A 72089-nucleotide genomic window follows, 5' to 3' on the forward strand; every position below is an offset into this window, starting at 1 on the left:
ATGATTCACACACAGTGAAAGTGTGTTATTATTACACTGACTGTGTAATAATAATATTAAAAATAAAAAGTGTAACCTTGACTGTCTAATAATAATGAAAAGCTTCATTATTAAGCTTCCTGGTTTCGAACCCGGGTTGTACAGACGTCTGCAATGTAGAAGTTCGATTTCTTACCTCTACGCTACAGACGCCTGAGTACTGTACTTCATCGTATGATACTGTAGATGTCACATAAAGTACTGTAGAGGACTAGGAGAGACTTGTGAGCAAGGGCTTAGGTGATCCGTCTTGCTTACACTTCTCTCCTTATGTTCGAGACCTTTATAATTTAATGTATTTTTTTAATGTTCACTATAGTACTGTAGTTCAGTCTTGTTATCCAACCCTTACAAAAATCAATCTATTGTACTGTATATGTGCCCAGCTACAGTACTGTAGTTTGTTGCTCCATACGGTACGCCATACAGTATACCGCATTGTTGCGCGCTACACTGTGGCGTATTGAGTCTCATAGCACTGCACATGCCCAGTTGTCTGTATTATACGGTACTTATAACTGTAGTTGTAAGTACAATACGGTAGACATTGTAGTGATTCCCTGACTCTAGGAACTATAGTACAGTAGATGCAGTAGTCTAGGGGGCTAATGCCTAGCCCTACTGCATCTACCATTTTCTTTTCCCGCTGGTTCGAGACCTTTAAAGTACATACTTTATACGGTAATTTTAGTTTGTTTTAAATCTTCACTAATACAGTACATTATCCAGAAATTCTGGTATTTCTATGCCACAGTACTTTGACCAAAAAGTCTAACCTTGTTAATAAAAAATAAAAAGTGTAACCTTTCAAGCTTCGAACCCGCAAAAGGGTTGTACAGGCAGCGTAATGTATTGGTTTGATTATTTACCATTACACTACAGCCGCCTGCAATACCAAGTTTGCACCTGGCTTGAGTGTTTCCTACAATACTGTACGTCATCGTATCTCAGGCGCATGCCCAGATCTACTGTATACCCATTTAGCGCTTTTTTTTTTTTTACTAAACTCAGTACATTTTATATATTAGGGGGTAAATGTACTAAGATGGTAGTGCTATTAAGTGATGTTGCCCATATCAACCAATCTGATTCAAGGTATTACTGTACAGTATCTTCTAGAAGGTGCTACTGTAGATAAATGCTAAGTACAGTAGAATCTGATTGGATGCTATGAGCAACATACAGTACAGTAACTTCTTAAATAGAACTCCCATCTTAGTAAATTTACCCCTACAAGTTTCACTTTTTCCCCCCCAATTTTTTTTCTTCCGCCCCCCAAAATGAAAGTGAATTTTTAGTGTGTTCTGACTTTTTTTTTAAAACTTACGCAGTTTACAGTACCTTTAGGGGACGTTTAAGGATTCCCGCAACATTGCACCCAAATTCACCAAATTTTTCCGCCTGCTATTCATACAGTAGGCAAAACTTTTTTACATACTGTCTTACTGTTCATTGCATTGACTTCCCGCCTACAGTAGGCAGAAAAGCTTTCAAATTGAATACAGCGATAATTTCACGCCTGGCAAAATGACGTAATCTCCCAAACTGTTTTTAGCTAATCCCGTGTTTTTGCTCCAATGGGTGAAAAAGTGCCAACCAATGTTCTCCCAACTGTCATCTCACAGGCTGTGTTTGAAAAATGACAGTTGGGAGCTGATTGACTGACACCTTATAACTTTTTTATCACTTCTCACTGTCTAACACTGCTTAGTACAGTAAATAGACCCCCTTGGAGTGAAAAGACGAGACCGGCTAAAAACAGTAAATAGACCGCCCCAAAATTGAAAACGTCCCTCAGTGTATACAGTACTGTATGTCTACTGTACTGTATTCTACTGTAAGTGCCGGGCAGCTGTGAAATCACTGTGATGGGCAACAGGGATACTGTACAGTATATGACTGTGGGCGTCAACCCCCATCGGCCGGCGCGCCCCTGGTGAGTGAAATCCTGGCAAATAGGACGATACACCCCTGCATCTGTGTGTTATTGACTTTTTGTACAGTACCTTTTTAATGACAGATGCACGTGTTGGCCACCATAGCGCCAACCGTGTAATACAGAGAGCTCTCTCTCATACAGATCCCACTACTACCGTACTTAGTGTGCAAGGTTGGAGCAGCATCACCAATGTCATCAGTTTGGGATGCAATGCTATTTTGCGCATTGAACGCACAGTCAGCTTTGAACACAGAGAGCTCTCTCACAGACGGAAACCACTCTCAGACACAGTCCAAGGGACGTAGCCATAGTGCACAAGGCTGAGACCGCATATGCGTTGTCGCATGTTTGCGTTTTGCAGTTTCTGGGCACACAGTTTGTGATGCAGAGGCAGTAGATTCACTAACAGTTTCTGCAGTTACTGTATGAAATTACTATTCTGTGGTGCTAAATTGTACGGCACCGTCAGTTTGCAGATGCAGAGCCCTGTCAGCCACCATAGCCACAGTATGAAATCACTATTCAGTGAAATACAGTACAGTACAGAGCCCTCTCTGGGCACTATAGTGTCCAGAGCAGACAGTGACAAAAAAAAAATATACAGTACGGTATATTCTTTTCCAGGGATCGAACCCCGGACCATAATTCTACCAAAGTGATCACCTAACCACTAGCCCACACGACAGCTACAGTGAACCACAGAGAGTGGCCTCATCCTTGTGCACTCCTCCCGCTGCTGTTTTTTAATTAAAAAAAAAAAAAATTGTCATACTGTAATGCATCCCATATCAGTGAAAGCTGTGCGTGCATCTAATTATACTACAGTATCGGTTATACCGTGACAACAACTCCGGCAACTTCTCTACTATTCAGTTACTGCACCGTACCGTATGTACAATACAGTATGTGCAGTGATTTGCATCCTGTTATAAGATGTTACTTACAGTACGGTACAGTACTATATACTGTATATGTATATTATGTGACATTAAAAATACAGTATGGGTTGTGCGTTCATGCAAATGCTGTGAATATGATAGACATTCAGTACAGTGGAGCACTCGCCACCCAGCGGTTAAGCACTATATTACATGCCGTAGCATATCCTTCGTTGAAGAATACCACGGTATTCCACAAGTCCATGGCGCGACTCAGAGGCCTGCACGCCACGCCACAAGTCCATGCCGCGACTCACGCCACGCCATGAGCAACAAAATAGCTGGGCAGATCTGTAGCTTGGTTAAAATTTTGGGCCTAAAATGAATGAAAACAATATTGTGAGCTGTGAGGTGGTCAAAATTGACTGAAAATGAGTGAAAATAAATGTTAGTGAGGTTAATAATACTGTAGGAACAAAAACAGGCCCAAATTATGTGATTTTAGCTGTTTTTATGATTTTTTTTAGAATAAATACAGATCCAAAACCAAAAAACAAAACACACAAGGGCGGTTTTGGCAAAACCAATCCAGATCCAAAACAAGAGGAGAAACACGGGTGTCGGTGTACATCTCTAATATATATCTATATATATATATATATATATATATATAAAGCAAATAGCCGGCACTCCCAAGCTGCAATGTATACAACTGCATCCATTGCCCTCCGTATTACCTCAGCTTTTCAGGTGAGGACATCATTAGATCCAACAGGGCGACACTCGCGATGGCTTGAAAAAATTACATAGACCTCGTTGCATAAATCAACGTTTCAGGGTCTTTAGTGGCCCTTTTGTCAGGATATAAAAGACAAGTAACAAGTCATCTTATCTTATATGTGCACACCAAACGAGTGAGCGGACGCCGGGAGCCCGTCGCAGATGCGGCATACCTCTGACGTCATCAAAGAAACATGTGACTAAGCCATCACCATAGTGACAATACAAACAGACAACGGAAGCCTGGAAGGTACATAACAAAAAAGGCAAATAGTGAATTACTAATAGCAGATCGGTATAAAAGCCATTCTGATGTCTGCTGAAAAATACATGATGGTATTGATTACAATAAACGTAGGCTTAAATAGACTACCACACTCAAGTAATCCAGAATAAAAAAATAATAAAGAATAATCTTTAAAATGAACTGACATGTCTAACTGAAAAAATCAAACATCTTAATGCAAAACACGGACTACAAACATTAATATTAGAATTTTCAGATAGCATTGTAGTCCCAACTGTTCATTTAAGCCTTTTGGGGATAGTGTATATAGTCTGAAGATCCACTTAGCTTCTAGTTTACGAAGATGTCTTGACCGGTCATAGCTGTGACCACCCACAGCTATAGCGAGCGGCCAGGAAGATGATCGCGATGGTCAAGACCATCGCAACCATCGGGCTTGTGGTAGGGTCTCGTTGCCGCAAGCCCTAGAGTGCTTTCAACTCTACCAGAGCCGAAAGCACTCCCACTGACATCACTTGTGAAGTCAGTGGGGCCGGCCCCAGACGGTAGGCGTTCCCATGGGAACGCCTCCGTCTGGGCAGCCACGCCCCTGGCCCGCCCACCAAAGGGGGCGTGCTGTCACTCAACATCGACAGCACGCCCCCTTTGGTACGACACCAGGAGCGACGGTTTGCCCGTTGCTACCCAGGTCTCGCGCATGCGCACTGGGCCACCATCGACCCGCTTGCGAGCGCATAGCGCTCACGAGCAGATCTGAATCAGGCCCTAAGCCTAAAATATTATTGCGTCAGCTCTAGGTCAATATTAAAATACTGGTAAAAGTATTGGTAAACAATGGATTTAAACTGAATTAACTGAATAGCGACTAGTTTGCTAAGAGTAAAGGTGAACTAATAGCATTAGGGAGTGGTTGTCCATTACCTCATGAACTCTGCAGAGAAATACTCTTTTCCATAGATTCATGTAAGCTGCCATTTTATATCTCTTGGTTTTTGAGTGTATTATTTACAGCCTCTGGGTTTCAGCTATATGTTTTTATTGTTCTTAAAAACATATTTTAGAAGAAGCCTGTATATTTTTTAGGTGTTTACCTATTCATTGTCTTATTGTTTGTTTCTGAATAAATTGTGAATTCTTTATATATATTTATTTGCACGTTCACTCATTTGGTTTATATATACCACCTGACAAATTTAGCACTGAATGTTATTAGTTTAATATATATATATATATATATATATATATATATATATATATATCAGGCCAAGATTTACTTTTATGTTTTGTTTATTTTTGTGCTGCTAATAAAACTAGCTGCAGTTACTTGTACTAAGGTCCTGGATTAGTGCAACACTGTTTGGCTGCTGCATAGCAAATGCAACCCTTTACCCCAGGAGAATGAACCCTTACTCTGATCTTGCCACATATGGTGGAGAATGCAAGCATTGCATCTAAATTGCTGGCAATAAAAAATTTATGTGAAAAATTTTAAGTGACACACCCAATTTCTTTGCTGTTATGAAATTCCTGGTAGTGTCGTAGTCAGATGTTTAGGGGAGCCAGATTCTGCTTCTCATCTACACCACAAAATACTATGGAAGACACAGTCAAGGTGCTGCTACAGGTGACAGCGACTCAGCATTCTCTTGCATAACAAGTGACATACCACAGATTTTGTATGTTTATTTTTTATCTACTGTTTTAATCTCCTGTGTCAGACAGTGCAATCCTAAGGCTGCTCAGAATGTCCATCAGAAGTAAGCCATCAGGGTCAGTGAGGATGCGTACAAAGATGCAGTTGTTAGTTACCTACAACACACCCACAAGTTGCTTGTGACATTCCCAGGTTTGAACAGCCACCCCACGTTACCTCCCTTAAATGCACACTGACTCCTAATCACTTTGCGTCCAAATACTCACTACAACCGTCATCGGTAAACCATTGTGACACATGCACAGTACAAAAAACATTAGCCAACTGCGCAAACATAGGCATAACGTCCACCTCTGAATCAAGTTTTACAATATGTACCTAGCTATGCAGTATTATTGAAAGAAATCAGAATACACTTGTCCCTGACTCAAATAGGGTAACCGGCCAGGTCCACTTAGAGTTTTTATGTGGTCTAGCATTTTAGTGTACATTTGACATCCTCTTTTAAATTATTATTTTATTGTTTTACCTATTGGTAGATAAGTGCAAGATCATAAAGCAGTACTCACACTACTTATGTCTCACTCAAGAAAAGGAGGTCACTATAAGAAATACCGGTGTCAAATTATCACTCCTGATTCTAACAGTTATTCTAGTGGATTAGTCCCTTAAGGCCTCGATTCCGATGCATCGGAATGACGAATCGTCAATATCATGCTGTGTGTATGCACTACAGTGTGTAGTGCGTGCTTCCGTGGGGTCGTCAGCAGCATCGCCTGATCTTTTGTACATGCAGGAAGATCAGGCGATGCGGCTGATAATCCCATGCAGCGCTATGAGGTGGGGGCTGGCATATCCGGTGGTCGGACCCAGATTGCCCAGTGTGTATGGACCGCCCGATATGTCAGACCGTCGGCGCTGGGATGGTGGGTCGCATCTCTGGGTACACAATCGTTAAGTGGAATTGCATGTTCCTTAGGTTGAACTGGACTATATTTTATCTTAGACATTGTTTAATTCTGAATATTAACATTCATTGTTTATATAATTGCTGCAAACAAAAAGTATGGTGGTCGCTCATATCAGCTTAATGACAGTAAACAGGTGCTTGTAAAGGGTTGGGTTTACACATAATTGCTGTTTATTCAATTAATTAATTTTTTAGATTTTTTTTATGATTAGTCATATTAAATTGTTATATGCTGTAGGTTAGCTATTCTGCTTTGGTAATTTTTTACTCAATTTTTAGTTTACTGATTGAAGTTCTCATCAACGCTGTCAATAATCCACTCCTCTAATTCAATCAGCTCTTCAGCTGATTAGGTTTTTTTGCTATATAAACTTGTATGGTTACAGAATGACAGTCAAGGATTTGTCTGTTCAGTACAGTTAACAATCCTTGACAATCCACAATATAGTATCTGACACCCCTCTCCTGTCACCCTGTGGTTAGGTGTGAGGGGCACCATTTTAGTTAGAAATACAAGCTGGACGGTTGGTCATTTGGATGGTTGGAGGAAAGTTGGTCTAGTATAATGCCAGACATACACTGGGATAATGTCGTTACGATTTGGCTAAATTGTAATGACATCTTGTTCAGTGTATATAAGGGTTGAGCGGGTTCCGATTTCTGAAATCCGAACCCCCCCCGAGCCCCCCCGATCCGATGCCGATCCGAGTCTGGCTCGACTTTTCCCGCCTGACTCGGATATGAAATCGAGGCAAAACATCATCATCCCGCCTCCCGGGTCTCGCGGGTTTTGTATCCTATATAAGGTACCCGCGTCAGCACCATTTTCTCACTCGGCTGTGGACAGTGAAGAGGGAGGGTGGGAGTTAGGGCTGGCTGGGCTGTGTAGTGTAGTGTAGTGCAGAGTAGTGTTGTGCTGTGCTGTGCTGCGCTGCGCTGCTGTTGTCCATAGGGGCTGTGTCCACTACTTCAAAGTCCATAGGGGCTGGCTGTGTTGTGCTGCTGTTGTTAATAGGGGCTGTGTCCACTACTTCAAAGTCCATAGGGGCTGGCTCGACTGTGTTGTGCAGTCAGTTGTCCATAGGGGCTGTGTCCACTCCAAAGTCCTGTGCAGTGTCCCAGTCCTAAAGGGGTGCTGTAGTGTTGTCAAGGGGGTGCTCTGTCCGTCAGGGGTGCTCCCGCTAAGTGCTAAAAAAAAAATATTTTCTGTGTTTGTGAATTGTGTGCGCAGTAGCCGCACGTGCATCAACAAAGTAGTGCCAAGCGTGCGCCTGTGTCATAAGTAAAGGGCTGGCTGGCTTGACCGTTAAAGGGTGCTGTAACCCCCAAAGTACACACCAGTCCAAACCAAATAAAAAAATATTTTCTGTGTTTGTGAATTGTGTGCGCAGTAGCCGCACGTGCATCAACAAAGTAGTGCCAAGCGTGCGCCTGTGTCATAAGTAAAGGGCCGGCTGGCTTGACCGTTAAAGGGTGCTGTAATCAGCGTCTGGTGATGTCTATGTGTTCCAGACTCCAGGCTGTAATTGCCTGCAAAGCATTTGCAACAAAGTATTAAAAAGTGAAAGTTAGATTTAGGATTGTTTAGTTTGTCCCATCACTTTTGGCCCCTTAAAAAGTTGGAGGCACATATAGAAACCGTTGTAATTCCTACACAGTTCACCTGATTTGGATGTAATTACCCTCAAGTTAAATCTGAAAGTCTGCAGTTAAAGCACATCTTGTTTGTTTCATTTCAAAGCCATTGTAGTGGTGAATAGAGGCCAAAATATGAAAATTCTGTCAATGTCCCAATATTTATGCACCTGACTGTATCTGTCTGTATCTCTATCTTTCTCTAGCTATAAATATATCTCCTATCTATCTATCTATCTATCTATCTATCTATCTATCTATCATTATTATTATTATTATTATTATTATTATCATTTATTTATATGGCACCACAAATGTTCCGCAGTGCCTCACAAAGTACATAAACAAGTTGTAGACAAGCGACTTACAGAACAATACACTACAGGACCAGGACATGGATAATATATATTGCTACATTAGCGACCATAACACCCAGATAAGCAACAGAGCATAAGCAACCAAGTGTTAGGTGCCCTAGTGGTGAGTAAGAAGTAGATGAAACTAAAGTAGGGAGAAGCACAAGAGGGTAGATATCTATCTATCTATTGATCTATCTAAAATTATCTCTATATATATCTAGCCTATCTATATATTTAAATTCCACACTCAAATTCCAGCATTTTTCCCTGGCAGTATATTAGATCATGGGCACTATGCTGCTGGGAGTCGGTTCCCAGCAGTGTCATGGACATGATGTACTATGCTGCGACTTTGCCAGTCAGTGGAGACTCCAGAGAAGATAAGGCTGGGTACACATTAAATGATGTGTACCCACCGCAATGTCTCGTGCGGTGGGTCCTGGCATTGGCAACTGCATACAGTGACGGTGCAACAGCAGGGGCCATACTGCATTCGGCAGCATGGCCCCGCTGATGATATTGCTCATTGGCCCTGCTTGCAGGTCCGACGGGCTACGTCAGTGACATAGTGGGTACACACTTGCCGATGTGGACGATATGTTGTCCAATCCGCCGGATCAGAGATGTCATATCGTCTAGCATGTATCCGGCTTAAGGGGAATAGTAGTCACTGCGTGAGGCAATTTTATTGATGGGGGCCCCACAACTCAGTTGCCCCGGGGCCCCCACAAGCCTCCACCTCTTGTGAGCTTGAACTTGGGCCAGGTAGTCTGACTTTTATCTCCCTCAGATCATGGTGAATTTCTCTTAGAACAGAGGTTCTCTTGCATGCTGGTATGCATTTTTTCAATGGCTGCAGTCTGTCTCTCTACTGCCACTCTAAACCCATTGAGAATGTCTACAAGGGCAGCAGTGGCGGATGGAGCTGACAATGATGGTGCCTCCCTCCATCCTACTGCAGTTCTTGATGTTGCTTGTCTCCTTAAAAATAAAAAAATAAAAAAATTTGCTTTTCAAAAAACATAGATAGATAGATAGATAGATAGATAGATAGATAGATAGATAACAATTACAAAACAGCTTACAAGTACACAAGTACCAGACACAGTATGTGGGACTTCAATGGCAGGCACCGCAAGATGTTTAAGTTGGGCACCTGCCAACAACCCCCGTTCTAAGATTCCCACAAATTTTAATTCTTGTGGGATCAATTCCAAGATCTCAGGGATGGGACCACCTGCCCATTTTCATGTTCGATCCGGGATTTCAATTTGCTCCTGAGCCTGCAACGAAGGTCCCTCTATCTTAAGAAAATAAATAAATAAAAATGTTAAAAATATATAGTAAAATTGCTTTCCAATTGCTTGTATTTGTACATTTTTTTTAATTCACAAATAATGTTATTACAACAAAAGTAATAAGCATATTTAGCAATTAGACTCTACACAGCTCCTAAAAATAATATTATCTGCTCACACACGTTATTGCTCATGTTGAAGTTATTAGTTTTTTTGGTATTTAAAAGATATACATATTTATTTATTTTTAGAATCTTACCATTTACGAATATATTATTTTGTGGTATGGATATTGGAGCTAACAGAATTAGTGTTTTTGGTAATTTTTTGGTAATTCTTTGGTAATTTTAGTCTAGATCTTTCCATGATTAATAGGCCAAATTATGAAATCTAGACATCGCCTCTTTGATAAGGACCTTGTTTTCCCTCTTACTAATACGTCACACTGGTATACTGTCAGTGTCATCATCTGTTAAGTCTGTTGAGTCTCCGTCAGTTCTAATACACCCATGTGGAGGTGATGTGTGAGGAGCAGCAGGAGGAGGAGCATTTGGTGACACAACAGCAGCAGAATCATCATCAACATCTGCAAGTATATCTAGGGGGAGATCTTCATCCTTACAAATCCTTCTAGAAATTGTTGTGTGTCTGAGAGATCATCCTCTACCATGATTGCCATGGCTCCAGAGCCATCTGAGCCTTTTATATGCACATGGGTACGTGGGGCGTGCGGTGCATACATACACAAACATATGCAAGCAGTTAGCAATCTGCAATAAAACCATGCTCTCAACACATTTGTCTCTCAGATCTGCTAGATGCTGCCCAGGTAACAAAATTCTCAGGCCACAGGTAATACAACTGTCCAATTGTAGACAGATTTGAGTAGAGATAGGAATTTTCAATAGAGGGTACTGTAGTCTACTGAATTAATATCTAATGGAGGTATGACTTTTTCATAATCTGCCATTTTAATGTCGACAGAAATGGGATGAAATACTGATGGATGGGATACCGGCTGTCAATGTACTGACAGTGGCATCCCGATGGTTAAAATCCCTACAGGGAAATGGTAAGTAATGATATCCTGTCCTATTTACCCCCTAACCCTCCTTTCCTGCACCCTTATACTAACTCTCCCTTCCCCGCACCCTAATACTGACGGTAAGTGCCAAAACCTAACCATCCCCCCTTAGTGCCTACCCTAACCCTCCCCCTAAGTGCCTAACCCTAATACCCCTTGGTGCTACCTGAACCTAACCCCCCTGCCCAGAGCCTAACCCTAACCTCCCCCCTCCTGCAGCCTAACCCTAAGTCTCCCCAGGCTGCTTTAACCTAACTCTCCCCCCCACGGGTAATACTTACCTTTCATTGGTGTCCTTACAATTGGAATGCTGTCTGCCGTCATTGGCATCCCGAGTCATGTCGGGATTTTGGCAACGGTGTTGTCGGGATCCTAACCGCATCCCATGTAGACAGCCAATTAGACAGTACCAGAGTCTTTACAATGTGTGTTTAGTGTAATAATCACCATTGCCATCAAGTTGCATGCTTCACACGGTGGGAGCTTCGCATCCTGTTGGAATCATGGACCACCACCTGGGGCATACGGTTCCCTACATAAGGAACACCTTGGAAATAGCGGCCTACCACTCCCCCTCCCCTGCACACTCTCCTTCCCCTGTCCAGTCCCCCTCCCCTGCCCACTTTCCTTCTCCTGTCCAATCTCCCTCCCCTGCTCACTCTCCTTCCCCTGTTCAGTCTCCCTCCCCTGCCCACTCTCCTTCCCCTGTCCAGTCTCCCTCCCCTGCACACTCTCCTTCCCCTGTCCAGTCTCCCTCCCCTGCCCACTTTCCTTCCCTTGTCCAATCTCCCTCCCCTGCACACTCTCCTTCCCCTGTCCAGTCTCCCTTCCCTGCCCACTCTTCATCATCGGCGGAATCCAATAATGCTGTTTCCTCCACCCCTGGTTAAAGTGGCGCTTCCGAGCCAGCCATGGATCTTGTAGATGAGCAAAATGAGGCTTTACCCCACATGCAGAAATAATGTTTGTAATTGTAGCACATTGTAACATATATGGTGGAGATACACACTTATCAGGTTTATCTTAGTCTTTAGGCAAATCATAATTTGTTCCTAAGTGCCTCATTTATCACCAAGTTGTAACACTCACAAGGTGTGTTCCAACTCGTGGAGTATGATAATGGTGCTTCAGCTAATCAACTACCAACTGTCATCTGTTTGCAAAATAATATTTGGTAGCTGATTGGCTTCTGCACCATTTATCAAATGCAACAAGTTTTATCACTCGTTGTGAATGTTAAAACTCAATTATAAATGAGGTCAAGCACGAAAACCAATCTGCACATGTGCAGAACGGGTCTAAGCAAACTTATACCTCTTTTACACGACAGCTAAAACCCAGCTTCCTGCTAGGTGTACAAGGAGCAGCAGTCTGAAGGGGGTATGTCCCAGGTCTGACCGGGTTTGGAACCTTCTTCAAAATACTGGGTCTGACCCAGCAATTTAGTGTAAACCATGGATCTCCCAATTAACTGAAGTGATGGACTTATTTAAACTGTGAATTTTGTGTAGAAGTTTGTATTTTATGTTATTGTTTGCATTTGTACATAAAGTGACAAGCATATTCTGATGTTTGTTTGTTTTTTCATTTTCAGATGCAGAACATCAGAGGCCAGAATGGTATTATGCACTCATGGCAGAAATACTAAAAATATAGGACCATTTGGGCCACATACATTACTGGAGTACCCGGTGTTGCCCGTGACTTTAAGAATGTTTGTTTACACAACATCCTCCAACAAACCTCTCCTTAGGCAGGCCTCATGAAAAGTGTGACAAACTTCCCCATTCACAGACCTAAGGTCTTTGAAGGAAGTAGGATCTGTAACGATGTAAAGCAAACTTCGTAGATAGAGGCATTCAAAATTTGTCAGATGTACAGTGTAAACACAGCCAAGAGCTTCTGTTGCTCTGATACCAGGATGACTGTGTACTTCCTGGTTGCTGGATCGCACTATGAAATGCACAGCAACTACTTCCAGTCCCTTGTGCAGCTGTTTCTGGCATTCAGGGTCTCCATGGTGTATAAGTTTCATCCAATCAGTTTTACCCTTCAGGGCCTGACAAAGGAATGAACCAGAAGTAGCCTCTGTGCATTCCATAGTGCGGTCCAGCAACCAAGGAGGTAGACAAAAAAGTTTGGTCACCACAGTTGACACCATCTAGTTGTGTAAGCTGATGCATGAGCAAGTACAAATAAAAATTAGTGCTGAGAGCTGCGTTTTTGCATCCCAGTATAGTTGCCATCTTTATGGGCCTGACTGTAAATCAGATTGATCTCTCCTCATGGATGCAGATATCAATTTTTACCATATTCAGATGTCGGCAGTGTGGGGGTGCCAGCAGTGTCCTCAGTGCAGGTTTGCTGACTGTGTTGGCAGTGCAAAGGTGTTCTCAATGCAGGGTGCAGCAGTGTCGGCAGAGCGGGGGTGCCAGCGGTGTCCTCAGTGCATGTGTGCCGACAGTGTCGGCAGTGCAGGGGTGCTGGTGGTGTCCTCAGTGTGGGAGTGTCGGCAGTGTGGGGGTCGCTAAGGGTGTCCTAAGTATGCCGGCAGTGTCGGCAGCGGTGGTGTCGGCAGCAGGGGAAGCTGCCAGTGGAGATATCGGCAGTGGGGGGTGCCGGCGGTGTCAGGCAGTGAGGGATGGCGGGCGCCATCTTTTTTTGCTTCCTGTGTGCTTATTAAATGGGCTTAACGGTGATTGGCTTAGAGCCGTGACAGACGGCTCTCTCAGCCAGTCAGCGTTAAGCCAGCTCAATACAAAACCTCGCGACACGACAGTGGCATCGCGAGGCTTTGCCTCGGGTGAGGGATCCGGGGCAGGCAGGAAGATCCGAGCTTGGCTCTGACCGCCCTGGATCCCCGAAATTCTCAGAGAACCGAACCCGCTCATTCCTAATAAATTCATACAGCATTTAAAAGGTACTGTAAATGATGTTCAGAGACTTGGGCCCATTAGTCTGACTTTTATCTCCCTCGGATCATGGTGAATTTCTAATATTTTTATTATTGACCTTGCAGGTGGCCCAAGAAGAATGGTGTCCAAATCTGCATCTAACAATAAACCAAACAGGACAATGCTTTTATTCTTCTTTGGTGTTTTAGGTGTAGAACCATGAGAGATCTTGGCTTGTAAACTGTGGACTAAATCCTTTTCTAATTCCGTACCTGACCTGTAGAGGGCGAATGCTATGCAAAACTTGTGTTTTTTAATTATTTAAAAATTAAAAGTAATTAATTTCGATTTAGTATTTTTTTAGTTGCCTTTGCCGTGTTTTAATATGCTCGTATGTAAAATTTCACGATCTTGGCTTGTGGATTTGTATAGAAAGACAGGATGACAGAAGGACAGAAGGACAAATTTTCATTTTTATATAGTAGATATATATATATATATATATATATATATATATATATACAGTATATGTGTTAAATATAATTCAGTAATTTTTCTTCTTTATTTTGATTCGATTTTTAGTTTAAATAATTACAATCTAAAAAATTTGAAAAACATTTATAAAAAATAAACATTGTCAAATGTAATATATCATGTGTTGTGTGATTATTATAGGTACATGTTAGAAGTAAGGATCTAGTAACAATATACACAAATAAAAAAATATAAAACACACATATTAGACACATAACTAGTATTAAATTAATTCAAAATAATATGCTTTAATTAAAAGCAATATGGAGCTCTATCCAGGGGCATTTTAAGAGAGGAAGGGGCCATTTTCACTCCCCATCCAGGGCTCCCTCATCTCTCCCCAGGTTCTGTCAGTGAATTGCCAACAGCAGTGGACTCCGGGCACTAGAGTGTGCCCGGAGTGTACTGGGCATGCGCAGGTCACCAGGAAAATGGCGTGGCAGCCATTTTCCCGGTGATTTCCTACTGCGCATGTGCAAAACGCCGGAAAAATTACCGCAGTGGCCATTTTCCAGGCGTTTTGTATAGCACCACTCTGTGGGACTTCGGAGAGGTAAGTATAAAAAAAAAGTATTGGTGCGGGGTATGCAGAACAGGCCCCTCTGGACCCAGGGGCCCATGTGCACTGAACACTCTGCACCCATTTTAAATACGCCCCTATCTATCTATCTATCTATCTATCTCTATCTATCTTTCTTTAGTTAGTCATAATAACACATTGCACACAGCTAATTAGATTGTTAACAAAAACAAATGTGCCTTTGTGTTTAGTACAACTAGTTTCTTCATATAGGTCAGTAGGAGTAAATTGGTCAGATCAAAGGAACAATTTGCATAAATTATGTGTGCACATACCAACAACATCGAATGTTGTGATAAAAACTGGATCAGGTCCTCAGTTATGCCGGATCTGCGCTCAGTGGCGAGTGGTCCTGTTTGCAAATATTGAAATTAGTTAGTAAGTGTATGTGCGTTCAGTTTTACTATTGCGATTGCAAAAGCATGTGCGTATTGAGTGGGTGTGTCTTGTTGCCTTCGCAGTTCTGCATTTGATCGCAATTGCTTGCGATTGTTGTTGAATTAGCGATCACTGCCGAATCAGGCCCTGAGTCTTATTTCCCCTGGAATTTACAGTACACTAACGGGCATATTAATTAATATTATTTTTACTAAAATAATGTGGAAATGGGTGTTTTCACACCCTTTTCACATTATTTTTGTGTCACTTAAAAGTATTAAAGGGCTTTTGGAGCAGTTTTCATTAAAAAAAATACTCCAAGCCCTTAAATTTTCATGATTTTAATATGCAGATCACATTTCCCATACTTATAATGGGAAATGTGATCTGTCTAAGATTTACTAAAATAATATTGTAAAAAAAATTTCGGGGGAAGCCTTCTAAAAAATAGCGCCACCTGGAGATGGCATTATTAGGGCTTTCCCCCGTTTCACCGACTCCTGCTCTGGCACGCAGAGCAGAGCTGGGAGCCGGCACCTGTGTGTCTCTAAATAGACCACACAAAGCTGATTACAGTAATATATATATATATACAGTATATATATATATATATATATAATACATATGTACATATATATATATATATATATATATATATATATATACCAAAAATATAGTCCAATATTTATTGAAAAAAATGTAGCAGTAGCGTCAAATCCATAAAGTCATATGACTTTATGATTTGACGCTACTGCTACATATTTTTGCTCAAATAAAAAACAAAATGTTTTTTGGTGTTTAGATAATTGTTTGAGGAGAGTGCCCTAGCTCAATAAATATTGGACTATATTTTTGGTATATATGTTGATCTTGCCGGATTCTAGTGGCCCCCCAACATCGCTGATGTTATTAATTTTGGTGTGAGTGCAGGATACTCCTTGAATATATATATATATATATATATATATATATATATATATATATGTAAAACATTTACCCCCACCTGGGGGAACAGTGATCCGGTGCAGAGCCACAACTAGACATTTTGGTGCCCTGTGCCAGAAAGAGCATCGGTAACCCCCCCCCCCCCTCTTTCTTGAAATAGTGAGATTAGGCACGCGGCAAAAAGATGTATGGTCTTGTGGGAAGGGACATGGCCTCAATGCACACCCCTGTAATGCATACTGAAATAAGACAATAAGAATATTCTGTAACTGAGAAAACAAAGTGACATGGCAAAAGAGTATCGTGCCAGCTAACCGTTAGTACATACTACATACAGTGAGATTATATTTACTGCTGGAGTGTACTGTACAGGGCTGTGTTAGCTTACACCCAGGGCCGTAGCTAGGGTAGTGCAGCCGGTGCCATCGCACAGGGCACCACAGGTCAAGGGGCGCTGTTTGGGCCTATAACATTTTTGTTTATTGTCATTCTTGCTTGTAGCTTCCTCTTATTTCAACCCCAGCATCTCCTGGTCTCTCCTATCTCTTCCCTGGCCCTTCCCCATGAACCCATGGCCCTTTTTTGGGTGCATTATGTCCCTTTGAAAAATGAGGGAGGCGCCAATGCTCTTTCTGGCACAGGACACCAAAAAGTCTAGTTACGGCTCTGCTTACATCTACTGTATATAGTGTACCTGTAAATAATGGAATACAAGGTCTTATTGTATCAGATATGTAAGTAACAGCAGCTGAGGAAGGAAAGGACACAAGCTGCCACAGACACAGCAGGAGACGTTTCTCTGCCTGGCCTGTGGGTAACACAAACTAGTAGATTTATTATCATTCATTTATAAGGCTCTACAATGGGATAACGATGACAACAACAAATATAAGTGCAGACTAATACAAACAGTATATAAATTCACATAGATACATACTTAAAGTGAGTATTTAGCATAATTACGTAGAGAAGACAAAGAGGAGAGGGCCCCACTCATAGCAGCTGGCAATCTATGGGGAGTTACTGAGTCCCTAATATAAGTGACACTGACAGACACCTATCCACAGGTAAAGCTGGCAGCAGCCACTTTCATTGCAGTGTAATAATGGTATTGGGATTACATCTACATTGTTTTGTTGTATCCTTAGCATATAAAGCAACACAAGAATAGTGTAGTAGTTGTTTAGCAGTCTGAGAAGCTTTTATATTGTGTAACCTTTGATAGGAAGGTGCTCCCATGAGATCAGCTCAGATACAGTATGTGAAGACTCCAGATTTATGCTGGGTACACACTTTGACAATGGATCGGTCAACAGACCAATCTGCTGTCAGAGCGGCCAGTTAGTAAGCTATACATACTCCAATAGGCCACTCGATGTGCCTGGGTTGACATCACAACCGGATGGGCATTTAAATTAATTGTCAAGAGTGAGCTCCAGCTGGCTGCTGTGACCTGGACAGGTGGCAAGCGGCACGCCTGTCCGGGAACAGAAACAGCGCCCAGGACATGTGCCCCACTCGACCCCCCTGGCTACGCCACTGATCTTAGATCAAGGAAAACAATTGTAAAAAGTGATAATACTGGATTAGTGAAGCTCCACAAACTGCTCTTCAAGCAAGTATTAAGTATTGCAAAGCAGTTACTAGCTTTAGTAAATTGAATTATATATATATATATTTATATTGATATATTGCTAGTGACAGCAGTTATTGTAATTTAACACAAGATGAACAGAAAAAGGTATTGTATTGCCCAGGTGTGAATAGAGAGACGATTGTGCTGCCCTAGTTTACCACAACAAAAAGTTGTGCTATTCGGGACATAGTAAAATAAATAATAATAATAACTATACAGAAAACAATGTAATATTGGACTACTGTAAGTGATACATGTTTAGATTTGGTGTATAATATTAGAGTGAGCAATAGCTGCACAGCACAGGTCTGTAGCAAAGCATAATAATACAGAATGAAATGTTGCCTAAAATGAATGCACAAATATGTAGTCTAGTGTTGCTGTAAGATTTGCAGAACTCCTCCTCTCATTTACACCCTTCGTCATTCTTTAAAGCACTTTCTCCCTCCCTCCCTCCTCTCCTTTTAACTTTCTGGAACCAACTAAATCTCTCCTGAACATCTTTGAAGTCTGCTACAAGTGAGTCTCAAATTCTTCAGCCGTTCAAATGTATTTACTACTGTGTTTTAATCTCTCAAGCACAAATTGAACACCTTAGTGATTTCGTTTTTTATACTGATCAATATGGTATACAATGCTGAACCATAAAAGTAGTCTGATAATGCCATTAAGCTGTTTTGTTATTAGACTGTGTCACCTCTGCTTTGAGTCCTTTAGACATTAAAACAGGATTACTTTATTATATCTTTGTGGACTATACTGATGTTGAATGATTTAAGATGTTCTTATTTCAATCAAAGTTTTCACTTCTAATTCTCAGGTCCAATGGATGATTATTTGCCCTATGTAAGGAACAAATTGACCTTCTCTGTATGGGATTATGGGGTATTTGCTGCAATGCTCTTTGGATCCACAGGAATTGGAATATTCTATGCTTTCTCACGTGGAGGGCAGAAGACATCTGATGATTTCTTCACGGGGGGAAGGAGTATGTCAGCTGTGCCTGTAGGACTGTCCCTATCTGCTAGCTTCATGTCTGCTGTGCAAGTGCTTGGAGTACCAGCTGAAGCTTATCGATATGGTGCCAAGTTCCTGCAGATGTGCATGGGTCAAATTTTAAACAGTATCCTAACTGCCTACATCTTTATGCCAGTCTTCTATAGGCTGGGGATCACAAGCACTTACCAAGTAAGGGACCTGAGGTATCAATAGCAATGCACTTTGTGTCTTTTCAAATATAGCTATAATTACTTATATGTAATTCTATACATATATTGGTTTTGTTCTTTCTGCAATGTATATTATACTGTATTGGGTTATGTGAATTTACACCTTACAATTTTGTATGCCAACCCTCTTCTCCTATACAGTATTTGGAGATGAGGTTCTGCAGAAGTGTTCGACTCTGTGGCACTATCCAGTTCCTTGTTGGGACTGTAAGTATATACCTGTTATAATGTTATGTAATGCATTAGCCAAATAGACATGATACTGTTAATTAAATGTTCCATTTTCTCTGCAGATCTTATACACTGGTATTGTAATCTATGCTCCTGCACTAATACTCAACCAAGGTTGTTATAACATTATTATTTTAATTACACACACGCAACATTGTAAATTCCCAGTTCCTCATTTCACTCACTGTTTTACTTTATAGTCACAGGGTTGGATATTTGGGCATCCCTGTTTTCTACTGGAGCAATCTGCACATTTTACACATCAGTGGTGAGTGAGAATAACCCCTTTATTTATTGTTGTCATGTATATTTGCTCATCTCTGCACCAGCAACCAATCAGCAATTAATTGTATCTTTCTAGTGCCAATTACTTGCTATTGCCTAGTGTAAATTTGCACCTAAATGCAGTGTTAGTAAATCGTCCTTTGTATACTAGACAATAAAATAAAAAATCCTATCTTAATATTTTAAACAATAAATATTTTATCATGATTTTACTGCATTTCTGTTTGAAGTGATCTGGAGCATAATTACAAATCTCTGTAAGTAGTTTCCTAATAATGTTCCACATAAACCTTATTTTTTTTACTAATTTGCCTATTTATCATACTACAAATGAGTATTTCTTCATGACTATTTTACACACATCTTTTTGCTACAAAACACAGCAACGTCAATAGAAGAGACATATTTAAACCTATTTCTATAAAAAAAATGATGCAGTAAAAACAAAAACATTATTCCAAAGGAGCTCTTACTTCTTTTATAATTTGATATTGCATGGAGAGCAAAAAAGGATGGTGTTTGTGTATTGTATCGTGGTATGGAAGGAGTACATTTAAATATAGCTCCCTGCTAGTGCTATATTGGGAACAGTCCTCCAAAGGTGCCTTCTTTTTTCTCTGAAATATAATTTAAATAACCATATCCAGCAAATAAAATGTTGGTTTTGTATTTGAGTATTTATCTATGACACCTAGCCCTGCGACAGCACCGACAGCCCCACTCTTTAACCACTTGCCTGGCGTGGTCACATCTGATGCGATCATGCAAAGTTGAGCTTTCCCTGACACAGTCACATCTGATGCGACCGTGTCAGAAATGCCCACCTACAGCTGCTGGAAGTGAATCTTCTGGCAACCACCGAGTTCACAATACCGTGCCATTCCCTCTTGCTTCCTTCCCAGCATCCTCCTCCCTTCCCAGCCACAGTGATTGGGCAATTGCTTAGTCGCGGCCTCTGGGTAGCTGTGGCAGTGATGGGCGATCCTCAGGAACACTCACACCCGGATGATGGCTGGCTACTCTTCTTGCAGGACTGTAGAGTTCTGCAAGAAATAGTTTTGTACAGCAAAAAACAAAACAAAAAACTTTGTATTAAAACACACACACATATATATATACATATATATATATTTATTTATTTTTTTATATATATATTATATACACAGGTTGAGTCTCCCATATCCAAAATGCTTGGAACCAGGGGTATTTTGGATATTGGAATATTCCGTATATTCGCATATTATAATGAAATGTCTTGGGACTGGGACCCAAATCTAAACACAGAAAGCATTTATGTATTATATACACCGTATACACACAGCCTGTAGGTCATTTTATACAGTATTTTCAATAATTTTGTGCATCAAAAAAAGTTTGTGTACATACATGAAAATCAGTTATGGTTCATAATATACACCTTATACACACAGCCTGAAGGTTATTGTATACTGTATTTTAATAATTGTGTGCTTTAAACAAAGTTTATGTACATTGAATCATCAGAAAGCAAAGGTTTCACTATCTCAGTCATGCTGAAAATATTATGTAATTCGGAATATTACGTATTTCGGAATATTTGGATTTGGGAGACTCAACCTGTATATATATATATATATATAAAATTTAATCAGGAACAAGTATATCAATAACATCATACCTTTTATATCAGTGTAGCATCACCTTGTGAACAATACCAACCACCGCAGCTGTAGCGGTTGGCATTGTTCACAGGGTGATGCTACAGTACACTGATATAAAAGGTATGTTGTTATTGTTATATTTGTTCCTGACGAAATTATATTGCACTCATCTGCTCAACTTTATGCGACACATATTTTAAATGTACACATACTGTACATACACCTATATACATTGAAAACTTATATATATATTATATATATATATATATATATATATATATATATATTAAATGCTGTATAATGTAGCAGATTATGCACTGTAGTGAATATACCATAGTCCAGGGAATGCAGTATAATGTAACATACAGATGTGTCCTCTTTCTCCTTTCCTTCTATGCTTAATTTGGCACGAGATGCCAGCATACCTAAGACGCTCCACGACAAGTAGCAATTACCCTGTAAAAGTATTCGTATAAAGTTGCAGATTAAAGTAGCAAATTTTAAGAAAAATAACAAGGCCTGGCTAAGATTCAATGGCAAATTTGTACATATGGCTAAATTTAGGAAAGGTCACATCTGTATGTATAATAATAAACCGCATGATGGTGATCCTGTCTATATATACTACATTATTACACTCTACATACTATAGCCCCCTCCACCCCCTGTACACACCAGCCAATGAGGACTAGTAAAGGCCAAATACATGTCATTGAATTTGTTAATAAAAAATAAAAAAATCAATTATCTAAGCTATTACCACTGGAATGGCTTGAGAGTTGGTTAGTTTTTATTTATTTTTATTTTTTTTCGCACAACTACATTGTAGCTTGCAATATGCTATATTTTAAATGCTATTTTCTCACAAGAAAACATTAGCTCTGTTTGTCCAGCCGTTCACTTTGATTGGTAGGAGGGGTAATATATGTGTAGTTTCTATAGAAACAAACCAAGCACCTATGTCCATCCATGTTCCTGCTCTATCGGATAACTGACCCTCCGATAGCGTAACAATGTATAATTCGATTGCACAGTCTGGAGACTGATATTAGAGGAGGAGGTGGGGCCAGTGGGGCCCACCAATGATTTCCACTGTCCCCCTGTGGGCCAGTCTTAACTCTGCATGTGTGCAAAAGTACAGATAGAGGGCCTGATTCAGTACTGATCACAATTGCGTTCACAGCTGCATTTTTTTACGGACACAGCGGCAAAAATATGCTAATGCTTTTCAAAGCTCAGCCGGCATAAAGATGCCCACTACTGCTTTCTCATATCCATCCACTGTCTGGCTTCTGCAAAAACATCGGTACCATAGTTTCCTTCATCACCGGTTCAGGATAGCAAAAGCAATAGCACACAATGTTAATAGAAAAAAATGCATTATTTACTGTAATTAAATGATTCTGACAAACACCAAATGAATTCTGTATATACAGCCAGGATATATTTATATATACAGCCAGGATATATTTACTTTTTTATTAAATTAATCTGTTAACCCAAGTCAGAGCAGCCAGTTCTGCAAATGCATCAACATTGGTCAGTGAAGCAATAAGTCTCCTCTTACCACTGCCACTTAGTATCGATCGCTGCAAAGTTTCACTCATCTGCTCTGGTGACATTTTAATGATAGCCTTGATAATTGATTTCTGTCACTGAAATAAGTGGTGACAGAAAATCATTGCTATAGCTGCATATTGATAAACAGATGAGTGCATAAGCCATTACGGATACAAACATTTACTGCAGCTTCCTAAAATTTTGCAATACTTTTTTCTACTTAAAACAACTTTTTTCCAGTCAAAAAGAACATGGGATTAAGGACCTGATTCAGCCCTGCTCGCTAGAATGCGTTCGCACGCAGCCATAAGCAGCCAAAGTAAGCAAATCCCGCGATCGCTATCATAAGACATAAGCACCGTGCGGAGCGTCTTTATACTGGGTGCGAACGCTTCCCGATTGCATGGACTAGTTCGCACACGTGCACTGCGTCATGTACGCATGCGCAGATTGCAAACATCGGCAGGCTGCTTGCAAACGCATCCTAGCGAGCGGGTCTGAATCAGGCCCTAAGTGCAATACATTGAACATGGGACTAAGGGCCTGATTCATTACAGATCGCAACTGCGATTGCAATAGCGATTACGCACGCAGCCTCACTGTGAATATATGCTAACCCACTGCGATCGCTATGCCGTCACAGCACAACATAAAGACGCCCACATTACCTTATACTTAGCCAGACTGCAAAACCATCTGTAACATCGAGTACCATCGCAGTCTCATGCACACTTGCACAAGCTCTGACCTTTCTCAGGAATTGCTAATTTGATCACATGCTATGAGTACTCATGCTGTGTATGGCATAACAGGGGATAATTTATGCATGCCCATGCAACGGCGTTGGCACGCCTGCTTATCACCTCCCACAAACGGCACTTCCTGTCAATAACTCTGCGATGGGTCTGCGTAGTCACTGCAGTGGTTGGTTTGAATCAGACCCTAAGTGTAAAGTGCATTCAAGTATTAATGTGCCTGAAAATAATCGAATAAATCCGTTTATAGTTCACTAATCAGATATCCATTAATGTGCAGCTATAATTATAACTAGTGAAAATCTGATTGCAGAGCTCCTCCTGTATCATGGTTTTAACTCACAATACTTCATGACCCATCATTTATATTTATGATGAAGTCAAATTAATAAGAACAAGTATAATGGGATCAGGTAAATGTTGAATTCACACTGTATTCATATTTGCAGTTTTGCTTTAAAATATTTTAAAATTGTACTTTTATAGCAGGAATGTGGTTGGATAATTGTTATGTTGCCATTCAATGACAATGATTGGCAACATAAATAAATTAATCAATGAATGACCTAAGCAATTTCCCTGATTAGATTAACTGCATACATTTAGACTTTAGAGTTTATTCTGTTTTCAGTTTACCGTCTTGTGTTTGTCTGCCATAGGGTGGTATGAAAGCTGTGATCTGGACAGACGTGTTCCAGGTGTTTGTAATGATCTCTGGGTTTTTTGCAATCGCTATTCGTGGTGCCTTGCTTGTAGGCGGAGCCTCTGATGTTCTGGAAATTGCAAGAAACTACTCCAGGATTAATTTTGGGGAGTAAGTGTAAATAACCATGAAAGGTACTGCGGGTTTAAAATAATTGCTTATCCCTGTTTTTGCCATGTGCGACAATATTTGTGCGTATTTATAAAGGGATTTCCAGAACAAGATGGCAGCCTAAGGTGAGGGACGCTCACTGAAGGCATCTCACATCTGCCGCTCATGCACAAAATTTAGAAACGTTGAATACTGATCAGTAAGTCTAAGCTGTCACAGGCACAGCGGGGTCTCCAGACACATAGAGAGCTCTGCTGCTGCAAGCAAGGACGCAGTGGCTAATTTATGGACGCCCAGAAAACAGTGTCCAAATGCTCAGACACGCCTGCGTTTCTCTAGGCCCTTACCTCCCCCAAATGCAGACTACCTGTCAAATTAACTTTATGAGTGAATCCTCTGTGTGTGCATGATCGCAAACTAATCGCTGCTCGTGTGCAGAATGGCTTTTACACATGCGCAATGGCTAACAATCGGTCAAACTGCATAAATATTGGCACTGCGTGTGGATCTAAATCAGGTCCAATGTCCTGTAATTTTTCATTAAAATAAGGATTCTCCCTACTTTTTACCTACTCTGGTGTGAGCTAAAAGCTGTGTTAACTCCCATGAAGTGTTTGACAAAGCACATATAGGGTGATTGTTCCCTGTTAAGGGAAGCAAGACCCAGGCAGCATATTCCAATAAACAATGATGATTTGAGTGTGATGTTACATAGACATGTGCAGGGCAGTGACACTCTCTTTTCATCCTAGCTTTGACCCAGACCCCCGCAGACGCTACACTTTTTGGACCTTTCTCTTTGGTAGCACGTTCCTGTGGCTATCCATGTATGGGGTCCATCAGGCGCAGGTTCAGCGGTACATATCCTGTAAGACTGAATGTCAAGCAAAGCTGTGAGTTATTTTTATGTTACTTGAGAGATTATAATCTAATTTTGATTCATGTTATTTAGTTACTGATTCTATCTTAATAATATAAGGGTGATGATATAATTTACATGCTGCCTGCAGTCTCTGCCCCCTACATGTGTAATCCTTTACATAAAATCATGCTCTAGCCTAGGAAACAATTTATCTCTGTTTGCATTCAGCTAGGTTGTCTTATGCTGGGTACACACTGACAGGTATATTGGCCGATCAATTGATCGGCCAATATATCTGCTGCCCGTCGGTCAGTGTGTACCCGCGACATGTCGGTGAACGTCGTCATTCACCGACATATCGCACTGGCTGTGCTGCACAGCCAATGGACAGTGTCTGCAGACAAATCTGTCCATCAGCAAGTGTGAACGGGAGGTCTGCAGATCGCCCATATACACACAACGGTAGCCACGGGGAGGGGGTGGGACACGCCGCCGTTCTCCGGGACACGCCCCCGACATGCCACCGGGACCCGCAGCCAGACACAGATGATGGCCGCTCAGTGTGTCTGAATGACTATCATCTGCAGATATATCTGTATAGTGTGTACCCACCTTAACAGGACAAAAGAGAGAAACTGTGTGAGATCTGGTAAGGTTGTGGTAAATCTTTAGCTGACTGGCTTTGTACCTTAAGCCTAGTTATTTCACTAACGAGATAACAAAAAATATTTGTATGGGTACAGTAGAACATAAAAAAATAGTTACCCTGCCTACTCTACTAGATTAATTGCTTGGGTTATGTACATCAGTTCAGAAAATCCACTGCCATCAGCAGTTTATTATATATATTTTTTTTAAGCTTAAATATTACAGTTATCATTATTAAGTTGAAAAACACACGTTTGCATGCATCTTTTTGCCACATTATTACATGCAGTTAAAAACCTAGCTGTAAAAGAGAGAAGATGGAGGTATTTAAAAGTGCTTTGTTAAATATTCACCTGGTTTTACATTTATATTTATAATTTAACATGTCGTGCTGGCAGAATTTAACTGAAAGTGTTCCCAGTCCAGCCAAACCACACATTAGAATGAATTTAATGTTATTGTCACATCTCTGTTATAAAACTATACATTCTGTGAAATGTGAACTTACAAATACAGTATGGAATAGTATTCCATGAACTAGTGAAACAAAAATGGAACTCGAATATTGTATTGCCGGAACTACGCACTTCAGCAAATTGACCTGTTGCTCAGCGAAATGTTGCCACAATTTAGTTAATCTCTAGTGTAAATGTGTATGTAAGCTGGAAAAGTACAATTGTCATACTGAGAAATACTAAAATATACATATAAACAGAATAACTTCCATACTGCAGTAATATTATTAATATTATTTATTACCAGTTATTTATATAGCGCACACCAGTGCTTAAAGTGGTCCTAGAGAAGTGGTGGAACTCACCGCCCCCCCTCGGTGCAATGTCAATAAAGGGACAGCGCCTGCCTTTGGCGTGTGTAAAAAAGGGGCGTGGTCTCAAAAGAAAGGGGCATGGTCACATAATAGTATTCCCGATACAAATACAGTAGCACATTCTTGATTCACATTAAAACACATAGTAGTGTCTCTTATTCATGTATGACACACAGCAGTGCTCCTTTTACACAATGCCCACATTTCTGCCCCTTATACAATGCCCACCGTAGTAGTGCCCCTTATACAATGCCCACAGCAGTAGTGCCCCTTACATATTATGCCCACTGTAGTGGTGCTCCTTACATATAATGCACACTGTAGTGGTGCTCCCTATGCAGTGCCCTCAGTAGTGGTAGCGCCCCTTATTCAGTGCCCACAGTGGTAGTGCCCCTTATGCATATCCCACAGTAGTGGTAGTGCCTCTTATGCAGTGCCCCCAGTAGTGGTAGTGCCCCTTATGCAGTGCCCACAGTGGTAGTGCTCCTCAGGCAGAGCCCACAGTAGTGATAGAGCCCCTTATGCAGTGCCCTATGTAGTGGTGCCCCTTATACAGTGCCCCCAGTAGCGGTAGTGCCCTTATGCAGTGCCCACAGTGGTAGTGCCGCTTATGCCTAGTCCACAGTAGTTGTAGTGCCCCTTATGCAGTGCCCCCATTAGTGGTAGTGCCCCTTATGCAGTGCCCACATTGGTAGTGTCCCTTATGCAGTGCCCACAGTGGTAGTGCCCCTTATGCAGTGCCCACAGTGGTGGTGCACCTTATGCAGTGCACCTTATGCAGTGTCCCTTAAGCAATGCCTCCATTAGTAATCCCCTCGTAATAGTGCCCCCAATAGTAGGGCCCCTAGTAGTAATGCCCCCTGTAGTAGTGACCCCAGTAGTAGTGCCCCCAATAGTAATGACCCACTTTAGTAATGCCCCCAGTAGTAGTGCCACCTGAGTAATGACCCACTTTAGTAATGTCCCCAGTAGTAGTGCCCCCATTAGTAGTACCCCTAGTAATGCCTCCTGAATAATGCCCCCAATAGTAATGTCTCCTGAGTAGTGTTCCCAGTAGTAGTGCCCCCTGAGTAATGCCCCCTGTAGTAGTGCCCCCTGAGTAATGCCCCCAGTAGTAATGTCCCCTATTGTGAAACCGCTTGCACAACAACAAAAAAAACAACTAATACTTACCTTAAGCCCCACTGCTGCCATCTGGTCCCCCTGGTCAGCCTGGCTGCTCCTCAGTTTGAACTATGGGAGAGACGTCATGGGGTCATAACGCCTCTCCCATAGTGCACACTGCGGGACCCGGAATCCGGAGCTCATGAGTGAGCTCCAGCCTCCAGCTGCCGCTGGCGCTGCGGAGAGGGAGTCAGGCGCCCACTGGTAACAAAATCTCAGCGGTCGCCCGACAAATGGAGCCTCCCTGCGGCGCCGGGCTTAGGTGGGTCGGAGGAGGCGGAACTGGTTCCGTCTCCAAATAAAAGTGACGAAACTCTATTCCGGCCCACTTTAACCCCTGGCGTACACATATTCCACAGCGCTTTACAGAGCATATTTGCTCATTCACCTCAGTCCCTGCCCCAGTGGAGCTTACAATCTATATTCCCTACCACTTGTACATGCAAACACATACAAACTAGGGTTCATTTTGTTTGGAGCCAATTAACCTACCAGTATATTTTTGGAGTGTGGGAGGAAACCGGAGCACCTGGAGGAAACCCACACAAGCACAGGGAGACTATATAAACTCTGCACAGTTAGGGCCGTGGGGGAAATCGAACCCACGACCTCAGTGCTGTGAGGCTGCAATGCTAACCATTACACCGTCTGTGCGGCCCCAGTAATAGTGAATTGATGTGTCTTTGTTTTGTGCATGAGAGCTGTTAAATATGTAAATGTGCTTACTGATCATCAAACAGTTTTATGCATGTTGGAGCGATAGCCACAACTAACCACATGGTAGCATTTCTTGAGCATCTTTGCCTTAAGCATGGATAGCAAATCACACCATCCACGTCTCAAAGAACAATGCAATAATATGTGCTGGTTTAAAGAACTTGCTCTTCACAAAAATTTAAATTTATAAGTGCGTGTGTTCAATTTTTACCCTAAAAGTGAAACATGGGTACCAAAAATAACTGAAATACATATGATAATATCAAAAGGACTAAATTCATATAAATCACTTCAAATCACTTCAAATGTTAAAATCTTGTTAGGTTATAACCTGTCAAGCGTGAAACTATTTTAACACTTCCTCTTCTGTTGCTACTGGTCTTGGTTGATTGCAGCCTAAGAGTTTCTCTTCTCACAGAGCAATCCTGGTGAATCAAGTGGCTCTTTGCGTCATTGTGTCAAGTGCGGTCATCTGTGGCATTGTAATGTTTACATTCTACTCAAAATGTGACCCTCTTCTGGCTGGACATGTCTCTGCTCCTGATCAGGTAGTTATCTTGTCATCCATTTAAGGAGTTAGAGTATAGTGACTTGTTTTGAAAAATGATTTCTACCATAGTGACTTCATTGTATGAGGAATTCTCAGAAATAAAACAATGATTAATTTAACAGGTTAGGTCCATACTTGTATCTATTTTATAAAGTGAGTTAGATTAGTGACTTAACAGAATCTCATTCATGAACATCATAAAACATTTTGAAATGTCTCTGTAGCTACTTGTTTATTGTAGATATTTGTACAAACATGCCAAATAGTTTTGTCTGCAGGTAAAATTAACACAGTCTGTTCATAATAATCTTAGAAGTAAAGTAGGAAAATAAATAATTAAATATGAGAGAGGGAGAGGGAGAGGGAGAGGGAGAGAAGAGAGTTATGTGATGAGTGCTGTGAAGCTAATGCATAGTCCCAATATGAGTCTAAGTTTCTGTTAGTAGTTTAATCCTGCCACCATTGCTTTGCAGGTTTCGGTAGCTGAATTAAATTTTAAAAAGGCAACCTGGGATTTACATGATTAGATATTGTCATGTACTAGGTAAATAAGAATTGCGGCTCAAATGGTATATAAAATTTTGGAGGAGTTTTCACTTCTCCATTAAATCTACTTATCCCCTTAACTAACAGAATGACATGCGCTACACCTTGATATTTACCTTAACATAATATCCTGCATCCCTTTTCCTCCATTGCATTCTTCAGTACTCTTCTTCCTTAATATTTTTTCCTATAACATTATTTTCACCACAAAAAACTAAGGACCTCATTCAGACCCGCTCGCAAGATGTGACTGCTCGTTGGCAAAAAGGGGCCGGATATTGTAATGAAGTGCTTGCACTGCGTCTCGTAAGGACGCCCACTATGTTTTAGCGAGCTACGGCAAAGTGCGCTTGCAAGTGTATAAAGACGCCCCCTTGCCATTCGCAACAGACGTCATCTCCGGGAAATGTATGATTAATCGGGACCATCGTGAGCCATCGGAGCTGGTCGCATCCCTTGGGGTTGCCTTAGCCTGCCGCAAGCACTGCGATCAGTGCTGGCTGAAATACATTCAGGTGACGTGTACAATGACGCTACTTTGCTAATTATGCATGCCCTTTCGGTGGCCTGACACGCCTGCGTTCGCACAACCACTCCCCCGTTCACAAGCACCTTCCCCTGTTACCACCCGCAAACGACGCTATCTGTCACTCAAAGCAGCGACCTGATAGTGGCTTACGAGCTACCAAAATCAGATCACAAGGAATGACTTGCGCACGTGCACTGCGAATTATACGCATGCGCAGATGTGCGAAAATCGCTCCCAGCGAGCAAGCGTGCCTGAGGTCCTAAATAACATTATTTTTGATCTATCCTAAATCCTCCAAGGATTGGGGTCTGGAATATTTTCATAGAGCTCCCTGCCTATGAGCCGTATTCAATTAAAGAAGACCCGCAATACTTTTCAGCCTCCCAGACTTTTCGCCTATATCGTGTGTTTTGTAGGCGGAAAAGTATCGCGCGCGTGCCCGCTTTACCCCATATTCAATATGGAAGTACGCGAAAACGGGACCCGGCGAAACTTCAACAGGCGGAAAGTACTGTCAGATTTGGGGAAATCAGCCTGACACCCCCCAAAAGATGCTCTGACATGGGGGTTAGCTATGGTACCCCCCGATTTGGCTTGCTGAAGGTATTTGGTATTTTTAAACGGGCTCAATAGCGGCTAAATTGCATTTTTGTATACGTGGTGCAGAGTAGTATTCAGGAGGGTTTTTGCATAAAATAACTTTTCCCAGCAAATTTGGGGTACTTGAAAATGGGGGCCAGCATATTTAAAAGTTGCTAAAGTTAAGTTGAAAAAATCATGAAAAATCCACCTGCCGCAAGCACCTGCAATAAAAAAAACACTTGGGGCATACCCTAGAGTCTAGTTCGCTAGTTTTTAACTTTGTCCCCCAACTTTTTTTTTTTTACGCCCCCAAATTCAGGCATTCAGGCAACTGTGTAATTTTGGACACAGTTTACCTTTGGGGGACTGTTTGAAGGCTGCACGGGGGCTCCCGCAACGTTGCACCCCAAAACCCCAATTCTGCACTTTTTTCCGCCTCCTATTCATAGGCGAAACTTTTCTGCTTATTACATTGCATTGAATACGGAATAAAGTCAAAACAGGCGAAAATTATGTCATCGGCGAAAAAGTATCGTGGATACGGACTTTTTGCCTCAAATTGAATACGGGCCTATGTCCCTGTCAATGGTCAATTGTACCAATTGCATGTTCAGGTGCTGTGGTTACACAGTCCTGCTTGCTTACAAGTCCAAGCACAACACTCTAGAGCCAGCATGGTAATAATGACAGGGATCGCAGAGGAGGAATATTTATTTTAAGGATTCCCAGTGTTCGAAACTGGAAAAACCTGACCATGTTATTTATGATCCAGTCTGTTATGTTCTATTATAGTACATTCCATATCTGGTGTTGGAGATATTTGAACAGTATCCAGGTATCCCGGGGCTCTTCCTCGCCAGTGCATACAGCGGGACCCTCAGGTAAAGTGCATTATCAATAATATAAAACACATCTAAAAAATGCTGGTTGTTATGTTCACTAAATCATTGATGTTGTTTTGTCCCTCCAGCACAGCATCTACAAGTATAAATGCAATGGCTGCTGTGACGGTTGAGGACCTTATCAAGCCAAGGATGCCACAGATTTCTATGAAGAACCTGATATTAATTTCAAAGGGTCTTTGTGAGTGTCTCAAAATTACATACAGGTGTATATTTTGAACTGTGGGTGCAAACACGCGTGAGTACAGGGAGAGCATACAACCTCCACACGTATAGTGCTGAAGTTGGAATTTAATCCATGTCCCGATGCTGTACTATAGCAATCCTAACAGGTTCCGCTCAACATGTTGACATGCAGAATGTCCACAATCAATATGTCAACACCAGAATGTTGACATGTTATGAATATCTACATTCAGGATGTATGTCCACGTGTCGACATATGGTATAACATGTCGTCATCCATGTAGTTGTCGACATATAGTAGTGTTGACATGTTAAACATGACGACATTGTGAATGCCGACAGTAACATTGTTGACACATGCAGTTAGGGTTAGTGTTAAGTTGCGATTAGAGTTAGGATGCTACGCACATTGCTACCCAGGAGTATACAGTAGCTCCCAACTGCCCTGATTGAATAGCTTAGCCTTAGTCACTTAAGTTTTTCCAACAAGTACAATTGAAGTTGTCTACTGAATACATCAACACATAATGAACAATGTATTCAAAACGTGTTTTTAATTATGTTTTTATATTCTTTTTCATGCAGTTATCAACAATTCTTTTAACTACTTTCATTTAAATAATGAGCAGTGCTGCGCCCAAATGATTAAATGTGCACAAGAATGAACAAGTGTTTATTGGTAAATGGTGCAGTGCTCTGATGTAATGAAACTCATGTAACACTATGTATTGTCTACTAACATTCACACCTGTGCCAACTATTCCTGATTGCCAGGGATTTCCCCAGTTTGAAAATATTTCTTCCTGTATAGAACACACGTATAGTTCAGTGCTTCTATGTATATTTTTACTTATTCCATTTGTAGATTTTCAGATTATTAATTAAAATATACCAAACAAAGGTAGCATTAGTTTTGAAAACTAAAAGCAGGACAGCTCAGATACCAATAAAATATATCACTAATGCTGGGCATACACTATACAATTATCTGTCAGATATCTGTCCAATCTGGCTGGTTGGAATGAAAACCTGGTAATGTATGGGAGCAAATGACAATCAACCATTTGCTCGCAAAAAAAGTCATGAAGTGTAATACAACTTTTTGTCCACGAGGTGTCACTTTTCCTAAACTACACAGCACATGATGATTCCCATTTCAAAACTGAATTGATTATCTGATATATTACAGATGTATTGTAGTTGTGGGATATATATGGCTTTATTTAGATTATGATGCATTTTGCACAATGAACAAGCAAAAAATAAATAAATTGGACTTATAAGTGTCCAACGCAAAACAAATACTGTTATTAGAGACTAGTTGATGCAGGGCCGTAGCTAGGGTAATGCGGCCAGTGCCATCGCACAGGGCACTACAGGGCACTGGGCACTGTTTGGGCCTGTCAAATTTCTATTCATTATCATACTTGTTTGTAGCTTCCTCTTATTTCATCCCCAGCATCTCCTGGCCTCTCCTAGCTCTTCCCTGGCCCTTCCCCATGAAGCCATGGCCCTTTTTTGGGTGCATTATGCCCCTTTGAAAAATGAGGGGGGTGCCAATGTTCTTTCTGGCACAGGGCACCAAAAAGTCTAGTTACGGCTCTGAGTTGATGTACCAGATATCATCTGGGTAGACGTTAGATATTTACTCTTTCCATTTCCATCTCACCACTCCAATAACATATTAATTATTCACCTCTATAGTAAATGCATCACTGCTATAGTAAGATATTACCTTCTACACCTGTGTACTAACATATTCCACTCCCTCACCTCTGTAGTAACACATTTCCCTCTATCGCCCATGTTGAAACACATTCGACAATCCCAACCCCCCCTCTCAGAAATACAATTCCTCCCTCACCTCTGGAGTAACACATTTATCTCCCTCACCCCTGTAGTAACACATTCCCCTACCTCACCCATGTTGTGACACATTACCTTCCCTCACTATTCAAATAGGGGAGCCACACCAACTGCCAGTGATGTTTGGCAGCACTTGGGGTGACAGGTGGTGTTTTAATATTGACTACCCACAATGAGACAGTCAGGCAGGACATTGCATAGGGGGAGGAAACATTTTAGCCCTTTTCACCCCCTTAGGAGTTGAATTTAAAAAAAAAAACCTTTCTTAGTGACCACCGACAGCATGGAAGGGATATACTCCCTGATTTTCATGTTTCTAAGTCCAGGGGTTTGGGGTGGGTGTTGATGAGTCAGTAAGTCAGTCAGTCAGGACATCTGATTTTATAGATATAGATATGGCCTGACAGTCTTAGTAGCAAATGTGAGTTGCATTACACTATTTATACACGATATAATGTAAATATATATCATATATACAAGAGAATAGTGTTATGCGAGTTATTAATACATTCAAAATCACATTTTCCATATAAAATGTAACGCACTGCAATGTTTACACCTTTAAAAATTCAATTGGAGTTTTCTTTCCCACAGTATTTCAAATGGAAGTGACAAATAAGTGACACCAAAAGGCAGAAGAAAGTGCTGGAGAGGTCTATAACCAAATGGCCATTCAGAATCAGCTAAATAGTGCTACCGTGTCATCCTTCATATCACATACGTTTACACCAGGCTTTTAATACTCACAAAAAATCCTAAAAAGCATATTTGGGGACACATCCAAGTCTCATTAGGTTGTATTGCCATGGGGCATGCTACACTTACATAAGCACACTACACTTACATAAGCACACCAACTTGTGCTTGTCCGCCCGGTTCTGCTTCTCCAGGCATACGATGCTGCAAATTTAAGATACACACAAATCATACTTGCCTACTCTCCCCGAAGTTGCAGTAGGCTCCCACAATTTTGGGTAGCCTTCCTGCACCCCCGAAGAGTGTCCGGATCCCCCACATCCCACACACTTCCTAGTGAAGTGGGCAGGTTGGGGAGATAATTGCTGGGAATCGTGGCTACATATAGAGGAGACGGGGCTAAATTAAACACATCATTCAGCCCCACCCCTTCTTGGTGGTCCCGGGATTTGTGGCAGTTTGCCATGATGGGGGCAGGGCCTTAGAACATAGTAGCCTAGTGCTGATGTGCTGTGTCTTATCTCCGGACCGCCTCCACTGGGCATGCGTGAGATCTCGTAAGCATCACGAGATCTTCCATGCACAGTCCAGAGCCCAGCTGCTGCTGTATGAACGGTCAGTGCCACTGGCCGTTCATACATTGGGTGGCACATCGGTGCGCTATCTTGCAGATAATAACAGGGGGCGCAGAGCACCCGTGTCATTTAACACCCAACCCTACATTAATACATGGGGGAGAAACGTACAGTATCAGTGCACATAACATGCACTAATACCACTAATTCCCCATATAGCCCCTTCATACATCTCCACTCTCTTACTGAAGAAAGGGAAATGTCATAAGGGAATTGCAGAGAATAAAATAGTGAGCTTCAACTCTTTCAATCATCTACTTATGGAAGTTAGTTTTGAGATACAAAAATTCTTGTACAAATACTACAAACTATAACAAGCAGAAATTTGGGCATGTAGCCTTTTTACATAGTAAGAAATGTGAACTGAGATAGAAATGTGTGACTTCAGTCCCATCTAGTATAGATCTTTTCCATTCTACTTCTCAAACACTGCTAATAAAGACTCATTTATTTATTTTGATGACAATGCTTTATATGTAAGCATATCTCATAAGAACCTTCTGTATGAAGTACATCTGGAATATGTAAACTTGTTTTGCCTATGGATCGGTTTTTCCCCCTTTTGTTAGGGGCTGATTAATGTGTCACTGAATATTTTGTGACAGTATTTTTAGCATCGAACCTTTAAAGAAATGGCCAAGATTTCATTCATTTGTCTTGTATTATTATCAAAGATAACAAAACAAACAACATCACTAAACATGCAGAATTTATAACAATCTGAATCTATTTATATATAGATAGATAAAAGTCCATGAAAGATGATGTTTGTCCATGAAAGATGACATTTTGGCTCTTTCTGAAACCCGATTTTTGGCGGGAAACATCCGAATTTGGCGGGAAAATCCAAACTACTCTGAGCCTGTACATCTATATATAATATACATGCTTATAATACACGTTTACATGAGTGACTGATTCCCCTCTCTGTTCCTCAGCTCTGCTTTATGGGTGCGTGTGTATTATGGTTGCTGCCTTATCATCATTTCTCGGTGGTGGCGTGCTTCAGGTACTTGTAGTGCACTGTGGAGAAATATGGTGAATTCATTTAACTATTCATCTTCTAACCATTGGTTTCTCTCTCTTGCACAGGGCTCCTTTACGATAATGGGAGTGCTCAGCGGCCCACTGCTTGGGGCATTTATGCTGGGAATGCTTACCACTTCTTGCAACACTCCTGTAGGTCTACATTCCCTATAATTTGTTTAATGTGGCATAAGAATAGCTTTCAATGTACGTGTTGCTCTGTCTGGGTAATAACTATATAAATATTAACAGAGGCGTATTAAGAGAAGAGGGGGCCCGTGTGCACTCCCCTTGCGGGGCACCCTTCTCTCTCCCCTGTGGCCAACAGCCGGCTGAAGCAGCTAGCCAGTCACCGGAGCCTTAGTAGACTCCGGGCACTAGCGCGTGCCCGGAGTCTACTGCGCATGCGCAGAACGCTGAAAAAATGCTGTGGTGGCCATTTTCTGGCGTTCTGTGCATGCGCAGTAGACTCGGGTGTCAGCGCTGCTCAGAACACCGGACGCGGTACCACGGACAGGTAAGTTTAAAATAATATGGGTGCAGTGTGTGCGGTGCAGGGCCCCCCTGGACCCGGGAGCCAGTGTGCCCCATACACACTGCACCCATTATAGATACGCCACTGAATATTAAGCATCTGTCACAAGCAATATTTATCCAGATGCCATTGGTGCACTTATAAATCTGTACTCCCCTTTCCCTGTCTAGTACTTCATGCTAAAATGTCTTAGATATTATATAATGTGCATTTAATTTATATTTAGAGCCGCCAGAAGACAGCAAATGTTACAGATATATCTAAAAAGTTGAACAAGGTAGAATACCTTGTTCAACTTTTTCGATGTTTGAACACAAACATTATGTTACAGCAGTAACATAATGTTTAATATAGTATATGCAGTCTATTAATAAACATATTGGTATATTGTTGTCGTGTGGAGAGATGCTCAAAAAATTGTAAACATGTTCCAAAAGTGCAATTGAAATTATCCCGCCTAACGGCCACAAACATGTTGGTGGTCAATAAACTGTAATCTAAATGCTGTGGGGAAGATGTATTCTTGGAGAAAGATAAAGTGTCATTTTTCAAACACAGCCTCTAAAATGACAGTTAGGATCTGATTGGTTGGTACATTCTCTCTCTCCAATTTATCTCTCTCCAAGGATTAATACATCTCCCCCTTAATGTGGTTCGAAATTTGCAAAGGTTTGCTGTTTGTGTTTGAAGTTTACTTTTTTCATTGGCAACTAGTATTTAATAAAATAGTAGTTAAATAGTATTTTTTATTCATGAAAAAATAGTTTAGCATTATTTTATTTACATTTTTTTTTTTGCCAACACTATTGTGTTTGTGTTCAAAGTTCACCAGCCAAGGTTCACCATTCACAATATAAAAACAAACGGTATGAAATCTAGCTTGAAATGTGCAAAATGGCTTGTTTGTGTGCAAACTAGTTCAAACATTGTCAAATTGGCTTGATCGTGATAAAATTTCCGAAAAGTTAGATTCTTTTTATTGATTCCAGTAAAATTAAACATTTTAGAACCAATTCATCAAAGTAGTACAAGAATCAAAAAGCTATTATTTTAGGCATCTTTAGTTGTATGCAGATGTCAACTGCTAACTATAACCTAATTGGATACATGACAACATAGGATAACCACGTTTGAAACCCAATATCACATGGTTAGATTTCCAGGTGAACTAAACCTTTTTGAAATCAGATGGGGACTGATGTAAATATTTTGGGTATATAATAAAAAGAACCCATTACTTTGATAAATGGTATAAGATTAAACACAATAGACCTTGTTTGATTCTTAAATATAATTGGTATATCTATAATTGGACTGTAAAGTGTATTGGGGATACCTACCTGAGATTAGAGTGCAGTAATATGTCTGTATACAACAGAAACGGGTGCTGCAGTGGTAAACAAAGAAAACTGTACTATACTACATGGGGTTTGCTTTTCAATCCTGTGACAAAGCAGTGATAACAAACTTTGAGAGTCTGCACTTGCTGTAATTTGCCAGAAATCCATAATTTCCAATATAGATATACACCCAACAACAGACATAGAAAGGTTAATCTGTCACTCACAACGTATGCCTAATATACAGTACTTTGAGGATTACTACCTAGCCATTCTTAAGGGGCCTATCCATTAGGCGACCTGAAAAACTGAACGTCTAGAGTTCAGTCCTTCAGGTCGCCGGGTGCAGTGACCGCACTGAACGTCATTCAGTGCAGGAGACCGACCTCCTATCTGTGAACATGTGAACCTGACGCTCGTCGTCAGGTTGACGAGCATGTTCCACAGATAGTCGGGGTCGGCAAGGACCCAGCGTGCACGCACACCGCTGGTCCTTGCCGGCTATCTATTAGACGACTTTCTGAACGTTCCGACCAAAACCTCCTGGTTTTGGTTTTGGTCGGATCGTTCAAAAAGTCGACTAATGGATAGGCCCCTTAAGATTGCTACTGAGGAGTATATTAAACAGAGATAAGTCATCCTATTTAACAAGCCAACAGGAAGCGATAGTTATCACCAGAGATCGCAGGCTATAACCTTCGCCATCTGCCTCTGTGGACAGCTTCCCCATGCTTGGCAATTTAACATGGACATCACTGGACAAATATTGCCTACTGTCCTCATTCCGCCATTGCTGTATAAGGATGGTCATAGCGAGAACCAATATGAAAAAATTCTCTGTTATTAAAAGTTAAAAAAATATGTTATAATTATATATTTTTTGTAACTTTTTAGAAAGGTTTTTTTTTTTATATATTTCTATCTTTAAATAAATCTGCAACTAGAAGTCCACGCTTCCAGTGCAGTGTCCACATTGGAACTGGCAAAGACATTTCACTCATGCGTATAATGATCCAGACTGGTCGCTTTAAGTTCCTTGTTACCACTATCAATGCTGCGTTGTTAAATGTTTCTTAATAAATTGCAATGATAACTGATTTCCTATCAGTACTATTTCTTTTAAAGTGTCAGTCACATGGGTGATTCTGAGCTCAGAGAAAATATCAAAGCAAAGAGTGTTTCAAAAAAGGAAGAAGACAAAAAAATAGATTATTATACAGAGAGTTTGGTCAATACAGTATGTGTAGCTTTACATATTATTGATATGCAATTTGGAACCATGCTATACATAAATATTCTCTGCGTGTTCTCATTACCTTTTTCCTGTCCTCAGGGTGTGTTTTCAGGTCTGGCCGTGGGCTTTTGCCTGTCTCTTTGGGTAGCTGTTGGAGGTACCCTTTATCCACCAACCCCAGAAATAATGGGAGTTCTGCCCATCTATGCAGAACACTGTCCTCTTTATAACTCTAGCCAAGGGATCATCTATGGCCCACCTCCTCCACTAAACGTTACTGCTACTCTATACAGGTAAGTGATGCAATAACAGCATCAACATTTTCAATCAATGCAGTCTGAAGTAACCACTATAAATCTTGCTGCCAATGCATACAAGGCAAAGGTTGGAAAGAGAAGTCTATATGATAAATTATATATACACTTCAAAGCATTCAGAAGTTGATTGTGCTATAGGCTATTACAGATAATTTAAAGAACAAGAGGTCATATACTGAAGAGGATAAGCTGAGCAGTAAAGGTACCTAGGGGCCCATTTATTATCAAATATTTGTGGCATATTCCCCGAAAACACCTGTTTTCAGGGAATACTCACCATTATTTAGTATCCCCTGAATATATGAAGGAGGGATAGAAGCAGATACCTCCATTTCTGCCAACAGCCGCAACCCTATGGGGGATGCGATGCTGTCAGATTTACCAAGTTCCGGAATTCTGGTACTTGGTCCTCACAGCATACGGCATATGAATATGGCGTTAGCCCATGTGCTACACATCACAATACTAGCCGAGCTGCTCCATATGTAAAAAAAAATGTTGAACATGTGTTTCGTTCTGCACAAATTCCATCCTAAACACATGGAACAGTTTCTATTTAAACAGAGAAAAAGGGGTTGATTTATGGACAGTTGCCAAAATAGCTAGTAGCAATTTCCTGCTGCTGTTTTCTATTCCGTGGGTAATATTCCATAGACTGCACATTAGGGTGTGAGAGGAATATAATATACGAGAGTGGTTCAATAAATATGATAACAAGACCTCTCACATGTGAAATGTTCTCTATTTCATTCTAATTTCCCACCAGGCCAGAGTAGGTAGACCACTGCTTCCCCTCCCAGCCATTAGACTGTGCCTCATATCAGTCATACTGTCCCAACATCCTTTGTAAGATGGCGGGCTGGCGGAAACATGGTCAAACATTGAGGTGCGTGGTGTGATCAGATTTCTGCGTCTAAAGGGCACATCAGCAGCTGAAATTCATCGCCAACTTATTGAGGTGTAATAACTTATTGAGTGGTAATAACGTTATGTCATGAAAACAGGTTTTCATATGGCACTGCGTTTGATAACGGCAGGACAGACGTTCAAAATAAGCAGCGATCCAACCAGCCAAGCTTGTCCTCCACAGATGACAATTTGTGCTGCATTCAAGGTCTGATTCAGGAGGACAGACACATTTGAGTTAGTGATATTGCTGACGAACTGAACATCTCAGTGGGTACTGTGCACAACATCACTCATGAGCAACTGGGGTACAGGAAAATTGTTCACGCTGGGTACCGAGGCAACTCACAGAAGTTCACAAAACCAATAGGATGGGATTGTCTCTCGTGCACTTGACACGGTATCCTTGAGGAAGAAGTGCAGTTCTTGCAGCGTATTGTTACAGGCGATGAAATGTGGGTGCATCATGTGACACCGGAGACAAAAGCAAGCATTCATGATCTAGAAACAGCCATCATCCCCACATTCAAAGAAATTCATAACAACTCCATCAGCAAAGAAGGTCATGGTGACAATGTTTTGGGCTACAAGGGAATTGCTTCTTGTTGATTTCCTCGCCAAGGGAGATACTGTGAATGCTGTCCGCTGTTGTGACACATTGAGCCAATTGCGGAGGGCAATTCGTCGAAAACAACCTGGGTTGCTGCGAACAGGTGTTGTATTGCTGCACTATAACGCCAGGCCACACTCAGCCGATCGCATGCGTGAGTTTTTACAGCGCTACCTGTCAGGTTGTGGCCTAGGATCGGCCGTTATTCACCTCAGCACTGGCTTCAACTGATCTCTAGAGCGGTCAGATGCCAAGTGCGGCAGCAAGTGACATGCTAAGGATTATACCTGGGGTCTGCTAGGACATCCATGTGCTCGCTCCATAATGTGGCTTTTGCAGTTACCGTCATGGATGCAGCCATGACAGTCTGTTTTCACCTGACTAACCCTTTACCCAATGGCAGCGTTGGTTGCGGTCAGCTTACAGTGTCCTCCAATGGACTGCTATCTTAGGGTGTATAACCAAGCTCTGGATAACAGGAAGTTGCCTGTACAATGTCATTGCTTCCAGTGTTAACTTGCTGTTGTAGCGGTCCAGGTTCCAAGCTCCGTTCCTTCTAGTGACTTGTTCCTAGTGTTTTCCACGGTGTGTGTACTCAGAACGTCTTCTGAGTACAATCTATTAAGAGTCATCTTCTGTGCTAGCTCCGCGGCTGAAACCTCAGCGTGTGTACTGAGTTCATCATTCAAGTACCATCTTGTGATACCATTCTCCGGTGCTGCGTCTGAGGCCACAGTGTGTGTACTTAGTACATCATTCAAGTACCATTTCGTGATACCATTCTCCTGTGTCAGTGCTGCATCTAAAGTGCCAGCATTGCAAAATAAACCACTAAGTGTGTTCTCTGTACATCACTTCAGTACAGTCATCCAATATATTTCTCCTGTGCTTGCCCTGTGGTAGTGTTCTTCCATTTTTTCCCACTAGTGCCAGATACCTGACCAAAGGGCCGCGACCTGCGTACTAGATGCAGCTTAAGCCCAAATCCCGTTTGGAGGGGTCACTGGTGAACACCTCCCAGTAGGTTAGACTCTGCACCTTTGGTCAGGTCTCGCCAACATCCGCTACTGGTGGATGAGGAAGACACTAATCCAGGCCCCTCGCCTCCTGTTCTCTCCTCAACCTAGGCCCACGTCTTCTAATCTCGTGGTGGAGAATCATCTTAGCCAGAGCGTGACAAGCTACCATCGGGAGGTACTGAACCATCCTCCCTACAGTCCTAATGTGACATAGAGTGATTCCATCTCTTTGGACTATTGAAGAAGCACCTGGGTGGCAGGCGATTTGCAACCGATGGAGAAGATCAGGAAGCCTCCATGTCCTGGCTTGGGGCGCTTGACACTGATTTCTTCTATACTGGGATAGATGCCTTGATGTATCATTGGAACAAATGCTTAGACAAGCATGGCGACTATGTAGAATAATAATCTGAACCAAGGCCATACTAATGATTACACATGTTACCTTATTTATTGAACCAACTTCGCAAAACATGATAATTTAGGAATCAGCAGATCTGTGTCCAGAATCTCCTGATAGATGTACACTCCTACAGACAATGGTCCTGATTCAAAGCCACTCGCTGCTGGCGGCTGCTCGCAGGTCTTAGGGCATGAGTGGTCCCCGGTGATGTCAATAGTTGTGGAAAGGGTACAGGTAGTCCCTATAATGAGTATATAAAACATTTCTGCATAAAACACCACCAGGAGAAGCTTAATGGAGGTGTCCAAGGCATGAATTAAAGTCATCAGCCTAATCATTAGGTAATTGATTCAGCCAATCTGAGTTTGTTATTTCATATACATTTACAAACTAAAGGTCCTTTTCATGCAAAATCCTTATGCGCAAGTAAAAAAGGCAAGGTCTGAAAGAGGTAAAGTAATTTTGGAAACTGTTTACTATTTTTACCATTTTAAGTAAGTTAGCTCTACCCACATAGGATAAACAATAAGACCCCTATCCTTGTATCTCCGCTTCTACCCTGGAAATCGCCATAGTAACATTTAAGTACTACAAAAGTACTTGTGTTTTTTATATATGTATACATAATTTTCCAAGTGATCCTGATGATGTGTCTATCTCAGGGTGGGCATTTAGAGCCTTCCTCAAAAACAAGGAAGTTAATTTGTCAAAATTTACAACTGCAAATGAATGGAGTCTAGTGAGCAAAGGAAGGATGAGCTATTCTGGATTAGACTAGTAAATCATGACATTGGGCCTGATTCAGGTTGGATCGCCACTGCGATTACACACGCTATCGGACGATTGTTGCGTTCTGAGCATGCATATGCATCGCAGTGCATGTGTGCGAACCAGCCACTGCGATTGGGACTGCAATCGCAGTGACTACGCAGACCCATCGCAGAGTGATTGATAAGAAGTACCATTTGTGGGAGGTGATTGGGGTGGTCGGCGAAATGCAGGCGTGCCAGTGCGTTTGAACGCCGTTGCAGGGGTGTGCATAAATTATCCACTGCGATGGCATACACAGCTTGAGCTCTCACTGCATACCGGAAGATTAGCAGTAAGGTCAGTAAGGTCAGAGCTTGTGCAAGTGTGCGCGAGGCACAGATTGTACCCACTGTTACCAATGCTTTTGAGGTCTTGCTAAGTATTACAGTGTAAGGTAAGGTAAAGTGAGTGTTCTTATGTTGTGCTGTGATGGCACAGCGATCACATTGGATTAGCATGCTATCGCAGTGAGACTGCGTGCGTAATCGCAGCCGCGATCGCAGTTGCGATACAACCTGAATCAGGCCCATTGTCAGCAAAAGCTGATATCCTCAACTCTTCGTCAGCCACTGGAAGGAACTTCAACGCCCAATTGCGCTACAAAACTACAGTATAAACATGTAGTCCAAAAGCAGATAGAACAACCTTGGGACATATTGATCTTCCCACCTATAAGGCCATTAATCCAATCACTTTAAAAAAATTAAAATATATATATATTTTTTATGCATCCTCTTAAAAAAAAATTCAATAATAATAATTAATTAGAATTATGTGTAAAAACAGAATAAAAGTCTTCATACACAATTTTGATAAGGCATTAAAAATACTTTAAAACAAAGCAGGCTATTATTTCCGTTTCTTGCATGCACTCATCAAATCAAATCAACTGCCCCCTGTATGATTTTAAGGAAAAGTGGCTGTAGGCACTATTTATTGGGTGTGGATTAACAGAAAAACAAAAATCAAATGTTGAAATTTCTGTGTCAACCATTTTCATGTCGACCTTTTGACCCTGTCGACCATTTGTACCTGTCGACCTTCTTACATGTCAACCTTTAGTGTGTCGACCTTTTGTCCCTGTTGTCCTTTTGTCCCAGTCGATCTATTGACTGTCAAACATCTGGTGTCTATCAAGACATTGTCAACCTTTTTACTATCTATCTATAGTCCAGAACCCCTATTTATTGCATTCGGGTGCACACATTCAGGCAAGTATTTTACGCATGTTTTGGTATTTATGTTAATTTTAATTCATCTCATAATGTAATAGTTTCAGAACTGGTACCAATATTGGCTTATTATGTTATGGTATAGCAACATCCAGATCTTCTGATCTCCATAAGAAATAACTATATATTTTTGAGCAATACAAGCTTTCTTTAATAGCAAAACAAATAATATAAGACAGAGGTAGTAGATATCTAGAAAGCAGAACAGTGCGCTGTCAGTTGCTCCCAATATCAACTGTATCTGTGGCAGTTCACAAGAGGATTCTGGGCTTGATTCAGAGCCGTACGCTATTTGCGGACGGTCGTTCTGAAAAAGGGGCTGGCTATTTAAATTAAGTGCTCGCTCTTTGCGGTCTGTTGACGCCTCTAAGTCTGAACGAGCGAACAAAACCTGCGGCCGCTATTTTGATAAAGACGCCCCCTGGCCGCTCGCATCCTACGTCATCTCTGCTATTTATTTGATTAATCGAGTACATCGAAAGGCGTCTGAACTGCTTGCAGTGCTTGTGGTTGAATTTTCCTACCGCAATCATGCGAGCAGTTCAGGCTAACAAACAACCAAGTGACGTGGTCGATGACGCTGCTTTGTTAATTATGCACACCCTTAAAACGCCCGTTTTGACATTTTGGCACGCCTGTGTTCGGATCTCCACTCCCCGTTTTCAAGCACCTTCCCCTGTTACCACCCACGAACGCCTCATTCTGTCACTCAAATTATCAGGCATTCGCTATTTTGCGAGCACATGCATTTCAACCGCACTGACTGGTTCGCGCATGCGTATTATGAGCCGTACGCATGCGCAGTTGTGCGAACATCGCTCGGAGCTTACGAGCGGCTCTGAATCAGGCCATCTGTACCCCACACTCGAAAGACAAAAATAAAACAAAGTAAAGCGTTCAGACTGACACAGTTGATTAGTTTAATTCATTAAAAAATATATATTAGTAAACATAAAACAGTAAATTCCAATCTCCGTTCTATAGTCTAATATTTGTATCCTAGAAAGACACTGGACCTCATTCAGAGTCGGTGGAAGCGGCCGCACGGTCGTATAGAAAAAGGGTCCGGATATGCAAATGATGCACACGCTAAGGTCGGATCGTTAGCTGGCCGACCAAGGGGTGGATGCGGTTGGATCGCTAAAAATTAGGGGTGTGCACCGGCCACTTTTCGTGTTTTGTGTTTTGGTTTTGGATCTGGATCTTTCTTCGTGTTTTGGATCTGGATTGGTTTTGCCAAAACCACCTTTCCGTGTTTTGGGTTCTGGGTTTTGTGTTTTGGATCTGGATTTTTTTGAAAAAAAGCATAAAAACAGCTAAAATCACAGAATTTGTAGGTTTTTCTGCTCCTATGCTATTATTAACCTCAATAACCTTAATTTCCACTCATTTCCAGTCTATTCTGAACACCTCACAATAGTGTTTTTATGTCCAAAAGGTTGCACCGAGGTAGCTGGATGACTATGCTAAGCGACACGAGTGGGCGGCACAAACACGTGACCCATCTAGGCGTGATACTGCAGTGGCAGACAGGATGGCAGTTTGAAAAACTAGGCCCCAAACTGTACATAATGCAAAGAAAAAAAAGAGGTGCAAGATGGAATTGTCCTTGGGCCCTCCCACCCACCCTTATGTTGTATAAACAGGACATGCACACTTTAACAAACCAATCATTTCAGCGCCAGGGTCTGCCACACAACTGTGGCTGAAATGATTGGTTCGTTTGGGCCCCCACAAAACAAGCTGGCAATTAATCTGTCCCTGCACAAACTGGCTCTACGGAGGCAAGATGTCATCCTCATCCTCCTCATCCATCGATTCCTCACCCTCTTCAGTGTGTACATCCTCATCCTCACAGAGTATTAACTCGTCCCCACTGGAATCCACCACCACAGGTCCCTCTGTACGTTCTGGAGGCTGGTCTCCCTGGAAGAGCTGATAATTCATTTTGATGAACATCATCTTCTCCACATTCTGTGGAAGCAACCTCCTACGCCTTTCGCTGACAAGGTTCCCGGCTGCACTAAACACTCTTTCGGAGTACACACTGGAGGGGGGGCAACTCAGGTAAAATAGAGCCAGTTTGTACAGGGGCCTCCAAATTGTCTCTTTTTCCTGCCAGTACAGGTATGGACTGTCTGACATGCCTACTTGGATGCTGTCACCGATGTAATCCTCCACCATTCTGTCAATGGTGACAGTAACATATGCAGTGACAGTAGACATGTCAGAAATTGTTGCCAGGTCCTTCAGTCCGGACCAGATGTCCAAACTTGGTCCTGCCTGCCCTGCATCACCGCCAGCGGGTTGCTTAGGATACCTAAGTTTTTTCCTGGCAGCCCCAGTTGCGGGAGAAAATGAAGAAGGAGCTGTTGATGTGTCACGTTCCGCTTCAGCTGACAGTGTGTTCACCAGCAGGTCTTTGCACCTCTGCAGGCTTGTGTCGGCCGGAAAGAGAGACACCACATAGGCTTTAAACCTAGGATCGAGCACGGTGGCCAAAATGTAGTGGTCTGATTTCAACAGATTGACCACCCTGGAATCCTGGCAAAGCGAATGAAGGGCTTCATCCACAAGTCCCACATGCCGAGCGGAATCGCTCCGTCTTAGCTCCTCCTTCACTTTCTCCAGCTGCTTCTGCAAAAGCCTGATGAGGGGAATGACCTGACTCAAGCTGGCAGTGTCTGAACTGACTTCACGTGTGGCAAGTTCGAAGGGCTGGAGAACCTTGCACAACACGGAAATCATTCTCCACTGCGCTTGAGTCAGGTGCATACCCCCTCCATTGCCTATGTCATAGGTGGATGTATAGGCTTGTATGGCCTTTTGCTGCTCCTCCATCCTCTGAAGCATATAGAGGGTTGAGTTCCACCGCGTCACAACCTCTTGCTTCAGGTGATGGCGGGGCAGGTTCAAGAGTGTTTGCTGGCGCTCCAGTCTTCGGCACGCAGTCGCTGAATGGCGAAAGTGGCCAGAAATTTTTCGGGCCACCCAAAGTGTCTCCTGCACGCCCCTGTCGCTTTTCAGAAAATTCTGCACCACCAAGTTTATTGTGTGAGCAAAACATGGGACGTGCTGGAATTTGCCCAGATGTAATGCCCGCACAATATTGGTGGCGTTGTCAGATATCACAAATCCCCAGGAGAGTCTAAGTGGGGTAAGCCACTGGGCGATGATTCCCTCAGTTTCTCTTAGAGGTTGTCAGCGGTGTGCCTCTTACTGAAACCGGTGATACACAGCGTAGCCTGCCTTGGAACGAGCTGGCGTTTCTGAGATGCTGCGACTGGTGACGCTGCTGCTGTTGCTGCGTAAGGTGATACATCTACCCAGTGGGCTGTCACAGTCATATAGTCCTTAGTCTGCCCTGTTCCACTTGTCCACATGTCCGTGGTTAAATGGACATTGGGTACAACGGCATTTTTCAGGACACTGAGGACACTTTTTCTGACGTTTCTGTACAGTCTCGGTATCGCCTGCCTAGTGAAGTGGAATCTAGACGGGATTTGGAACCGGGGACACACTACCTCCATCAATTGTCTAAATCCCACTGCACTAATGGCGGATACCGGACGCATGTCTAACACCAACATAGCAGTCAAGGCCTCAGTTATACGTTTTGCTTCAGGATGACTGCTGTCGTACTTCATCCTCCTCGCTAAGGACTGTTGGAGGGTCAATTGTTTAGTAAAAGTAGTGGTGTTCCTACTTCCTCTCTGGGATGATGAACGACTCCCAGCAGCAGCAACAGCAGCAGCGGCAGCAGGAGGCATAGCAATGCAGGATCCTCGGAGGAATCCGGGATAGGAGAGTCAGTCATGCCAGTGACATGGCCTGCAGGACTACTTCCGATCCTGACTAAGGAGGAAATTGACGAGGAGGGAGTTGATGGTGTGGTTTGCAGGCGCTTGGATACAACAGGACAACGGGATTTAGGTGTCCCTGGACTGCTTACGGTCTTAGCCAAAGTTTCTGAACTTGACAGTAACTTATTATGAACGCGCTGCAGGTGCCGTATAAGGGAGAATGTTCCTAGGTGGTTAACATCCCTACCCCTACTTATTCCACCTTTACATAAGGTACATATGGCAAGACAGTTGTTGTCCGGATTTGGATAGAATATTGCCAGACCAAAGAGGTGGAATGTTTGGTCTTCTGCCCAGGCATGACCGTGATGGGCTTTTTCATCCCACGGACAACAACTGTCTCCCCCAGAGCCTGATTTAAACAAACCACATCGCCATCAGAATCCTCCTCGCCAACTTCCTCCTCAGCGCCAGCTACACCAGTATCCTCATCCTGTTGTACTTCAACAGTGACATCTTCAATTTGCATATCAGCAAGTGGACTGTGGGTGCTCCTTTCAGCACTTGCAGGGGGCGTGCAAATGGTGGAAAGAGCCACCTCTTCCCGTCCAGTGCTGGGAAGGTCAGGCATCGCAACCACCACCACACTTGGACTCTCCTTGGGGATTTGTGATATCTTCATAGAAAGCACAGTTCTTCGCTGTGCTTTTGCCAGCTTAACTCTTTTGATTTTTTTAGTGGGAAGAGGGCTTCCATCGTCATGTGAAGCTGAACCACTAGTCATGAACATACTAGGGATCGACCTTAGACATTCCTTGCCACTCCGTGTCGTAAATGGCATATTGGCAAGTTTACGTTTCTCTTCAGCTGATTTAAATGTTTTTTTCAAGGTCATTTTCCTGAACTTTGTCATTTGGGATTGTATGTGCCCTCTATTATGACATTGGGCATCGGCCTTGGCAAACGACGTTGATGGCATGTTATCGTCTATGTCATGACTAGTGGCAGCAGCTTCAGCACTAGGAGGAAGTGGTTCTTGATCTTTCTCTATTTTATTTTTATCGGAGAAAGTTTGGTCCTCCATTTATGTTATATCGATTTGATATATACGTGCGGCTAAACACAGAAAATATTTTTTTATTTTTGCAGGAGAGTAGTGCACTTTGTGGGTTACACCAGCCTTTAAGAAATGAGCCAGCCGGCTCTTTACTTATGGGACACAGGCACATGCTTGGCGCTGCTCCTTTGTTGATGCACGTGCGGCTACTGCGCACGCAATTCACAAACACAGAAAATATATATTTTTTGGTTTGGAGTGTACTTTGGGGGTTACAGCACCCTTTAACGGTCAAGCCAGCCGGCCCTTTACTTATGACACAGGCGCACGCTTGGCACTACTTTGTTGATGCACGTGCGGCTACTGCGCACACAATTCACAAACACAGAAAATATTATTTTTTTTGGTTTGGACTGGAGTGTACTTTGGGGGTTACAGCACCCTTTAACGGTCAAGCCAGCCGGCCCTTTACTTATGACACAGGCGCACGCTTGGCACTACTTTGTTGATGCACGTGCGGCTACTGCGCACACAATTCACAAACACAGAAAATATTATTTTTTTTGGTTTGGACTGGAGTGTACTTTGGGGGTTACAGCACCCTTTAACGGTCAAGCCAGCCGGCCCTTTACTTATGACACAGGCGCACGCTTGGCACTACTTTGTTGATGCACGTGCGGCTACTGCGCACACAATTCACAAACACAGAAAATATTTTTTTTTTTGATTTGGACTGGAGTGTACTTTGGGGGTTACAGCACCCTTTAACGGTCAAGCCAGCCGGCCCTTTACTTATGACACAGGCGCACGCTTGGCACTACTTTGTTGATGCACGTGCGGCTACTGCGCACACAATTCACAAACATAGAAAATATTTTTTTTTTTGGTTTGGACTGGAGTGTACTTTGGGGGTTACAGCACCCTTTAACGGTCAAGTCAGCCGGCCCTTTACTTATGACACAGGCGCACGCTTGGCACTAGTTTGTTGATGCACGTGCGGCTACTGCGCACACAATTCACAAACACAGAAAATATATATTTTTTTGGTTTGGACTGGAGTGTACTTTGGGGGTTACAGCACCCTTTAATGGTCAAGCCAGCCGGCCCTTTACTTATGACACAGGCGCACGCTTGGCACTACTTTGTTGATGCACGTGCGGCTACTGCACACACAATTCACAAACACAGAAAATATTTTTTTTTTTGGTTTGGACTGGAGTGTACTTTGGGGGTTACAGCACCCTTTAACAGTCAAGTCAGCCGGCCCTTTACTTTTGACACAGGCGCACGCTTGGCACTACTTTGTTGATGCACGTGCGGCTACTGCGCACACAATTCACAAACACAGAAAATATATTATTTTTTTAGCACTTGGGGGGAGCACCCCTGATGGACAGAGCACCCCCTGGACAACACTACAGCACCCCTTTAGGACTGGGACACTGCACAGGACTTTGGAGTGGACACAGCCCCTATGGAGATCTGACTGCACAACACAGTCCAGCCAGCCCCTATGGACTTTGAAGTAGTGGACACAGCCCCTATTAACAACAGCAGCACAGCACAACACGGCCAGCCCCTATGGACTTTGAAGTAGTGGACAACAGCAGCACAGCGCAGCACAGCACAGCACAACACTACTCTGCACTACACTACACTACACTACAAAGCCCAGCCAGCCCTAACTCCCACCCTCCCTCTTCACTGTCCACAGCCGAGTGAGAAAATGGCGCCGACGCGGGTACCTTATATAGGATCCAATACCCGCGAGACTCGGAAGGCGGGATGATGACGTTTTGCCTCGATTTCAGATCCGAGTCAGGCGGGAAAAGTCGAGCCTGACTCGGATCTGCCTCGGATCGGGGGGGCTCGGGGGGGTTCGGATTTCAGAAATCCGAACCCGCTCACCCCTACTAAAAATACGTCCACTTCTCGTACGCATAACACGTCATCTCCGGCTACATAAGGATTAATCTCGAGCATCGTATACCAACGGAACTGGTCGTAGAGCTAAAGGTTGACCTGACCGTCTCTTAAGCTCTACGATCATGTCAGTGTAAAACCTCCCCTGTCACGTGTGCCATGACACTACTTTGTTAATTATGCACTCCCTTAAACCGCCGTCCGCATAATGAGGCACGCCTGCGTTCGGATCTCCACACCCCCGTTTTCAAGCACCTTCCCATGTTACCACCCACAAACGCCGCAATCTGTCACTAAAACTACCGACCTGGCGGTGTTCAAGGAGAGAGAAATTTATGATCGTAGCCACTAGTTTGCGCACTGTATGCATGCACAGATCAGCGAACATCGCCTGCGTACGACCGTGCGGCCGCTTCGACCGACTCTGAATGAAGTCCACAGATCTTAGGCCCTGATTCAGAGCCGGACGCTCTGACAGAGCGCTCACTCTGAATCAGGGCCGGGCTATTTTTTTTTTTGAACGGCCTCCTGCCCGCTCGCATAGCTGTGGGTGACCACCCACAGCTATAGCGAGCGGGCAGGAAGATGGTCTTGACCATCGCGACCATCGGGCTTGCGACGAGACCCTTGTGGTAGGGTCTCGTTTCTGCAAGCCCTGGAGTGCTTTCGACTCAAACAGCCGAAAGCACTCCCACTGACATCACTTGTGATGTCAGTGGGGCCGGCCCCAGACGGTAGGTGTTCCCATGGGAATGCCTCCGTCTGGGGAGCCACGCCCCCGGTACGCCCACCAAAGGGGGCGTGCTTTCACTCACCATCGACAGCACGCCCCCTTTGGTACGAGACCCGGAGCGATGGCTTGCCCGTCGCTATCCGTGTCTCGCGCATGCGCACGACAGAGCCGGCTCCGTCGTGCGCATGCGCACTGGGCCACCATCGACCCAAGCTATAACAAGCGTTAGCAGCAATTTGGTATCTTTTTATATGAAGAGTCAGCAGTAAGAGACATTTCATTTCACACAATAAGGAACTTTTACTTATTCCAAATGGCTTTTTAGAAGGAACATTTTAATTTCCTAGACTGATCAGTGGATACTAAATTGCTGCTAACGATTGTTATATTTATTGTGTCATCTTTTAAGCTATATTTGCACATCGTTTTGAGTACCGATGCAGAGAATTATGATCTATGGGCCTGATTCAGAGCCGCTCGCTAGGATGTGTTTGCTTGTAGCTGGCCGATTTTTTTGCATTCTGCGCATGCATACGCATCGCAGTGCGCGAACCAGTGCGAAAGATCGGGAAGCGTTCGCTCGCTGCGCATAGACAGCCCAGCAGAGTGAGTGACAGGAGAAGCCGTTTGAGGGTGGTGACAGGGGCTGGCCACTAGAAACGGGGGAGTAGAGGTGCGAACTCAGGCGTGCCTGAGCATCGTAACGCCGTTACAGAGGTGTGCATAATTAACGGGCAGCGTCATAGTACACGTCACCTGGTTGTATTTCACACTGAAGTGATCGCAGTGCTTGCGGTAGGATATAGTCAACCTCAAGCGTTGCATTCGTTTCCGATGGTACCCGATGTACCGAAGTTTGAATAAACTTCATGGAGATGACTTGCACAAGTGGGCGTCTTTAGACAGACTGGTGGGCGTATGCATACACAAAGTGATCGCACGTCAAGAAATAGTGGGCGTGCTTATGCCTTGCCGTGTGATCGCCTGCCTTGCTGGGTGTGTGCTGGATTGGCATAAGCTGGGTCCGAGCGTACGCATCTAGCGAGCGGCTCTGAATCAACTCCTATGTCTTTCTAGGATACTAATATTAGACTATAGGATGGAGATTGGAATTTACTGTTTAATTTTATGCTTGGTTATTATTTATATTTATATATATATTTTTTAATGAATTAAAAGAGTACCATTGGACTCATCAACTGTGTCAGAGGTAGTAGATACAGTATTCTGTTGGAGCTGCACTGTTATCCAAAACCAGTTTTGTGCATACAGTATAAAAATAGTTGTGGCATTAACTGCTGGCAAAGTTGTTTAGATGTTTTTTTATCCTGCACAGGACAAGAATTGCTGATGAATTCTACTCTTTGTCCTACCTGTATTATGGTGCAATAGGAACCTTTAGTACAATTATAAGTGGCGTTCTCGTCAGCCAGGTTACAGGTAACACAATATTTAACATTTAATATACAGTATGGGTGAAACACAACACTTAATATATGGGGTTATGCACTCAGGTTAAAGAATAAAACAGTATAATTTGCTCCCTGTGATACAGGTCCTACCAAAAGAGAAACATTAGCTCCTGGCTTGCTTTGGTGGGACACAGTAACAGGATCCTGTTTGAAATCAGAGAAAGCTGGAACTGAGAAGGTTTGTGTTTGTGATAAATTGACATAGAATTACCAAAATGATAACTGTGTAGACAGGGGGTAGCTAGAGAGGAAGGGCAGGGACTTATTCATTTATTTACGTGTGTGCTTGAGTGGTAATGAATGGATATTAATGTAGGAGCATATACAGAAAGTGATAGGCCACTGCCAAATCTCTTCCATACCCATCTCCCTTCCATGCCTACAGTTCTGCCAGATATTATTACCTCCATCATGCTTCTTATATGTTAACTGCACATTGAAGATAATGCTGACTGTGTCACGCTTTGCACAATAACCAGTCAGTGTACGAGTAGCATGATGATTGCTAGCACAGATGAGGAAGGGACAGATCGATTTCACAAGTCATAAGCATTACCTGGTGACATGCTTAGCAGGATACTGCTGAGCTATGTTGGTTAGGGATTAGAATGCTACGCTAACCACATCAGGAACTAGCATTAAATAAATAGAAGCTACAAAAGAACCTGCTCTGTGAGGCTGGGCCTGTGATGGACAATTTTAACCAAAAGGAAGAGGAGCCAAAAGGCACATAGGACTAAGGTACTGTAGGTAAAGAGCTAATCAGATGCTCTAACAGGCCAAGGCCAGGTAGCTGAAGCAGATGCAGTCATCAGACAAGTGCGGATCGAGACTATTCCTACTGGAGATGTCCTTGAGTACTGAGATTCTCCCAGAGCTTATATGCACAAGAAAGCAGGATGTCTACTAGGAAAAACAAGGACAGGACAAAGGCCCCGATTCAGAGCCGGACGCTCTGACCAGAGCGCTCGCTCTGAATCAGGGCCCTCCTCCATTAATATGGAGCGTCCTCCTGGACGCTCGTATAGCTGTGGGTCACTAGTGATGTCAGTGGGGCCAGCTTCAGACGGTAGGCGTTCCCATGGGAGCGCCTCCGTCTGGCAGGCACGCCCCCGGCACGCCCACCAAAAGGGGCGTGCTGTCAATCAACATCGACAGCACGCCCCCTTTGTTGCGAGACCCGGAGCGATGGAAAGTCCTTCGCTCGCCGGGTCTCACGCATGCGCACGACGGAGCTCCCTCCGTCGTGCGCATGCGCAGTGGGGACCATCGACCCACTTGCGAGCGTACTGCCGCTCGCGAGTGGGTCTGAATGACCCCCAAAGTTAGGAGCTTGACCTTGGGATAACCAATACAAGACCAAAAATGCAGTCCCAAATAATGTGATGACACACAAAGCACTAATAATAACATATTACATTCTGTATAAGAAAACAAAAGGATATTTTTGAAGGACTTTCTTCTTTTTCAGCCAATACGAGGAACACACAAATAAAATAACAAAAATAAGAATAACAATTAGGTCTACACACTGTCTCCTTTTGCTAATCACCCATCCTTTCCTTTACCACTGCTCTCAAGATGCTGTTATTTAGCTTTGGGTCGTAGTTATGGTTGGTTACGAATAATAAAAACAGGAATAATAACTTTAGTAAAAGAAGCAGTTGTGTCTCTGAATAGAATCATGGCATTTACGCTTTTGGTTGTATCAGGGTCATGTTATATAGATACAAAACCTGCAGCAAATTTGTGAATGGTAGCAAACAGGGGCCTAACAGGTACTGTAGGTAGATGAGGATGAAGACACACAGGGCCTGATTCAGAGGTGGATGAAAGTGGTGTCAGTGCTGCATCTTCGTCCACAGAGGACCTGAGATTGTATGCAAATGCACCAGGTGCCTTCTTTAGTTATGAGATGCCCACCGTTGCATGAGTTCCGGAGACCCAGCATCAGAAAACATTGTGACCATTGAACATCTGAGCAACCCTTGCTCACAATGTCCACTAGAACTAAGCTGCTGAGGCCTGTGAATCTGCATCTGAGGACACAGTCATGACTCTCCCAAAATGACGGTGCCATCATTTTAAAAACCCCTCCTGGTCACCGCCCCCAAACGGCTGCAGACTATCAATCAACCTGCATCTGCAGCCGCACTGTGACCAGCATGGCAACACCATCTCCACTCATGCACAGTGCAGCTCTTGCGCATGTGCACACCAAAAACCATTGGTCACTAACGACCGTATCGGAACAGCGGCCATCTCTGAATCTGGTCCACAATAACATGCAAAAGCATACAATGTACGGCTTAATTATAGCTTCAAGTGCTTATATGTTGGGACTGTTTATATATATGTCAAGTGTTGATTTTAAAATGCAAAACTGATTGATATACTGTAACTCTAGGGTTCTCAAGCAGTAGACAAAATCAACATTCAACGCTCTACGTTTGAACTTAACCAAAACTTCTTAAAATCTGAGAAAAATGACTTCATGTTGAATCCAGACCAAGTCGGTTCCCTGGAGAAGGATTTGAAGACTGTTGCAGAGAATGGAGACACTACTTTTTGGCCTAGAAACAAACCTAGCAGAGACTCTTACTTATAAATTATCCTCACAGTGAGGGCGGGATGCATTCATTATGTTGACAGTGACACAGAGGCTGCTAAATACACATAGTGCAAAGAGATGTCGATGACTGAAAACCTGGGAAAGTGATCTGAAGAATTAACCACAAGCCGCAATCACGAGATTGTAGTATGTGATTGGTCGTCTCTCATACACTCAGCCCCACAGCCATTTTAAGTTTGCAAACTAAACGGATTTGCTGGTTCTGTATTTCAGATCCAACAGTGACTCAGGAAATTTGGCTGGCAGCTCCCGATGCTCTGGCTAGGGGTGGGTAGACCCTGCACTACTACCTTTATTTAAAACTTAGTGTAGCTTAAAAAACTTTCTGATTTTGTTTCTACTATTTTTTTTTACATTTTACAGCCAAGTTAGACAACATAACCAGGAAATATAAATCATGTTTTACAAAAATAGTTCAAAGTGGTTTCTCCTATAGAGTAGAGTATATGCACATTGGTGCCTTTTAGCTATTTTCAAGATGCAGTTGTAACAGAACCTAATTGTGTCAACTTCAAGCAATGAGTTTTGGTTTGCTCTCTGTCCATTGCCTTTGTTTACTCTCTGCCCTTTGTTTAGGTTATCTTATATTTTATTCATATCCCTTGTTGAATGTACTTGTTGTGTTTTCAGCCTGTTGTCGTCCTCACCACCTCCTTCAGATAAAGTATGGTCTATATCAGTGGGCCGGATTCAGTGTTGTACGATTATGCACACAGCAGCTACATCTTTAGCCGCTGCCGTAGTGTGCACACTGTATATGCTAATGTTGCAGGGGGCATCCGAAGGCCGCATCTCAGATCCTAAGCTTATTCTGAATGGCCACATTCTGCCCACTTCCGAGGACAGAAAAGCAGCAGACACATGCGCTGGCCTCTGCACTCCCAGAAACCGGGCTGACATGCCCCCGTTTTCTGGGAAAGCTCCATATCCGCCCCGAATAGCTGCAGCATGTCAATCATGCTGTGGCTTAGGAGGAACTGTAACCTCCAACACAGTCAGTAATCAGCACATGCGCAGTACAGATCCTGCACATGCACCCAGGGCCGGCAAGAGAAATCACGGGGCCCAATACACATATTTTTTTAGCCCCCCCCCATCCCCGGGTAAAGTAGAAGGTGACAGGGAGAGGGTAACAGGTAGAGGAAAAGGGTGACAAACACAGGGCAATAGGGAGAAACAGAGGGTGATAGGGAGAAGCAGTGGGTGACAGGGTAAGGGTGAGAGGCAGTTGGTGACAGGGTAAGGGTGAGAGGCAGTCGGTGACGAGTAGGAGGTAAGTGAGGGCTCAGTAGAAGGGTGTAAAGGGGTGAGAGAGAGAGAGAGAGAATATCGATCTGACTTTACCTTACTTTTCATTCTCTGGCCGACACAGCAGGGTTCTCTGCACCTCAGTACAGTAGGCCGAGTGGTGCAGCTGGGTGTGGGGAATGAGCAGCGGCAGCACCAGGGCTCTCAGGACGCTGTATGTGTGCGGTGTGATGCAGGGCCGTAACTAGGGTAGTGCGACCAGTGCACAGGGCACCGCATGGCAGGAGGTGCTGTTTGGGCCTGTCAATTTTCCTGTTTATTATCATTGTCACTTGTAGCTTCCTCTTCTTTTATCCCCAGCATTTCCTGGCCTCCCCTATCTCTTCCCTGGCCCTTCCCCATGAGGCCATGGCCCTTTTCCAGGTGCACTATCTTATGTGCCTATTTAAAAAATGGATGGGATTTGTCTCTATGCCCCTCTGGGGCCCCTAGAATCTCGGGCCTGGTACGACTGTGCCCCTAGTCCTTCCCTGTCGCCGGCCTGCATGCACCGATCATTAAACATCAGAATTGCACTTCAAACAGTGTATATAAGGGGTTTAGGGCGCTCCACAGAAGAAAAAATTGCTGCCCCCTATTCACATCAAAGAGATCATCCCAAAGATTAAAGAATAGACAAATGAAAACTAGATTTGATGTGAGTCAGGGCGCTAAATTTCTAGTCACCTGGTGTGACTATGTATATTAAATATCTACTTATCTTTTCAATACAGACAAGAGTTCTGGGTCTTTTGTATACTGTAGGACACATCCTCAATGTGGGTTTGATTCACCATAGATTTATAAAAGTAAATAAATGAAAATAATGTGAAAAATAAAAGAAAATTACATAACAATTTCTTTCTTAGCATGAGTGATAAATCTATAAAAGATCTATTCAGGCGTACCCCCACTAACTGAGTAAAGAGAGGTGGTTTTCCCATCAAGTTATCTTTTATTAGGCCAAGGCTAAACTGCTATGAATTGGTGATCATCTCTGGCCTATGAATCATGGTTGATATATAGTTTATTAGTTGTGGAGGTAGCGTACTTCACTTACACTAATACACAGGGAAACGAAGCTTGTAAAGGTATCTTTATGAATCATTCATAATGGTCCGTACCAATACTCACGAGTAGAGTAGTAGATGTAAACATATAGCTGTGTCTTTAAAATGATGAGTTCCTGAATATGATCCAATATTGAAAAATGTTTTAATTTTATTCACTCAAAGGTATGACAGTTGTACATAAACAAAATAACTGAATTGAGCTAATCTGAGGTTGCAGACAGTTCTCAGGGAGGGTTTGACCAAGTAACAGTAAAAGATTGAGTATAACGAAAAAAAAATCCCTGGATGGATATAAAAATAAGTTAAATGGTCATATCTACTCTCTGGTAGTGTGTCTGAAAAAAGTCCCATCAGGTAGTAGGTCCTCTGAGCCAACGCGTTTGGAGTTTAATGAACCACACATGAGCAGTAGCGAAGGCCAGCAGCCATCTTGGAGCAGGGAATGAAACCTCCCTGTATGTCCGTAGAACTGCGGAAATTTAATGTACCATCTGTCATGCACCCACTATCATGCCCCGCTCGAACTCGATAATTCACATCACTTTGCCATGAGCAGCCTAGCCGGAGATTAAACTGACTCACGAGATGTCAGTTTACAACTGATGCAGGCCTGGGCATTTTCAAGACATCACAGTATGGTGACGCCACCTACATACTTACATACTGCTATCCCATGACTTTTGGCATTTCAGTGTATTTGGTTCAAATGTACACAAACTTTATTTATCAATACCCTCCCGACAGCCACTTAACACAGATGGTAAACCAGGAATATAGTGTCAAATTTTATTTTAAAAAAATCAACAATTTGAAGCGTTTTGTAAAAAGATATTATTGCCTTTATCTAAAAAAATGTGATGTGATAGAACATTTTTAGTGTAATAATCTGAATCAGCAGCATAAAAAGTTAGCAATAAATTAGGATTTCATCCATGTTGCTGAAAACTTGTTGATCATGTTTAAAAAAAAAAAAAAACTGATGGGCTTTGTGGGATTTTGGCACCCCTCTTATTTCCCATAATCACCCGGAAGGTGCTACTCTATTATTATCTAGAGTAGCTGCGGCTGCAAAAAAGACAATCCTATCCCTATAGGTAGAAACAGTTACCACTTCCATTTCCTTAATGTTCCCCAAGTTAATCTAGCTTTGTCAAATGGATTGGATGGATTGCTCACTAGATGTAGAAAGCAAAGCAGAATTTTTTTCTCTATTTGGCTGCCCTACATTAATAATTGACCCTTTTAGTGTAAAATACGTAATTCACTAGACAATAGGTTAGATTGACGTCTTGTTATAATCTAGATCCCTTGGCCAGGGCCGGATTAAGGCTTGTGGGGGCCCCAGGGCAACTAAGTTGTGGGGGCCCCCTCCCCGAAAGCCCCACACAGAGCCTACCCCCGGCCACATGAAGACAGGGGCAAATGTAGGTATGTTTTTTTTTTTTGGGGGGGGGGGGTCCTGAATATAAATTATATATATATATATATATATATATATATGAAAGCTGATGCAGCAGCACTAACAGCGCTGCTGCATTCAGTAGAACAGCCACTGCTGCTAAGACTGGACACCTGTTCTCTGCAGGGTTACATCGACCCTGTGTGGGGGCCCCTCTTTGTGTGGGGGTCCCGGGACGACCGCCCCTGTCACCCCTCCCTTAATCTGGCCCTGCCCTTGGCCCTAGGATCTCCCATTTATAAAGTTTGCTTTTGTTGTAAAGCCTGTCTCCTTGTTATTTCCAGCTGGAGCACGATTTCTCCATGTCCTCTCACCATTGGCCGCAGCCTTAATGTTGTATAATTCCATGTGATGTATGCATCTTTATTTGGCTTTATATTTCATTGTTGGTTGGAACTAGGGGTGAGCGGGTTCGGATTTCTGAAATCCGAACCCCCCCGAACCCCCCCGATCCGAGTCCGATCCGAGTCAGGCTCGACTTTTCCCGCCTGACTCGGATCTGAAATCGAGGCAAAACGTCATCATCCCGCCTTCCGAGTCTCGCGGGTTTTGGATCCTATATAAGGTACCCGCGTCGGCGCCATTTTCTCACTCGGCTGTGGACAGTGAAGAGGGAGGGTGGGAGTTAGGGGTGTGTAGTGTAGTGTAGTGTAGTGCTGCTGTTGTCCACTACTTCAAAGTCCATAGGGGCTGGCTGTGTTGTGCTGTGCTGCTGTTGTTAATAGGGGCTGTGTCCACTACTTCAAAGTCCATAGGGGCTGGCTGGACTGTGTTGTGCAGTCAGTTCTCCATAGGGGCTGTGTCCACTCCAAAGTCCTGTGCAGTGTCCCAGTCCTAAAGGAGTGCTGTAGTGTTGTCCAGGGGGTGCTCTGTCCATCAGGGGTGCTCCCCCCAAGTGCTAAAAAAATAATATATTTTCTGTGTTTGTGAATTGTGTGCGCAGTAGCCGCACGTGCATCAACAAAGTAGTGCCAAGCGTGCGCCTGTGTCATAAGTAAAGGGCCGGCTGGCTTGACCGTTAAAGGGTGCTGTAACCCCCGAAAGTACACTCCAGTCCAAACCAAAAAAAAATTATTTTCTGTGTTTGTGAATTGTGTGCGCAGTAGCCGCACGTGCATCAACAAAGAAGTGCCAAGCGTGCGCCTGTGTCATAAGTAAAGGGCCGGCTGGCTTGACCGTTAAGGGTGCTGTAACCCCCGAAAGTACACTCCAGTCCAAACCAAAAAAAAAATTATTTTCTGTGTTTGTGAATTGTGTGCGCAGTAGCCGCACGTGCATCAACAAAGTAGTGCCAAGCGTGCGCCTGTGTCATAAGTAAAGGGCCGGCTGGCTTGACCGTTAAGGGTGCTGTAACCCCCGAAAGTACACTCCAGTCCAAACCAAAAAAAAAATTATTTTCAGTGTTTGTGAATTGTGTGCGCAGTAGCCGCACGTGCATCAACAAAGTAGTGCCAAGCGTGCACCTGTGTCATAAGTAAAGGGCCGGCTGGCTTGACCGTTAAGGGTGCTGTAACCCCCGAAAGTACACTCCAGTCCAAACCAAAAAAAAAATTATTTTCTGTGTTTGTGAATTGTGTGCGCAGTAGCCGCACGTGCATCAACAAAGTAGTGCCAAGCGTGCGCCTGTGTCATAAGTAAAGGGCCGGCTGGCTTGACCGTTAAAGGGTGCTGTAACCCCCAAAGTACACTCCAGTCCAAACCAAAAAAAAAATTATTTTCTGTGTTTGTGAATTGTGTGCGCAGTAGCCGCACGTGCATCAACAAAGTAGTGCCAAGCGTGCGCCTGTGTCATAAGTAAAGGGCCGGCTGGCTTGACCGTTAAAGGGTGCTGTAACCCCCGAAAGTACACTCCAGTCCAAACCAAAAAAAAATTATTTTCTGTGTTTGTGAATTGTGTGCGCAGTAGCCGCACGTGCATCAACAAAGTAGTGCCAAGCGTGCGCCTGTGTCATAAGTAAAGGGCCGGCTGGCTTGACCGTTAAAGGGTGCTGTAACCCCCAAAGTACACTCAAGTCCAAACCAAAAAAAAAATTATTTTCTGTGTTTGTGAATTGTGTGCGCAGTAGCCGCACGTGCATCAACAAAGTAGTGCCAAGCGTGCGCCTGTGTCATAAGTAAAGGGCCGGCTGGCTTGACCGTTAAAGGGTGCTGTAACCCCCAAAGTACACTCCAGTCCAAACCAAAAAAAAAATTATTTTCTGTGTTTGTGAATTGTGTGCGCAGTAGCCGCACGTGCATCAACAAAGTAGTGCCAAGCGTGCGCCTGTGTCATAAGTAAAGGGCCGGCTGGCTTGACCGTTAAAGGGTGCTGTAACCCCCAAAGTACACTCCAGTCCAAACCAAAAAAAAAATTATTTTCTGTGTTTGTGAATTGTGTGCGCAGTAGCCGCACGTGCATCAACAAAGTAGTGCCAAGCGTGCGCCTGTGTCATAAGTAAAGGGCCGGCTGGCTTGACCGTTAAAGGGTGCTGTAACCCCCAAAGTACACTCCAGTCCAAACCAAAAAAAAATTATTTTCTGTGTTTGTGAATTGTGTGCGCAGTAGCCGCACGTGCATCAACAAAGTAGTGCCAAGCGTGCGCCTGTGTCATAAGTAAAGGGCCGGCTGGCTTGACCGTTAAAGGGTGCTGTAACCCCCGAAAGTACACTCCAGTCCAAACCAAAAAAAAATTATTTTCTGTGTTTGTGAATTGTGTGCGCAGTAGCCGCACGTGCATCAACAAAGTAGTGCCAAGCGTGCGCCTGTGTCATAAGTAAAGGGCCAGCTGGCTTGACCGTTAAAGGGTGCTGTAACCCCCGAAAGTACACTCCAGTCCAAACCAAAAAAAAATTATTTTCTGTGTTTGTGAATTGTGTGCGCAGTAGCCGCACGTGCATCAACAAAGTAGTGCCAAGCGTGCGCCTGTGTCATAAGTAAAGGGCCGGCTGGCTTGACCGTTAAGGGTGCTGTGACCCCTGAAAGTACACTCCAGTCCAAACCAAAAAAAAATTATTTTCTGTGTTTGTGAATTGTGTGCGCAGTAGCCGCACGTGCATCAACAAAGAAGTGCCAAGCGTGCGCCTGTGTCATAAGTAAAGGGCCGGCTGGCTTGACCGTTAAGGGTGCTGTAACCCCCGAAAGTACACTCCAGTCCAAACCAAAAAAAAAATTATTTTCTGTGTTTGTGAATTGTGTGCGCAGTAGCCGCACGTGCATCAACAAAGTAGTGCCAAGCGTGCGCCTGTGTCATAAGTAAAGGGCCGGCTGGCTTGACCGTTAAGGGTGCTGTAACCCCCGAAAGTACACTCCAGTCCAAACCAAAAAAAAAATTATTTTCTGTGTTTGTGAATTGTGTGCGCAGTAGCCGCACGTGCATCAACAAAGTAGTGCCAAGCGTGCACCTGTGTCATAAGTAAAGGGCCGGCTGGCTTGACCGTTAAAGGGTGCTGTAACCCCCAAAGTACACTCCAGTCCAAACCAAAAAAAAAATTATTTTCTGTGTTTGTGAATTGTGTGCGCAGTAGCCGCACGTGCATCAACAAAGTAGTGCCAAGCGTGCGTCTGTGTCATAAGTAAAGGGCCGGCTGGCTTGACCGTTAAAGGGTGCTGTAACCCCCGAAAGTACACTCCAGTCCAAACCAAAAAAAAATTATTTTCTGTGTTTGTGAATTGTGTGCGCAGTAGCCGCACGTGCATCAACAAAGTAGTGCCAAGCGTGCGCCTGTGTCATAAGTAAAGGGCCGGCTGGCTTGACCGTTAAAGGGTGCTGTAACCCCCAAAGTACACTCAAGTCCAAACCAAAAAAAAAATTATTTTCTGTGTTTGTGAATTGTGTGCGCAGTAGCCGCACGTGCATCAACAAAGTAGTGCCAAGCGTGCGCCTGTGTCATAAGTAAAGGGCCGGCTGGCTTGACCGTTAAAGGGTGCTGTAACCCCCAAAGTACACTCCAGTCCAAACCAAAAAAAAAATTATTTTCTGTGTTTGTGAATTGTGTGCGCAGTAGCCGCACGTGCATCAACAAAGTAGTGCCAAGCGTGCGCCTGTGTCATAAGTAAAGGGCCGGCTGGCTTGACCGTTAAAGGGTGCTGTAACCCCCAAAGTACACTCCAGTCCAAACCAAAAAAAAAATTATTTTCTGTGTTTGTGAATTGTGTGCGCAGTAGCCGCACGTGCATCAACAAAGTAGTGCCAAGCGTGCGCCTGTGTCATAAGTAAAGGGCCGGCTGGCTTGACCGTTAAAGGGTGCTGTAACCCCCAAAGTACACTCCAGTCCAAACCAAAAAAAAATTATTTTCTGTGTTTGTGAATTGTGTGCGCAGTAGCCGCACGTGCATCAACAAAGTAGTGCCAAGCGTGCGCCTGTGTCATAAGTAAAGGGCCGGCTGGCTTGACCGTTAAAGGGTGCTGTAACCCCCGAAAGTACACTCCAGTCCAAACCAAAAAAAAATTATTTTCTGTGTTTGTGAATTGTGTGCGCAGTAGCCGCACGTGCATCAACAAAGTAGTGCCAAGCGTGCGCCTGTGTCATAAGTAAAGGGCCAGCTGGCTTGACCGTTAAAGGGTGCTGTAACCCCCGAAAGTACACTCCAGTCCAAACCAAAAAAAAATTATTTTCTGTGTTTGTGAATTGTGTGCGCAGTAGCCGCACGTGCATCAACAAAGTAGTGCCAAGCGTGCGCCTGTGTCATAAGTAAAGGGCCGGCTGGCTTGACCGTTAAGGGTGCTGTGACCCCCGAAAGTACACTCCAGTCCAAACCAAAAAAAAATTATTTTCTGTGTTTGTGAATTGTGTGCGCAGTAGCCGCACGTGCATCAACAAAGAAGTGCCAAGCGTGCGCCTGTGTCATAAGTAAAGGGCCGGCTGGCTTGACCGTTAAGGGTGCTGTAACCCCCGAAAGTACACTCCAGTCCAAACCAAAAAAAAAATTATTTTCTGTGTTTGTGAATTGTGTGCGCAGTAGCCGCACGTGCATCAACAAAGTAGTGCCAAGCGTGCGCCTGTGTCATAAGTAAAGGGCCGGCTGGCTTGACCGTTAAGGGTGCTGTAACCCCCGAAAGTACACTCCAGTCCAAACCAAAAAAAAAATTATTTTCTGTGTTTGTGAATTGTGTGCGCAGTAGCCGCACGTGCATCAACAAAGTAGTGCCAAGCGTGCACCTGTGTCATAAGTAAAGGGCCGGCTGGCTTGACCGTTAAGGGTGCTGTAACCCCCGAAAGTACACTCCAGTCCAAAACAAAAAAAAAATTATTTTCTGTGTTTGTGAATTGTGTGCGCAGTAGCCGCACGTGCATCAACAAAGTAGTGCCAAGCGTGCGCCTGTGTCATAAGTAAAGGGCCGGCTGGCTTGACCGTTAAAGGGTGCTGTAACCCCCAAAGTACACTCCAGTCCAAACCAAAAAAAAAATTATTTTCTGTGTTTGTGAATTGTGTGCGCAGTAGCCGCACGTGCATCAACAAAGTAGTGCCAAGCGTGCGCCTGTGTCATAAGTAAAGGGCCGGCTGGCTTGACCGTTAAAGGGTGCTGTAACCCCCGAAAGTACACTCCAGTCCAAACCAAAAAAAAATTATTTTCTGTGTTTGTGAATTGTGTGCGCAGTAGCCGCACGTGCATCAACAAAGTAGTGCCAAGCGTGCGCCTGTGTCATAAGTAAAGGGCCGGCTGGCTTGACCGTTAAAGGGTGCTGTAACCCCCAAAGTACACTCAAGTCCAAACCAAAAAAAAAATTATTTTCTGTGTTTGTGAATTGTGTGCGCAGTAGCCGCACGTGCATCAACAAAGTAGTGCCAAGCGTGCGCCTGTGTCATAAGTAAAGGGCCGGCTGGCTTGACCGTTAAAGGGTGCTGTAACCCCCAAAGTACACTCCAGTCCAAACCAAAAAAAAAATTATTTTCTGTGTTTGTGAATTGTGTGCGCAGTAGCCGCACGTGCATCAACAAAGTAGTGCCAAGCGTGCGCCTGTGTCATAAGTAAAGGGCCGGCTGGCTTGACCGTTAAAGGGTGCTGTAACCCCCAAAGTACACTCCAGTCCAAACCAAAAAAAAAATTATTTTCTGTGTTTGTGAATTGTGTGCGCAGTAGCCGCACGTGCATCAACAAAGTAGTGCCAAGCGTGCGCCTGTGTCATAAGTAAAGGGCCGGCTGGCTTGACCGTTAAAGGGTGCTGTAACCCCCGAAAGTACACTCCAGTCCAAACCAAAAAAAAATTATTTTCTGTGTTTGTGAATTGTGTGCGCAGTAGCCGCACGTGCATCAACAAAGTAGTGCCAAGCGTGCGCCTGTGTCATAAGTAAAGGGCCAGCTGGCTTGACCGTTAAAGGGTGCTGTAACCCCCGAAAGTACACTCCAGTCCAAACCAAAAAAAAATTATTTTCTGTGTTTGTGAATTGTGTGCGCAGTAGCCGCACGTGCATCAACAAAGTAGTGCCAAGCGTGCGCCTGTGTCATAAGTAAAGGGCCGGCTGGCTTGACCGTTAAGGGTGCTGTGACCCCCGAAAGTACACTCCAGTCCAAACCAAAAAAAAATTATTTTCTGTGTTTGTGAATTGTGTGCGCAGTAGCCGCACGTGCATCAACAAAGTAGTGCCAAGAGTGCGCCTGTGTCATAAGTAAAGGGCTGGCTGGCTTGACCGTTAAAGGGTGCTGTAACCCACAAAGTACACTCCAGTCCAAACCAAAAACAAAATTATTTTCTGTGTTTAGCCGCACGTATATATCAAATCGATATAACATAAATGGAGGACCAAACTTTCTCCGATAAAAATAAAATAGAGAAAGATCAAGAACCACTTCCTCCTAGTGCTGAAGCTGCTGCCACTAGTCATGACATAGACGATAACATGCCATCAACGTCGTCTGCCAAGGCCGATGCCCAATGTCATAGTAGAGGGCACATACAATCCCAAATGGCAAAGTTCAGGAAAATGACCTTGAAAAAGACATTTAAATCAGCTGAAGAGAAACGTAAACTTGCCAATATGCCATTTACGACACGGAGTGGCAAGGAACGGCTAAGGTCGATCCCTAGTATGTTCATGACTAGTGGTTCAGCTTCACATGACGATGGAAGCCCTCCTCCCACTAAAAAAATCAAAAGAGTTAAGCTGGCAAAAGCACAGCGAAGAACTGTGCTTTCTAAGAAGATATCACAAATCCCCAAGGAGAGTCCAAGTGTGGTGGTGGTTGCGATGCCTGACCTTCCCAGCACTGGACGGGAAGAGTTGGCTCTTTCCACCATTTGCACGCCCCCTGCAAGTGCTGAAAGGAGCACCCACAGTCCACTTGCTGATATGCAAATTGAAGATGTCACTGTTGAAGTACAACAGGATGAGGATACTGGTGTAGCTGGCGCTGAGGAGGAAGTTGGCGAGGAGGATTCTGATGGTGATGTGGTTTGTTTAAATCAGGCTCCGGGGGAGACAGTTGTTGTCCGTGGGATGAAAAAGCCCATCACGGTCATGCCTGGGCAGAAGACCAAACATTCCACCTCTTTGGTCTGGCAATATTTCTATCCAAATCCGGACAACAACTGTCTTGCCATATGTACCATATGTATAGGTGAAATAAGTAGGGGTAGGGACGTCAACCACCTAGGAACATCCTCCCTTATACGGCACCTGCAGCGCGTTCATAAAAAGTTACTGTCAAGTTCAGAAACTTTGGCTAAGACCGTAAGCAGTCCAGGGACACCTAAATCCCGTTGTCCTGTTGTATCCAAGCGCCTGCAAACCACACCGTCAACTCCCTCCTCGTCAATTTCCTCCTTAGTCAGGATCGGAAGTAGTCCTGCAGGCCATGTCACTGGCATGACTGACTCTCCTATCCGGGATTCCTCTGGAGGATCCTGCATTGCTACGCCTACTGCTGCCGCTGCTGCTGTTGCTGCTGCTGGGAGTCGTTCATCATCCCAGAGAGGAAGTAGGAACACCACTACTTTTACTAAACAATTGACCCTCCAACAGTCCTTAGCGAGGAGGATGAAGTACGACAGCAGTCATCCTGAAGCAAAACGTATAACTGAGGCCTTGACTGCTATGTTGGTGTTAGACGTGCGTCCGGTATCCGCCATTAGTGCAGTGGGATTTAGACAATTGATGGAGGTAGTGTGTCCCCGGTTCCAAATCCCGTCTAGATTCCACTTCACTAGGCAGGCGATACCGAGACTGTACAGAAACGTCAGAAAAAGTGTACTCAGTGTCCTGAAAAATGCCGTTGTACACAATGTCCACTTAACCACGGACATGTGGACAAGTGGAACAGGGCAGACTAAGGACTATATGACTGTGACAGCCCACTGGGTAGATGTATCACCTTATGCAGCAACAGCAGCAGCGTCACCAGTAGCAGCATCTCAGAAACGCCAGCTTGTTACAAGGCAGGCTACGCTGTGTATCACCGGTTTCAGTAAGAGGCACACCGCCGACAACCTCTTAGAGAAACTGAGGGAAATCATCGCCCAGTGGCTTACCCCACTTAGACTCTCCTGGGGATTTGTGATATCTGACAACGCCACCAATATTGTGCGGGCATTACATCTGGGCAAATTCCAGCACGTCCCATGTTTTGCTCACACAATAAACTTGGTGGTGCAGAATTTTCTGAAAAGCGACAGGGGCGTGCAGGAGACGCTTTGGGTGGCCCGAAAAATTTCTGGCCACTTTCGCCATTCAGCGACTGCGTGCCGAAGACTGGAGCGCCAGCAAACACTCTTGAACCTGCCCCGCCATCACCTGAAGCAAGAGGTTGTGACGCGGTGGAACTCAACCCTCTATATGCTTCAGAGGATGGAGGAGCAGCAAAAGGCCATACAAGCCTATACATCCACCTATGACATAGGCAAAGGAGGGGGTATGCACCTGACTCAAGCGCAGTGGAGAATGATTTCCGTGTTGTGCAAGGTTCTCCAGCCCTTCGAACTTGCCACACGTGAAGTCAGTTCAGACACAGCCAGCTTGAGTCAGGTCATTCCCCTCATCAGGCTTTTGCAGAAGCAGCTGGAGAAAGTGAAGGAGGAGCTAAGACGGAGCGATTCCGCTCGGCATGTGGGACTTGTGGATGAAGCCCTTCATTCGCTTTGCCAGGATTCCAGGGTGGTCAATCTGTTGAAATCAGACCACTACATTTTGGCCACCGTGCTTGATCCTAGGTTTAAAGCCTATGTGGTGTCTCTCTTTCCGGCCGACACAAGCCTGCAGAGGTGCAAAGACCTGCTGGTGAACACACTGTCAGCTGAAGCGGAACGTGACACGTCAACGGCTCCTTCTTCATTTTCTCCCGCAACTGGGGCTGCCAGGAAAAAACTTAGGTATCCTAAGCAACCCGCTGGCGGTGATGCAGGGCAGGCAGGACCAAGTTTGGACATCTGGTCCGGACTGAAGGACCTGGCAACAATTTCTGACATGTCTACTGTCACTGCATATGATACTGTCACCATTGACAGAATGGTGGAGGATTACATCGGTGACAGCATCCAAGTAGGCATGTCAGACAGTCCATACCTGTACTGGCAGGAAAAAGAGGCAATTTGGAGGCCCCTGTACAAGCTGGCTCTATTTTACCTGAGTTGCCCCCCCTCCAGTGTGTACTCCGAAAGAGTGTTTAGTGCAGCCGGGAACCTTGTCAGCGAAAGGCGTAGGAGGTTGCTTCCACAGAATGTGGAGAAGATGATGTTCATCAAAATGAATTATCAGCTCTTCCAGGGAGACCAGCCTCCAGAAGGTACAGAGGGACCTGTGGTGGTGGATTCAAGTGGGGACGAGTTAATACTTTGTGAGGATGAGGATGTACACACTGAAAAGGGTGAGGAATCGGTGGATGAGGAGGATGAGGATGACATCTTGCCTCCGTAGAGCCAGTTTGTGTAGGGACACATTAATTGCCAGCTTGTTTTGTGGGGGCCCAAACGAACCAATCATTTCAGCCACAGTTGTGTGGCAGACCCTGGCGCTGAAATGATTGGTTTGTTAAAGTGTGCATGTCCTGTTTATACAACATAAGGGTGGGTGGGAGGTCCCAAGGACAATTCCATCTTGCACTTCTTTTTTTTCTTTGCATTATGTACAGTTTGGGGCCTAGTTTTTCTAACTGCCATCCTGTCTGCCACTGCAGTGTCACTCCTAGATGGGTCACGTGTTTGTGCCGCCCACTCGTGTCGCTTAGCATAGTCATCCAGCTACCTCGGTGCAACCTTTTGGACATGAAAACACTATTGTGAGGTGTGAGGTGTTCAGAATAGACTGGAAATGAGTGGAAATTAAGGTTATTGAGGTTAATAATAGCATAGGAGCAGAGAAACCAACAAATTCTGTGATTTTAGCTGTTTTTATGCTTTTTAAAAAAAAAATACAGATCCAAAACACAAAACCCAGAACCCAAAACACGGAAGGGTGGTTTTGGCAAAACCAATCCAGATCCAAAACACGAAGAAAGATCCAGATCCAAAACCAAAACACAAAACACGAAAAGTGGCCGGTGCACACCCCTAGTTGGAACATATAGTATGATGATCTCTGACTATCCCTATTGCCTGTATTTTTGTATTTATATGTGTTTTGTTATCATAGTTTGATTATTTCAATAAAAACATAAAGATCGATTTTAGCAATGATGTTTTAAAAATCTCTGAGCTTCTTCTAATAATTTAAAATGTATTTTCATTCAAATGGCTTTTATGTGCATGGACTACATGTGGAAATACCACATGTAATGAACCCATGTTGAAATGAGTAATAAAAACGGGGTAAAACGAGAGCTCATATTTTTGGGTAGAAAGCAGAAAAAGGAGTTTGGGAGAGAGGTAGGGTAAAAATAACAAAAGAAGAAGAAAAGACAGGATAAAAAACAATTAAAATATTAGAAATGAAAGCAAATTAAATAAAAGGAAAAAAGAAAGAAAATTGCACAACTGATAACATAAATAATGTTTAAACTCTTTTGAAAAAATGTGAGGCAGTTCCAGGTACTGTTAGAGTAATGTTCCGTCCAGAGCAATTGGCCCGAACAGTCCCTACCTTATTCTTTTTGTTCCTCGTGTTCGACGGTGTATCTTCACTCTGCCTGTCAGCAGAGGAACGTTCACTAATCCCAGCAGGGTTGCGGCAGCTGTGCACAGCGGCTGAAGATGACATCAAGGGTCTGTGAAATTCATGAAGACTGGTCCGCCAGTAATGCCTGCTTATTCCTCCGCCTGATATGTATTGGCCAACGCATTTTGTACCTGCCTTGGTACTTTTTCAAGGATAGACTTGGTTCAAAATCTACTTCCTATCCTGAAATGAGTAATAGATAAATTAATATATGAAAAATTGGACAGCACACTTCCCACCAAATCAACTCAACTGGTTTCCACTACAACAGAATGACCAGAGACACCATGCCACAGTGAAAATCTGCAAATTTAACCATCTATTAAAATTGAAAAGATTCATAAAGAAATATTTGCATATATCTCCTCAGCTTTCACAGAACATTAACTATATAACTGTGTTCACTAATTGCTGATACTACCTGATGTCAATTCACAAAGGAACAACCGGTCCAACAAATTAAGCAATTGCTATTCTGTACTCAAATTGCAATCCACATTATCACAAACTCATTATCAATCAAATAAACAGTCTCATCAAGCTTAGCTAGCATAAAGGCGCTAGTATTAAGCTTCAAGCATGCCTTCCCAGAGGGACGAAGCAGTCTAGCTTTCACCTTGGGTAAGGACTTGGCTCGATGTCCCCCTTTCCCTCTTATCTAAATACATTTGCTCTTGAAGGGTATAGTGTACGTTGTGAATTGGTAACATAATGAGGGTGGACAGGTGATATGAATCAGAGGACAATATACAGTATATAGGATTAACTTTATTTTTAGTTCTACTGCATCTGTTCATTATCCCCCAGGAATTAAGCAAATGCACAACCCTCATCTTAAAATTCATGGGAGGGATTCTCGGTGAATCCCATCATTATAGCCAAGCCCTCATTATAGCCATGCCATGATTTATGACATTGTGGTCTGTTGGTGGGACTAGGGATCCAAGGGAAAAACTGAGTACTTACCTTTTTAGGTTAGATAAACTCTTATACAAAATAGTGGAGAAAGATGGGTTAAAAAAGAGGATGTTGATGAGAGCAGGATGAAGCAGGTACTGAGGGGTGCTCAAACATCAG

At 43.3% G+C, this 72089-nt stretch overlaps 1 protein-coding gene across 1 annotated transcript; it reads left to right on the forward strand.

Annotated features, from left to right (window-relative positions):
* Positions 1–18675: 18675 nt before the first annotated feature.
* Positions 18676–56809, forward strand: SLC5A5 (solute carrier family 5 member 5). The gene is made up of 15 exons (XM_088478551.1): positions 18676–19038; positions 19221–19286; positions 19373–19424; positions 19511–19578; positions 24210–24364; positions 25117–25257; positions 29003–29132; positions 31584–31672; positions 31762–31874; positions 36015–36085; positions 36169–36255; positions 39311–39504; positions 53361–53464; positions 53580–53674; positions 55904–56809. The coding sequence occupies exons 1-15, from the start codon at positions 18676–18678 to the stop codon at positions 56102–56104; spliced, it is 1929 nt and encodes a 642-aa protein (XP_088334677.1). The 3' UTR covers positions 56105–56809.
* Positions 56810–72089: the final 15280 nt, after the last annotated feature.

Source organism: Taudactylus pleione, unplaced genomic scaffold, assembly GCF_031769625.1.
Source record: "Taudactylus pleione unplaced genomic scaffold, aTauple2 ptg000214l, whole genome shotgun sequence".
NCBI lineage: Eukaryota > Metazoa > Chordata > Amphibia > Anura > Myobatrachidae > Taudactylus > Taudactylus pleione.

Coding starts and splice junctions, on each gene's coding strand:
- SLC5A5 (XM_088478551.1), top strand. CDS start 18,676: ATGGATGATTATTTGCCCTATGTAAGGAACAAATTGACCTTCTCTGTA. Junction 19,039..19,220: donor GGATCACAAGCACTTACCAA/GTAAGGGACCTG, acceptor TCTCCTATACAG/TATTTGGAGATGAGGTTCTG. Junction 39,505..53,360: donor GTTACTGCTACTCTATACAG/GTAAGTGATGCA, acceptor TATCCTGCACAG/GACAAGAATTGCTGATGAAT.